The 71,277-nt window shown below is 43.2% G+C and overlaps 2 protein-coding genes and 5 long non-coding RNA genes across 7 annotated transcripts in view; all 7 read right to left on the bottom strand.

The window, feature by feature from the left end:
* Positions 1 to 9,772: 9,772 nt before the first annotated feature.
* LOC144097170 (uncharacterized) lies at positions 9,773 to 14,699 on the bottom strand. The gene is made up of 4 exons (XR_013306935.1): positions 14,560 to 14,699; positions 12,641 to 12,711; positions 10,384 to 10,468; positions 9,773 to 9,919 (listed from the first exon to the last, which is right to left on the bottom strand). It is a non-coding gene; the product is annotated as an uncharacterized LOC144097170 (long non-coding RNA).
* Positions 14,700 to 23,109: 8,410 nt separating this feature from the next.
* On the bottom strand, positions 23,110 to 26,024 carry LOC144097172 (uncharacterized). The gene is made up of 3 exons (XR_013306936.1): positions 25,876 to 26,024; positions 24,029 to 24,110; positions 23,110 to 23,289 (listed from the first exon to the last, which is right to left on the bottom strand). It is a non-coding gene; the product is annotated as an uncharacterized LOC144097172 (long non-coding RNA).
* A 2,344-nt stretch (positions 26,025 to 28,368) lies between these two features.
* Positions 28,369 to 34,610, bottom strand: LOC144097173 (uncharacterized). Its single transcript, XM_077629933.1, has 4 exons — positions 34,488 to 34,610; positions 32,494 to 32,558; positions 30,646 to 30,727; positions 28,369 to 29,906 (listed from the first exon to the last, which is right to left on the bottom strand). Exons 1-4 carry the CDS (start codon positions 34,531 to 34,533, stop codon positions 29,899 to 29,901), a joined length of 201 nt encoding a protein of 66 aa, XP_077486059.1. The 5' UTR covers positions 34,534 to 34,610; the 3' UTR covers positions 28,369 to 29,898.
* Positions 34,611 to 40,771: 6,161 nt separating this feature from the next.
* Positions 40,772 to 44,222, bottom strand: LOC144097174 (uncharacterized). Its single transcript, XR_013306937.1, has 4 exons — positions 44,162 to 44,222; positions 43,047 to 43,120; positions 42,254 to 42,335; positions 40,772 to 40,954 (listed from the first exon to the last, which is right to left on the bottom strand). It is a non-coding gene; the product is annotated as an uncharacterized LOC144097174 (long non-coding RNA).
* A 3,298-nt stretch (positions 44,223 to 47,520) lies between these two features.
* Positions 47,521 to 52,788, bottom strand: LOC144099259 (uncharacterized). The gene is made up of 5 exons (XR_013307363.1): positions 52,642 to 52,788; positions 52,395 to 52,536; positions 51,753 to 51,844; positions 50,483 to 50,568; positions 47,521 to 47,659 (listed from the first exon to the last, which is right to left on the bottom strand). It is a non-coding gene; the product is annotated as an uncharacterized LOC144099259 (long non-coding RNA).
* A 3,272-nt stretch (positions 52,789 to 56,060) lies between these two features.
* LOC144097175 (uncharacterized) lies at positions 56,061 to 61,762 on the bottom strand. Its single transcript, XM_077629934.1, has 4 exons — positions 61,446 to 61,762; positions 60,865 to 60,971; positions 58,927 to 59,008; positions 56,061 to 56,298 (listed from the first exon to the last, which is right to left on the bottom strand). Exons 1-4 carry the CDS (start codon positions 61,579 to 61,581, stop codon positions 56,291 to 56,293), a joined length of 333 nt encoding a protein of 110 aa, XP_077486060.1. The 5' UTR covers positions 61,582 to 61,762; the 3' UTR covers positions 56,061 to 56,290.
* Positions 61,763 to 66,735: 4,973 nt separating this feature from the next.
* LOC144097176 (uncharacterized) overlaps positions 66,736 to 71,277 on the bottom strand; it is a 6,214-nt gene continuing 1,672 nt past the window's right edge. The window contains exons 2-4 of the long non-coding RNA XR_013306938.1: positions 70,539 to 70,606; positions 67,609 to 67,690; positions 66,736 to 66,816 (exon numbers count right to left, since the gene is read on the bottom strand). This is a non-coding gene — a long non-coding RNA (uncharacterized LOC144097176). The remainder of the gene's footprint in view (positions 66,817 to 67,608; positions 67,691 to 70,538; positions 70,607 to 71,277) is intronic.

Here is a 71,277-nt window from a genome sequence, read left to right on the forward strand (position 1 = left end):
ATTAATACACTTACTCCACACGGGCCACCCCCGCGCATTCCAGGCAGTCCGCCTTGCGAAATGATCCTTTGCCTCCGCCGGCATCACTGTGAACGGTTAGGCCAACGTCATTATCTCGCTGAACTGCATAAAGGTCTGCATTGAAAAACTCTTAATTGAAGTGAATCCGTTTTGTAGCGATAGCTACATTACGGTAGCATTTCGAGCCTTCAACGTGGCGGCGGCACGTGACCGTGGCGGCGCCGCTACGATCACGTGTCTGGTCATGTGGCTTGTCACGTGGTTGGTCACGTGGTGCGAAGTAGCTACCGTTGCCGTGGCTGGTCACGTTGTTTGTCACGTCACCAGCCACATTATTGGTCACGTGTTGCGGAGAAGCTGCTGCTGCCGGCGGCGCAGCGCGCCGGCGAAACCGAGCTGCAACAGCTGTGCGCATGCGCAGTGTCAAGTGGGACGAAGATGAGGAAGGAACGCCCAGCGAAACGAAGAGGCGAAATACCGACTTTGCAATTGAACTGAGCAAGTTCCACTCGGCCAGCTGTAGCTATCCCGTCACTCCAGGTTTAACCAGAGCTTAACCACCGAGAATTTTTTAGATGCGGGATACTAGCAATATTTTGTGGTGCTGGCCGTGAGTGCCTCCTGTTTTACTAGGCGTTTGTTGTTGACTTCAGCCTTACAGTGACATCATTTGGTGTTTTCGTTTCCGCAGAATTATAGTGAAGGTGCCACGTCGGAAATTATCAAGGGTGCAAAAGGCGTGCTTGTTCAAAATAAAATTGCCTCCTTCCCGGCTTGGCATCAGTATTACAATTACTAAGCCTAAATCTTACTAGTCTTAGTAGAATTTATTTTAATGTTATCCATAGTGGCTGTTCATTCATCGCCAGCAATAAAAATGCTTTGAACGGGAGAGGAACGTTTGTTCTCAACCCTAAAAAACTATGACTCCCACGAATGCTACAAAATCATTACTACACGGCATACTCAGCTGAGTATCAAACGAACCGCTTAAGCAGTTTACTATGTTTTGGCAAATGCCGCTCCTTTTGCTACATTCTGAGTCTACTGAAATTCTCAGAAATAGCTAGGGTGTAACATTTGCCGCTTATTTCATAACGATATTTTTCTGGAGTGCATCACAAAGACCTACAGCTCATCGGGTGCGCAATTTTTGAAACAGTCCGAAGTGCAATATGATATTAAAAGGCATAGTTGAGAGAAAACTTACGCCAACCAATATTTCTAACTTTACTCAACGTTTCGCGACCAACTCGGTCCCTTCTTCAGGGACCCCTGAAAAAGGGACCGAGTTGGTCCTGAAACTATCCCAAGAACCCAACCAGACGGACTTCTGTCGAAGATGTTTTCGTTCATATTAAAAGGCAGCTCTGATATACCCCGTGTTTCAAGGAGCCCCGCGTGAAATTTGTCAGAAATAAGCTTTTAAACTTATGAATTCTACAGAATGGAGTGCCATCGTTGGCGGATGAGAGAAAATACGTGAAATGTGATAACTTAATACCTCCCGAAACAACTTATCTTGGCAATGCCGCCACGGCTGCAGAGCCGGAACGCGCCATCTCTTGCTTTGCAGCGGTATGCAGGCCCTGGCTAGAGTTACATTTCCTTTTGAAACAAAGTATATTGGTAATACTAATTTCTGTATGGACTTCCGCACAAGTTGCTTTCATTAGAACTAACTCATTAGACATGTCCCACTATGAGAAGCTTATAAAGATCAAATCGAACCAAGTCTTCCTTTCCACCATGCAAATGATTCCAGGATCAGCAGATAAGGGGTGGACCAACACTACAGAAAGAAACGATGCAGGTGGGCATTCTGAGACCTAAATACTCCCCGAGTGGCAGAGTAACAAACTCTCCGCCCCTTTAGTTTTCTCTTTATGGCCAGTGAGAAGTCGTCCCTGACTATAGTAATCTGGTTAACTTGTTGGTAGTATTGAAATTTTTAGCTGCTGCGGTTAGGTGCCTGGTAGAGATTTTGAGCTAACCATTGGTTATGGGCCGCACCAGTTTCTAGAATTTTCAAAACGCGATTACCTCGGCGCTGTGGCTTCACACAATTTTTTCACAATACATTCATAACGCGTAATTTGAAATACCATAGCTTGCTAGTCTGAAACAATCGCTATTAACAGCGAAAGCATGACCATAACGTCAAGAATCGTGGTTCGGTCAATGGATTGCTGTCATGCTGAAAAAAAATTATACTTCTGCAACTTGCCCACGACGAACTTCATTCCTAAAACAAAAACGGATGTAAGCCTTCACTTACCTGCCGAAAGCAGAACTGCTGCAATGATGATCGCAAAGTGCTTCATGCTTTCGAACGTTACACGAAGGAAATGGCGATCCACGGTGAGTCCGGCAGTCTTCTATTAGGCACACCTTACGTCAGGGTGCTGGTCTCGCGGATCTTTCGAAAACCTTTTCAACGCTCTAAGTGTAGAAAATATGTCGTGAACTTTAGATTATGAAATACCTTTGTTTTTCTTGCTGTTGAAAAATTCTAGGCACTACAAACGTAGCTCCGCGCACCTGAGAACAATTTTTTTTAATACGCTTGTGTCAAGACCACCAGTCAATGGACAGAAGGCGCTTCGTTATCTTTCATCCCGACGACTACGAATATCTTGTGATGAAGACAAATACCTCATGAAAAGAGGCAGCTGCTCATGTCGGTAGGCGGCTTTTCTTATTTGCAGCGGTAGGTGTATATGAGCGCCGCATTGCGTACTTTCAGGATATCAATGTCGTAGTTGCGCGACGAGAGTGCGCATTGTAATGGTACTTTCTTTTTGACTCGCCAAATCTTGACTTGACATTTCTAGTGGGCTTTAGCCTGCAGGAATGTCAACAGCAAACGCCACCTGCGACGGCTCAAGAACCCGTCCTGCCTGTCAAGCAAGACGCGTGTGACAAGAGCCGCAAGGTGTTGGCCTTCATTCTTCCTACTTCTTTAGTCCTTTACGAGCTCCTTTGTTTCGCACCTCTTAAGACCTTTAATTAAACAGTATTGTCAAAGAAAACCCTAAGGCCAATGTTGTGGACAGCGGAAAAGTCTGTATTATCGTTTCACGCAGTACAGTAAACTACTTCGACAGTAGGCGGCTAGCACGCGTTCATTTTTTATTCTCAGTGTGTTGCCACGTGTGGCACATTCAAGAAAGATTTCCGGTGCGCATTATTTTTCACCATTCGACATTAAACACGCGCTTTTTATGGCCTATGGACTTCAACGTCCCGAAGCGACTCAGGCTATGCGGGCTGCGGGTAATTTCGACCACCCGGGGTTCTTTAACGCGCACCGACTTCACGCAGTGCACGGGCCTCCAGCATCTCTACCCTCTATGGAAATGCGGCCAGGGCTGGGATCGAACCCGAGTTTTTCGGGTCAGCAGCCAAGCACCAAAAACAAGGAGCCACCGCGGCAGCTGAATTAAGCACTGAAGATCATCTGTGTTTACAGTCGACGTCATTTAAGCTCCATACAAACATCAGAACATGGCTGCTCGCAATCTTGCACGCCAGAAGTGCAATAGACAATTTTGTGCACGTGAGTCATCGACAGCAATGTGTCAGATTCCAGGAACTGAATTTGCGTTCGTGCTTCATAAAGTGCAAGCACTTAATTTTGTTAACACTCGATCAATTGCTGCACGTTAAGAAAGGCTTATTTCTGAACGCTCCTGAAACTCTAAAACACTGACGGGAGGCGCTGCATAGTACCTCGGCCATCGAATTGAACGATTCACAGCGGAAAAACACGATGGCGTACGACGACGGTCTGAAGATGTGCACTGCCCATTGCGCTTACCGTCAGCATACGCATTCTGTACCCAAGCTCTTACCTGCGCTTTTTGGTGTCAAAGATTTCCTCTAGCGTTCTAGCCAGCATTTTTGATGTGACGCTTATATTATCCCTAGGATAACACTTCATTGCATTTAATATTACCTGCTGCGCTGATTTTCAAAACAAAGCCCAACTTGTATTTGTGACTTCACACAGAAACTCAGAAAAAGAGGCAGGCAGAGGCACCGCGTGTGAGGCGGGCTGCTCGCACCGAAGATGTGTCTGGGGCCTTACGGATTTTTCAGCGTTCATGGCGACCTCCTTGTTCACGAGGAGCAAAAACAGTCTCATTAAGCACGAAATGCTTCTGCCCAGTATAGGTGCCTCATCATGCAGCTTACAAGCTTCGAATATCCAGTGATCGTTCTCACAAAGCGAAGTTGTATACTGTAGAGGGGATGTGGGCACTTGTATCCTGTAGGGCTGACATTATTCCACAGTTGTTTCCCAAGTAAAGGGGTCCGCACTTCGGTAAGTGGCCCAACGCGTTTTCTGAATTAAGTAGCTTAATACCTTTCGGCGCTACTACTTTGAAATTGTATGTTGGAATATATTACAGTTGGAGGCCTTCTTGTACCAATAACGTAGAAAAAAAAATGTTTTTGCAGTTTTCATGACACTCAGCCTCCCAAAACACCCCTGCAAATCCTCTATCCCATTTTTTTTTTACTCCTTGATGTCAAGGCGTACAATCATCAAAATTCAGGCGCTTCCATTTTAATTATACTAATTAATTGAAGAAAATCGGTCTTTAGGCATTGAAGCGACCGCAGTGAGAGTTCGCTGCGGTCGCTTCAATGCCTATGTCACTTCAATGTTGCTTCAACGCCTAGGCATGTAGTCAAAACTACATGAATATGTCGGAAAAAAACGGTATTGTTTTCTTGTTTCTTATCTACACTAACCCAGCTGAAAAAGATAACATAACATCATAAAAGAGCCACAATAAAAATTGTTTAGGCTGTTAAGATTTTTGCTAGTATACGCCACCACAAATATGTCAGTTCTTTGTGCTCATTCCGCGTCATGACTTCTGCTTGTTCTTCAGTTCAGCTTTTTAAATATTTTAGGTTATATTGCCAGGATTTTTGCTTCATATAGACGGCTGATATTATCGTTAAACTCAGCGTATAATTTATGAAATACTCCTCCCCTCTCACGTAATACCAACTAGAACTTTAACAATAAATAAAATAAAAAAGAGGAAAACAGGGGTGTGATGATGATTATGGATTTTTCTCGCGCAAGGGCATCTGGCCAAAGAGCGCCATGACACAAGGCATTTTCGACTTCTCAAGGCGGGGTCAAAGACTAATTTTTCCTACCATTTCACTCTAAATAAGGCGAGCACCAGACCAGAGGAAAGCTTGTACCCATTGTATCACCCATTGGTACCCGGCGGCACTGGGCATCGAACACCGCTCCTCCCGTATGCAAAGCGGATGCTCGACCACTTGACCACCACAGCAGTAAAAAGAAAAAGGCATAAAATACTATTGCACTTGTTTGCGATGCGCGCGCCGCCGTCATAGCGGCAACGCAGCATAGCAATAAAAAGATACGAACTACTAAATAACACTTCATGCTCCTTCTCGTGTCATTTGTGCAATCTTTGAGACATTATTACTTCAAAACCTCTTGCGATTTGTTCTGGTGCCTTCTTGCCCTGCCACAAGGACGTTCGAGACCCTCATTAGTGCCAGTAAAGTGTACGTTAGCTGAACTAACACCCTGCATCTCGTGCAAAATTTTCCCTTACCACTTTTATAGTCGCAACGTAGGCCGCAGCTGAGACTTGGCGATATTATTCAACAATACGTCCCTATATGTCTCCCCAAGCATAAGCAGAAACTGCTCAACTTCTACCCATTAGACTGAGAAGAATACTACTTTTATGTGTTTTTACTTTCAAAACTTGCACCTAAAAATCCTTGGCCAAAGAGCCATGAAGCAACTCACTGCAACTTCGGTGCACCTTTGTCCTCTATGACAAAATTGTCAATGAAAAAAAAAACACGTTGGGTGCTTTTGCAAGCACATATCTCTTTTCATGTTAGAAGAAATTCTGCTGTATCAGTAGCACCGCGGTCTTACCCACCAGTCCGAATTATCAGGTCCGTTTATCTAGCTATGCTATTTCAAGATTTTCAGAATGTGACTGGTGCAGCAAGGTTAAATGGTTGTCATCGATAGCCCCAGTATGAAGAATTCAGTTCGATTCAGCTGACAGTTGTGTAACTGCATTCTGCACACGTATTCGATAAAACTACAGTGTTACATGCCCATCCACAAACACAACTGTAAAGGTCAACATTCAGTCATTAGCATCCAGTGTTCTATGCTGCAATATAATATTTTAGGGTCATAAAACCGCATGAATGGCGATACAAATATTCTACGCATCAAGAAAGAAGGAACTGAAGTGGTTATGAGACCACGAAATAATTTTCACGGTCATAGCTAATGCAAGATTACGTAGCAGTTGTGTGAACGCTGGTAGGAGGAATGGTTGAGAAGGAGAAGCTCGGATTTCTCAGGAGCAGGAGAGAGGCCAGCGGTGGTGAGAAAGGAGTCGATGAGATCTAGGCCACGTTGCAGGGTGTCCTGTACGTGACCGGGAGAGCCAGATGAACACCAGAGAGTGATGTCATCGGCGTAAAATATATGATGCAGGTCGGGAATTTCAGCTAGCTGGGAGGCGAGAGGGGCCATAGCGAGATTGAAAAGGGTAGGAGAGAGAACAGCACCTTGAGGAGTGCCACGGGTGAGGTGGTGTGGGTTAGACAAGTGGGTATCTACTCGAAAGCGAGCCACACGTTTAGAGAGGAATGAGCGGATATAGGAGTACATGCGGGAGCCACAATCCAAAGAGGCGAGTTGAGAAAGGATGTGATCGTGGCAAACACCGTCAAAGGCCTTGCGAACATCGGCTTCTGGTCGCCCAGGCGGTCGACATGCTCGGCCTATAAATTATGGTCGAATAAAAGTCTTTACTACTACTACTACGTAGCAGTGATTGTTATGAGCATTCTAGTGAAATTTAGAAACTGCACGTGGTCTCGATAACCTACAAATAATTCTAAACAATTGCTGCTAGTGAGCAATTACGGCGACACCTCAACACGCGTTCCAGGATCCGCCGTGAGGTAACCACTTTCAGCTTTACCCCTTTCCTGGTATGAACTTGTGAACAATTTATACCTGTTTTATCGCGACATTATCTCTTCTTTATTGCTGCGAGCTTCTTTCTTCCGTTTGTTCTAATATCAGCGTCATGTGTTTCAAACTGTTTAGTGTCGTCTTTTTTTGTAGTGCCTGAATAAGACAGATGAGAAACATGTGATTACATGCGCATAAACAGCCCCCTTTCGAAACTACTTGCCATTCACGTGATTCTAGTAACCACAAAAAATGTCCGGAATAAGCACTCCGGTTAGTCATGTCCCTGGCAGAACGTTATCTGGGTGTTCGCACTTGCCGCCAGTGGTAACAGGCTTGCTTTATTTAACTCCCACGCGAAGTCACGAATACCTGATTAGCCTAGTATGTTATTATTACACTCATTGAAGTGTTCTCACTCCTTAAGTGTCACACAAGGCTAACCGTCAACATATAAAAAATCTTAAATGTGTGTTATGCCCCCCCCCCCCCCCCCAACCCGTACTCTTCTGTATGTCGGCATGATGTGTGCTCCACAGGCTCTTACTGTGTCTGGTGTCGTGATCACTGCTGCGTGACAAGGAGCAGAGCAGCTAGAGGGTTTGTGTCTTAGCCAGCTGGTTCGTTGTTCGAGAGGCTGCTCACGACGTTGACGGCTAAAGATGGAACGTTTTTTCATGTCTGTCACTTGTGTCGTTTACCAGCACAGCGGTCTCCCTATGCCTCACACCTCTGAAGCAATTTTTGATTCATCGCTGGTTCCGCATAACGCGATTACTTAAACACCTCTTTTTCAGGCAAGAAGAAAGCCGTTTACCTCTGCGAATGCATATTATAATGTATAGTTGACGAAAATTACGTAACTTCGCAGAAAGGCCTACGCACGATCTTTCTTCTGAATAGTTATTTTTTTGCGTTACGGGGTTGTTCTTTGCTATTTATTATCCTCTAAAGTATTCTAGCCTGTAACGCGGCAGCGAACTTTGGATCTCTGCTCATTTGAAGCCCTGTGCTTCTACAAATGCTTCTAAAGTATCCCAATCTTCCTCGTCAGATTCAGCCTATGCACCATTCACGCTGTCCATCCAACCATTATATTTTCTTTCAGTAGCAAAGGGCTAACACTTCATGCTCCCGACTAAAAGGTTCGTTGATGCAACCCACCTTAAATTGAGCTTCACTTTACCTAAGCCAAGCAAATTTAGGAGTCATTGTAGTCTTAAAGGGAGGGTGCTACTGCCCCGATTCACTGCAGCGCAGATTGAGTCAGTGCTGCATTTATTAAAAGAGCAGTTAAATACAGCAACCTGTCGTAGTTAATTGTGCAGTGGTTATTGCACTAGGCTCCTCACCCAAACGGCGCCTCTTCGATCCTAGCCGCGGCGATCGTCTTTCTATAGAGGCGAAATTCTAGAGGCCCGTGTATTGTGCGACGTCAGTGCACGTTAAAGAACCGCAGGTGGTTGCACTAATCCGGAGCTGTCGACTGCGGTGCTCCCCATAGCATCCGTCGCTTTGGGACGTTAAACCCCATAAAACGAAAGCAGTCATTTATTTATACAAAAGCGCCTTAGTGATCATAACATTTCTGATGTAGTCCTCTGCGGGGCATGGCTACTTGCTTGTTGCTCCGACAGGCGTATGTATGAGAGCGTTCGTGCAATGCTCTCTCAGGCAATCTCTCATCTATTCTGAATCGTATCGCACCGAGATTTAAAAGTATTAGTGCGAAACCACTCACACCTTCACCGACACCATCTAAGAATCTTGTGACAATCGTGTCACCTACGTAGGTGACACGATTCACCCACGATGTCACCTACGTACGTAGGTAACGTAACACGATTGTCACAAGATTCTCAGATGGTGTCGGTGAAGGTATGAGTGGTTTCGCACTAATATCTTTAAATACATACAACTGCGTAGGTAAATAAGAAGAGATCAAAGAAGAATCTATGACCGGGAGTCGAACCCATGGCGGCGTGAGCAGATCAGCTTCACACCTACTGCTCGAGAGCACTAGGCTGTCGCCGCAGGCGGTTTACTCCTCATATGACAGGCTGCAACTCATTCTCGCTCTGTGCATTGCACATCGTCGTTATCCATGTGCGGCGCGAACAGATATGATCAGCTTAACCTCTCTGATAGCTTAACCTGAGTCTAATGTGGTCGTCGGACGTGCCGATCAGCCAGCAAAGCAAAACCATTAGCTAACCAGGCTGAACACCTGTTTTCGCAAATCTACTCGGTTTAACGAAGTTAAAACACTACGAAATATTGACCACGCGGCTACTTCTAGGAGCCAAACAATTTCCATGTTGAGTTTACCCTGCATAAAAAACCTGCTTTAATCTGCAGTCAGAACGGCCTCCTCCTAGAATATTCAGGTTTGCTTATCAATGCTCTAGAAAGTGGCCTAAACATGCTATTTATTATCTGAATCAAATAAAAATGAACAAGTGTTCTCTAAATATGATTGAAAACTGGTGTAGTTTATTCCGGTTCGATAGCACTTTTCTCTTCGATAGCAGGAAATTCATGCTGTTATTTCAGCACTTCTGTCCGAAATTTCAGACACACACAAGGGTAAAATGCGATTATGGCGCATCAGAGCCACAAAGTTCGCGATCAGTACTTAAATTTTCTCCTCCTGATGTCCACGATGACAAATAAGGGCGTGACTATGGACGCGTTTCACTTTTTTTCTCATTTATATTTGAAGGAATACACTTCATGTCATCAAAAAGGTCATTTTATTGCATTCGTGGAGTTCAAGTTGAAAGTGTTCGTTATTACCAGGAAAATAAAATCCGCTCAAGTGACAGAGACCCGACGAACGCTTGCAAAACATGTGCTTCGTGGTTTCACTGCCCTGTTACACACCTGAAAAAAGACACAAATATCAGGCATGAGCGATAAAAAATTAGGATAGCTCTTCGTTTTCTAGTACAGGTAAAACAGCGCATTGATTAAATCTACTTTCTGTGGTTCTTAGGCGTTTTGAATTTATGTGTTCCCTGCAGCGTCTTTCTACCCTGCGCAATCATTTAACTCTAATTGCATGCCGACAATTTCGCATCAGAGATGATTTCGCAAAAACATGTGCTATATTTTTGCACAACTTTGCAGCCAAGAAGCTGTTTGTATAACCTAAATACTCGGTCCGATACACAACATTAGCTTATCCGACATTTAGTCGCCGAATACGCCTGAAAGAAGGAAATACAATATAATTAAAACCCCGTTCTAACACTGTATTCTTCTATTAGTCACAGATCAGTAACGTATGGGAATGCAATGGATTGCGCGAAATTTCAAGCAATCTATCCTTTTGAGTCGCAACTCACAGATAAAAAGTGGCGGGCAAGGAGATGGACCGTTGCAGCTCACTGGATGCTCGACGCACTGTTGACTTTGACTGCAAACTTTGTCCTGGAAAAAATGAAAGCAAGACATTGCTGAGTTTTCCATCACATTTTTCTTCCGTCTGATGACCTACATCACCAAAGCGGGCTGTTTCGCCCCAGTAGCGTTTTCCGAAGCCGGTGCAATTTGCCGGCAGTTTATTCAGTAAGGCAGCCTCAAAGTTATCAACGAATGAATGGTACACCGAAAAAAAAACACCCTCACTGGCAGTGCTTCTCATTGTCGAATACGTTTTGAACAAGATAGAAGTAATATAAGTGCATTTGGATCACACCGCTAGAAAAACACCAGTCGCCGGATTTCGGCTACAGGTCCTCAAGCAGCAAATCTTTTCCGAACATCAGTAGCTAGCAGTTCGGTGCAATCAATTCAGGTGGAAATCTTGATGTAGAAGTACATTTGGGTACGGGCAGAAATTACTGACCGGCAACTGCAATGCTCAGTAGTACGATTAAAGCTGAGAATTACACAGCTTTCTTAAGATTTTAGCCGCCCAAAGAAAGCAATTTGAAATCTTGCAGAGATAAACAATAATTTCCATGAACTGAAAACATTCGCAGAAAATATTGTTGCTTCCTTTTGCAGCTTTTCGACGGCGCTCTGTAAGATAGCCATCATGTTCATCGTCAGTCCTGCTATCTTAACTGATCTCTAATACCGGTCATTGCCACCCCCTCTCTGCCATCCTTATCACCGCAAATTTTCTATATTCGCCTCACCACGTTACTCTCAATACCCCCTGATAGCCATTGCTTTTTTTTTTAAATCGACATAGTGAACATCAGACGAACTCGCTTGTATTTTTTCAGTCCGTGTAGTGTAACCTAATGACTGACTTAAAGTGACAATTAGGATAAATTCATCCAGTCCTTATTTTGTGTAAAGGTGGATTCTGTGCCTAGTGTTGGCAGTGTGGATATCTTTCGGCAGAAAAAGAGATGCATTGTTGAGGAACATGAATTTAATAATGCAGCATTGTGTAATTCTAACTCGTGACATCAGCCCCTGGATTCCGTGACTTCCGTTTGGAAGGAGATATCGTTTAGTCGAACCTCAGGGATCCCTGAAGAAATAACTGTTTTGACATCATCGTAGTTTGCTTCAGAAAAGGGCCGGTAGGAATGATACTTAAGTAGTAGCTTTTGGATTTTCCTAGCTATTACAATCTCAAGTTTAATAGCTACCAGCATATTTTTCAGTACAACTCAAAAATTAACTCCTATGTACAGGCTTCAATTTGTCCTCTGCGTCGCTTTAACGCTTTTCAATTTTTACAAGGCTGGAAATTTTCGAGACGACAAAATCTCAAAGTAAATATAACCCAGGTGTCTTAGTTGCAGGAATGCAAAGGATCGAATTACTGACGCCGGGCTCTGATTTCCTCACAAGAACCTCTTATAGGATGTGATTTCAACTTTTGACGCCTGCAGCAGCTAAATAATACGTCCGCAGGATAACACTTTGATGGCTAACGATGGCTCGCTTCAAGCGCCAAGATTGTGCGCAAGTGAGACCAAAAACATTTAAAACATTTGAAAGCGTATGAGATTCATAAAAAAGAACGCGGTGCAGAATAAGCCGTTTAGTGTCCCAACACTCTCCGTCAAACTTAGCAAGCACAACAAATGAGTTCATTAACACTGAAGTGAGCAACACTACAAGAAGTGTCGGTAAGGCAAGTCTGTCACAAATTAAGTAAAGAAAAATAACAATTAGAAGCGGTTCGTAGCGCACAAGATCATGCCTGCTTGTTGTTGTGTTAGTCTTTAATGTGTGGCAAGAAACTGCTTATCATACATCATTGAATTAGTTACAATATAACTTTTTCTTGTGTGACACAGCCGGCTAACCACTGCCCCATAAAGCAGCCCTAAGTTAACAAAAGTAATCGCTAAGTTTCTCGAAGTATGTAAAAACAGGACTTACAGAAAGGATCGTGGGAAAGCTCTAGCAGGAAAACTTTGAACGCCCGATGTTCTTCAGCATGAGGCAAAGTGTACTTACGTAAATGCTGCTGCAACTACACCCTTATTCCGATGTGCCAGCCAAGAAAAAGATTCCATCCCCCGGACTAATAATCTGTGAAAGGCTTCAGCGAGTCAGAGCGCAGTGCATCCCTATGCCGCCTCAAATCTCAGTATACTTTTCGCGTAGCACCGGGCAATTTATTACACTTACTCCGCACGGGCCACCGAAGGGCAATCCAGGTAATCCTCCTCTTGAAGGACGCTGTGCCTCTGTAGCCGTCACTGCGAAGTATTTAGGGCATCACTGTCTCGCTTGACTATAAAAAAATGCGTTAACAAAACTGTTCAAATAATTTCATTTGCTTATAGCGACAGGATACTACCTACCTCTTGAACTAACTGTGGGTTGTTCACTTCTTACCATATTGTGACATGCGTTCGCGTGTTTGTTTTCACATAATTCAAGTGAACACGCTAGATATAAAACTACCATGAGTGCAAAAGGCGTGCTTCTCGAAATAAAAATACTTGGCTCATCACGGGCTTGGCATAAGCGTTACAAGGAATTGTTCATCCTAAATCGAAGCAATCTTAGCGTGTTTGTTTTTATAGCTATGTCTTATGGCTATTTGCGCATCACTAACATTAAAATGTCTCCGAAAGTTAAATTCTACGGATGCTACAAGAACCACACTACAAGTCTGAGACACTTGAGAAGGAAACCCCTTGGGCTCCTTACTATTGGCAAAATTTGTACATTGTTACGTGCTTAGAGTACTGAAAAACGTAGCAGAGTGGAGGGTGTAGCTGCTACCACTTAATTCTTAAGGATTTAATTTTTCTCAACTGCATCTCTAACAAATGAAACTAATCAGGTGGGCACTCTTTTATTACCTGGTGATATTAAGACGCTCCTCCAATATGCAAGAAGTTTCATTGAAGCCCTCTCGTAATGAGTTAAAAAAAAATAGGCTACTACGGGTAAAAACTTTACTTCTACTCAGTCGAGCACCAGTGCTGGCGCCGAAGATAAAACATGGGAAATCTGATGACTGCGTTCTTAGGCAACCTTTTCTGCAGCGCAATCAATGCTAGACCCGAAACACGCGCAATCTTCCCATGCAGCTAGATATAGCCCCGCTTGCAGCAATAGTTTCGCCTTGGAAAACAGTATATTGGTAGTACTCGGTATTGTGGGCACATTTCTTACATTACTTCAGATTTTCAACATTAGACAGTTGCGTCCAAAGTAGTTTCCTTGATTGCAGCGATTTTCTTAGGCACATCCGACTACGAGAAGCTTACAAAGATTCGCCAGTTGCAGCCGCAAACGAGGAAACCAACCACGCAGCGATTAACGTGCCAGGCAGTCGTCATGCGGCTGAACCATTGGCAGAGTGGCCCCGTTACAGCCGCTCCGTACGTGCAGTGCTTTCTTTATTGCCAAAAAGAACTTTTGTCTGAGTACAGTAAGCTGGTCAACTAATTTCAAATTGTTATGTTGTTAAAACTACGGCGAAGTGCGTGGTTGCAGTCGAAGATTTGAGGATAGCCGTTAGTAAAATCCATAACAGTTTTTAAGAATTTAATCAACATGTCTACTTCGGTGCTGTGAATGAAAACATTTTGGCTCTCTCCTCTGCCATTCACAAACCGCGCTTCTTTGGTGCGCACTCTACAGAGCCTACCCCGTCCCTCCATGGCGTACGAGCCACGTGACCTTCTGTCTTAAGCTCTCACGGCGCGTCTCGTCACAGCCCGCAATTTTGAGCTACACATCTCTGATTGGAACCAGGCTCTCCACCATATGAGTTAAAATGTTGACCATTGCAAATTTATTAACCAAATTATTACTTACCAAGATTAACATCTTTTGTGATTTCCACCATCCAAATGCCACTATACCACCGAACGCGTCTTTGTACCTCAAAAAACAAATCTCAAATTTAATTCATTGCTACCTGCAACAATTGCTTTACACTGCGAAGTGATGACATTAACATCGGAATCGTAGTTTTAAGAGCGGTCAGCAGTCACGCTGCTAAAAATACACATTTTTTGCAACTAGCGCAAATTGAATTTGGCTTCTGAAAAACAGATATTGAATTGCGTGAAGTTAGCTTCACTTACCTGCCGAGAGCAGAAATGCTGCCAAGATGATCGCCAAGTGCTTCATTATTTCGAACTTTACACGAAGGAAATGGCGACCCACAGTAAGACGAGCGGTCTTTTTATCCTGTTCACCGCACGTCGAGGCGGCGGTTCCGTAGTCCTTTCCAAAACCTTTGCACCACTCCATGCACGGGAAATGAGGTATGAACTTTGCATCCTCAAACACCTGCTTTTCGGGACGTCGCATTAATACTAGATACTGCAAGCGCAGCTCGTCGCTCAAGGGCGACTCGAGTGAGCTTGCTTTTAGACAAGGAGGAAATGGGCAGAGGTCGTATTTCTTTATTTGGCCCCGGCCATGTGCGTGCCTTGCGATGTAGAAAAATCCCTCACGGAACGAGTCAGCTGCTTTTGTCAGCAAGCAACTTTCCTAACTTATGGCGGCACGTGTTTGAGCACTGCTTATTTCCAGGATGCCATTTTCGCGGTTGCACGAAGACATTGAGCCTTGTAGTGCTATTTTGCTTAGACGCACGAAATCTTGATTTGATATTTCTAGTGTGGTCTAGCCTGTGGAAATGTGAACAGCAAGAGCAACCTCCGACGTCTCAGACACCCAGTTCTGCCTGTCAAGCATGAACCGTGTGACAAGTGCCACAAGGTGCTGGTCTCCATTGTTCTAGCGCACTTCTGAAAATATTTACGTGCTTGGTTAATTCGCGCCGCTTAAGGTCTCTACCCTAACAATATTATCAAATAAAATAGTAAGAAGAGTGTTCTCGACAATGCAAACGTCTAGTTGTAATCTGAAAGGATATCATCGTCTCCTGGAGCGCAGTCGACTGGAGCTGGTAAGCGTCTGTCTATCTTTTATTCTCAACGTGTTCGCAAGTATTTGACCTTCAAGTGCATTTGACGGTGTGGATTATTAGTGACCATTCGACATTGAACGCCTTATTTCATTTACTTTAGCTGTCGATATAATTTAAGCTACCATGCAATCGTCACAACATGACATATCGGAAGCTGTTACATCAGAAGTGCAATTGAGCGCTTGAGGCTTGTCGGTCATCAAAACCAATTTGTTTCGAAGAATATGCGATACGCTTTTATTCATTATCTTCGTCGACCTGACTACACCCACTGCGGGGCAAAGGCCTTTCTCGTGTCTCTTTTACTAACCCTGTCCTTTGCCAGCTGCGGCCACCGCATCCCCGCAAACTTCTTAATCTCATCCGCCCATCTATCTTTCTGCCGCGCCCTGCTACGCTTGTCTTCTCTTGGAATACACTCCGTTGCCCTTAAGGGCCAGCGTCTATCTTGCCTTCGCATTACTTCTCTTTCCCAAGCCAACCTCTTCCTCTTGATTTCGACTCGGACGTCATTAACTCTCCTTTGTTTCCTCAACCACTCTGCCCCCTTCCTGTCTCTTAATGTTACGTCTAACTTTATTCTTTCCATAGCTTGCTGCGTTGTCTTTTAACTTAAACTTAACCCATTTCGTTAGCCTCCACTTTTCCGCCCCGTAAGTGAGTACCGGTAAGATACAGCTGTTGTACACTTTTCTCTTCAGGGATATTGGTAAACTGCCATTCATGATCTGAGAGAACCTGTAATATGCGCTCCACCCCATTCTTATACTCCTAGTTATTTCCCTCTCATGATCCGGATCAGTAGCCACTACTTGCCCTAAGTAGGCGCATTACTTTACCACTTAAAACACCTAGCTACCAATTGTGAAATGCTGTTCCTTTCCCAGACTGTTAAAGGTTGCTTTGGTTTTCGGCATTTTATGTTGTTGTGTTGGGTTTAATGGCGCATAAGCATCTAAGGCTATCATGCGCCAAACTCAAGGTGTATGAAAATTGTTTTCTGCGGAATTCTACAAACGTGAAAAACTCAGTGGTGTACAGACCTAAAACCTTTAGTTCTTACTTGTTGTTAATGAGAAAAAAACTTTAAAAATGGCTATTAGTGAAAGCTTTAAAGAGAGTCGGATAACCTCAGCAACAATCCTTGCCGCGGCAAGGATCTCGAGGCTGCCAACCCATCAAAAATAAAAAAACCAAGCCTTGTTCTCAGAATGAGAAGGTAGCTGAGTTGTATCACCATATGTAGCTAGGCGCCAGGTCGGAATTCAGAGTTTTAAAGGAGGCCTGCTTCCCTTAAAAAACTAAAAACACTTGGGATATCAATAAGTGCGTTTTGACCTAAAATCAGTGTTGGGTGAAGAGGAATGTGTTATTTGTAGCATAGAGTAAAATACTTTTTCCTGAGTGATTCAATTTCTGTCCATGAGAATAGGATGTGGTGTACTGTAATTTCATCTCCGCATTTTTCACAAATAGGTTTGTCTTCTTTTGTTAGTAGGAAATTGTGTGTAAGGTGTGTATGTCCAATACGGAGACGGCATAATATCACCTCTATAAAACGCTCCTGGTCACTACACGTTTTCCATTCTCTTAGTATGGGCTTTACCATATGCAATTTATTATTTACTTCCTGGTCCCAGGTTTCCTGCCATTTAGCCTTGAAATTTATGTGTATTAGTTGCACGCAATTTCTATGAGGTATGCTGCTTTTCTTGATTTCTTGACTGCGAGCTTGTGCAGCTCATTGGTCGGCTCTTTCATTACCATATATTGCAACATGGCTCGGCACCCAGCAGAATTTCATTATATGTTCCTCTGCTCTGACTTTTTCTATGTTGTGTAATATGTTTCTCAGTAAGGGTTCACCTGCATTTCTAAAGTGTAATGCCGTGATCACGCTCAGTGAATCTGTGTATATTATGCTGTTTTGAATGCTAATATTTATTATTCTGCCTACAGCTATAGAGACTGCATAACATTTGGCAGTAAAAATGGATGTGCAGTTAGGGAGCCTTACTACGTTTTGCCAGTTCCATTGTGCAACCGCGCTTCCGACATATTTTGCTGTTTTTGAGCCATCAGTGTAAAATTCTGTACAGTTCGCATATTGTTCTTGTAGTGCTCGGTATTCCTGCAATATGTGCTCGTGTGCTGTTTTTTTTTCCGGAAGTGTGTTAATGTGAGGTCACGCATATTGGGAAGGCTGTACCAGGGGGTAGTGGGTGGTGTCTTGAGGCGACATCAGGAAGGCTGTTCAGTATTTCCATGTTCTGGCAACTATCCACGAAACGGAGAAGCAGAGGTCATATTGATTGCGGTTTATTGTTGGACAGGGTTCTGGAGGTGCACTTAGTAACAATTCGATAACAAATTTTTGGGTAGAGATCTTATTTTCAGCACATATGCGCCTGTGAGCATTGTTCTTCTGTATGCTAGGGATGGTTCATTTGTTTCTACATAAAGACTATTTATGGAAGATGTCCGTATGCTCCGGTTGAAAGACGAAGACCTAAGTTGTGAATTGGGTCCTGTCGTTTCAAGTATGACGGCCTGGCTGAACCATAAGCCAGACATTCATAATCTAAACGGGAGCGCACTAGAGAGCGAAACATCTGCAAAAGACAAGCTCTATCAGAGCCCCAGCGTTTTCGTGAAAGTATCTTGAGTATGTGCAGGGTTCGAGATGCTTTCTTCTTTAAGTTGTGTATGTAAGGTACGAATGTGAGCTTTTTATCAAAAGTTATGCCCAAGAACTTGTTTTCCTGTTTTACGGGTAACACAACGTCATTCAGGTATAGGGTAGGGTTGCTCTGTAATCCCCGTTTGAGCGAGAAAAACACAGTCACTGATTTTTGTGGAGAAAATTTGAATCCATTTCTATCTGCCCAATTAGCCAATTTATTTATAGTCATTTGTAACTGTCTCTCACGTGTTGGTACGCTGGAGGATTTACATGCAATTTGCAGGTCGTCTACGTATACTGAGTGCATAATCGACTTGGGGATTATTTTTGCTATTGAGTTCATTTTTACTATGAAAAGTGCAGTACTCAGAACACATCCCTGAGGTACACCGTTGTCCTGGATGAAATTCGCTGATAGGGTAGTGCCTAGACGTACTTGGAATGAACGGTCTGCTAGAAAATCACTCAGACAGTTCAGCATCTTGCCCCGGATGCCTAGATCTGCTAGGTCACGAAGTATACCGAACCTCCAAGTCGTGTCGTACGCTTTCTACATGTCAAAGAAGACCGCAAGATAATGCTGTTTGTGTATGAATGCCTCCCGCACTGTGTTTTCCAGGCGGACAGTATGATCTATAGTGGAGCATGCTTTTTTGAAACCGCACTGATGTTTGTCAAGAAGGTGATGAGACTCAAGACCAAATGTTAGTCGAATATTCACCACACTTTTAAATGATTTTGCTAGGCAGCTGGTGAGTGCAATTGGCCTGTAACTACCAGGACTTGATGATGGTTTGCCAGGCTTCAAGAAAGGTACTATAATGGCTTTCTTCCATGCGTAAGGTGTTTTCTCTGAAATCCAGATTTTGTTGAAGAATTTTAGAAGTGCCTCAACGGCGGCCTCAGAGAGATGTGCAAGCATCGTGTAGTGTATATTATCTGGGCCTGCTGCTGTCTGTTTGTCTGCAGACAGTACTCTATTTAGTTCCTCTATTGTAATTTTCATGTTATAATGTTCATTCATGCCTGCTCCTATGGGAAGTTTTTGTTTTTCTGCTGTTTTGTATTTTTGAAAAGTTTCTGTGTGGTTGGAAGAACTGGAAACGGCAGCGAAGTGCTCACCTAATATGTTTGCCTGTTTTTGTAATGTTGTTTGTGTACCAGGGGTGGACAGAAGTGGAAAAGTGTACGGAGAATAGTCACCACTGAATTTGTGGACCTCATCCCACAACTTCTTGGCCGGTAGTGAACTATTTATTTTAGATACATATTTCCTCCAGGACATTTTTTTTTTGCATTTCTGCTAATACGATGTGCACTGGCCAGGGCCTTTTTAAATAATAACAGGTTCTCTGCTGTGCGGTACTTTCGAAATATTCCCCATACTTTGTTTTGTTCTTTTTTTGCCAGTCTGCACTCCTGTGTCCACCAAACCTCGTGATTTTTTCTCATTTGTCCTGATGTTTGCGGGATCGCTATTTTTGCAGCAGAAATTATACAGGTAGTAAATTTTTCATTTATTTCATCTGTGCTAAGTCTATCATTGAATTCTTTATGTAAAGTGGCATTTGCGGTAAACACCGACCAGTCAGCTAGCTGTAGTTTCCAGCGCTGGGGTCGTGCTGGAATGATTTGGATTGAGGATAATAATTTTAAAACTGTGGGTAAATGGTCACTTCCTCTGTGGTCATTTAAAGCGTCCCAAATAAAATCGCTAAAAACTGATGGTGATACGAAAGTTAAATCAAGGCAGCTCATTTTTCCCGAGCTGGGACAGCAATATGTGGTTTTTCCTGTGTTCATTAGGCATATGCTGTTAGTAAGTATCAGATCTTCAATTATTTGGCCTCTGGTGTCTGTGCGATGACTACCACAAAAGGAGGAGTGCGCGTTAAAATCCCCAACTACCACATAAGTTCATGTATATGGTGGAAAAGGCTTTTCAAATCGTGGATAGTAACTGCGAGGTGTGGTCGTATATATACAGAGCGTATTGTTATTGTTTAGTGTGACTACACTGACTGCTACAGCCTCAAAGTTTGTTTTCAATGGTATTTCTCGTGCAGGAACGCCGCTTTGCGTTATAATTGCGACGCCACCTGAGAACCTGTTCGCCTGTTCTCTATCTCGTCGAAAAACTCGGAATTTTTTTCAAGATTTTTTTTGTGTTTTGGCCCTAGGTTTGTCTCCTGAAGACATAGCGCTATAGGTGACCTTGATTTTAGTATGCCTGTGATATATGCATGTAGTTCTTCATCATTTTTCTACAGTTCAATTGAACCAAAAATGCTATGTTTTAGTGTGATGGTTGTTGGGGAAGATTAGCTTTCAGGGGGCATTATTCTCGGCTTTCCTTTTCTCTCGAGAGAGTTACGCCGCCCCTTCAACACAGAAGTGCTGGGGGCGTATCCATCGCCTCCCTGGACGCGCTGCACTCTTGTGAAGCTACGGGTGCACGAGTGGTAGGCCTCTCCCGGTTGGAACAAGCCTTGTTGGCTCCCGACTCGGAGGTCGGCAGGCTCTCTCTCGGAGTTGGCGGGGCAGCTTTCGCTGCTTCTGCCAGGGGGATGGATTGCTCTGCCGCGGTCTCACTCGGTGAGGCCTGGGCAGGCGTTGAAAACCGGTGTGGTGCACCACCCCATCGCACTGTATCGGCGAAGTTTGTATTGGGAGCTAGGAAAAATTTGCTGGCTGTGACGCGTCGCCTTGGTTCCTTGAAGGTGATGTTTTCATTTGTTTTGAGAGTTATTATTTATTTTTCTACTTCCCATTTTGAGCATGATCGTGAGTAGGCTGAGTGTTCCTCGCCACAGTTTTCACAGTGTGGAGGAGCAGTGCATTTATCAGACATTTGGTCGTTTGAGGAGCATTTTGCACATTTTTCTTGACCACGGCAGCTCTGTGAGCCATGGCCGAATCGTTGGCACCTGAAGAAGCGGCGGGGGTTAGGGATGTATGTCCGGACTGATATCTTTGTGTAGCCTACGTCTATTGAGTCAGGCAGTGTACAGGAGGCAAAGTTGAGAACTACGTGCTTAGTAGGGATTTCCTTGTTTTATTTTCGGATTTTTATTTTGTGGACATTTGTTACGTGCTGTTCATTTAGCCCTTCCAATATTTCTTCCTCTGTCACGTAGATGAGGTCATTGTCTGATATTACGCCACGCACAGTATTAAGCGACCTGCGGGGTGTTACACTGACTGTGGTTTCTCCAAAGGCGGTAAAGTTTGAGAGTTTGGGCATTTGGACTTTATGGCGTATCCCAAGTAATAGGTCACCACTGGCTGACTTCGTCGCCTTGTAGCCAGGGCCCAAAGTTTCTGTGAGGGTCTTTTCAACGAGAAATGGAGAAATCATTCGAGCTGTTTTTTTCTTTTGATTCGCTGTGCACTATATGGAATTTGGCAAAAGGTTCTTTCTTTGTCTTCAGAAACTAGGATGTCACATTTTCGGTCCGCTTGTTTTTTTTTTTTCTTTTTGAGGATGGCGATCATTTTTGAATAGGGAAGGAGCCATAAAATGTGGTTGTTGTTCCGCCGCAGGGCCAGCCGCCCACCATGCAGCCTAACAAGGGGACGGGACAGGAATTTGGAAGCAAGTCCTGCCCACGCCAGCTGTACACCGCCGCTATCACCCAATCTGAAGTAACTCGGGGTAGTTACTCACACAGGGTTAACCCTCGGCGCCAGGAAGAAGGAAAAAGTAATTAAGAGAGAAGGAGACAGTAGAGTTGTGAGAAAGAAGATAGGAAAGTGAGATAGAGGGGAGGGCAGGAAAAGGCGACTGCCGATTTCCCCCGGTCGGGTCAGGCCGGAGGTGCCGTCTACAGGAAGCTGGGGCCAAAGTGGTGAGTTGCCTCCGCCGAGGGGCCTTAAAGGTCCAAACGCTCGGCATCGGCTCAACCACCAGGATCCCTTTTTCCCCGGACACGGCGATGCCACGCACGGCGAAGCGCGGTTGCTCGGATCCGTGGTGATGCACCGTTCACCTTCATCCCCCTTCGGGGATGTCCCTGCGGATGCTCGGGAACACGTGGTGTCGCCACTCACCAACTCCTGCAAGCTGCAGACGCCTCCCTGCGGGGATATCGGCATTTTAAGACCTACCGTTCTGCTCTGCTTGTGTACCTTATTCATCATGATTTGCAGTTCACCTCCTGAGTGACTCAGCAAGGCAATGTCATCAGCGAATCGCGGTTCACTTAGGTATTCTCTATTAGCTCTTATCCCCAACTGTTCCCAATACAGGCCTCGGAACACCTCCTGCAAACAGGCGGTCAATACCATAGGCGATATCATGTATCCCTCTCTAACGCCCTTTCTTATTGGAATTTTTTTTCTGACTTCATGAAGCACTATTGCAGCTGTGCTGTCGTTATAGATATCTTCCAGTATATTCACATACGACTCTTCTACACCCTGATTCAGCAATGCCTGCATGACTCCTGAGGTTTCCACTGAGCCGAATACTTTCTCGGAATCAATGAACACTATATATGCGGGTTGGTTATATTCTGCGCATTTCTCTCTCACCCTATTAATAGTGTGAATATGGTCTATTGTCGAGTATTTTTTACGAAAGCCTGCCTGATCATTTGGTTGATTGAAGTATAAGGTTTTTCGTATTTTATTTGCAATTTAGTAAATACCTTGTAGGCAACGGACAGTAAGCTGATCGGTCCGTAATTTTTCAACTCCTTGCAATCTCCTTTCTTATGAATTAAGATAATGTTCGCGTCCTTCCCAGCTTCTGGTACGCTCGAGGTCATAAGGCTTTGCGTATAGAGGGTGGCTAGTTTTTCGAGCACAATCTCCCCTCCGTCCTTCAACACATCTGCTGTTACCTGATCCTCGCCAGCTGCTTTCCCCCTTTGCATTGCTGCTAAGGCTTTCATGTTTTTTGCAGGTATTTGTGATCAGCATATTCCTCATAAGTTAAAAAAATTCCTTACCGCAACATTTTTTCTCTTCATGTCAAGACATTCAATAATGACGATAGAGGCGGGCCGTTACATTTATGTGTGGGACTTTAAAAAAATTTATTTTCAGGAATTGCAGTAGGCCCAGTAAAGTCCTTTTTAGCAGCTATCTTCCCAAGAGACTTTCGTTATCAGCAAAAAATAAAAGAAAAACTCCAAGAATGATGCAGAAACAGAGGAATTGTCTTCGTGCTTCCTTCTGACTTTCACACACCTGTAAAAAAAAGGAATTGTCAATATTCAGAAGCAAAAAAGAATAAAAATCTTACGTTTTGAGCTTTATACATCACTAACTATATCGGCTCTCTGCGCTCATTCGGCGTCATGGCATTTACTTGTTCATAATTCAGCTTTTTAAACAACTTTCATGGTATATAGCCCAGATGTTTGCTTCATAAACGTTAGGGTGTTATCGTGAATTTTCTTCTACAATTTATGCCATGCACCCCGTTCCCGCCTCATCTTACGCGTTACCCATTACGACCTTAAAGGTGATTAATTGAAAATTAGAAGAGAAGCAGACTAATAATCTTGTCTGCGATGCGTGTGTTACAGGCAAAGTAGCAACTGAGCATCGCTATGGAAAGACACAAACTATTAAATAATGTTGTATGCTCCTTCCTCTGTGAATTATTACACCCATTCGTTATTACTACATGGCATTGTCTAAGCAATTGTCCCGGTGCTTTCACGTTTCTGCCACAAAAGATATACGAGGCCCTCCTTAAATTCAAATAAATTGTTTTTTTGCTGAAATTAAACCCTGCGCCTCAAACACGACTTTTTTCTATCACACTTTCTGTAGCCAATGACGTCGCAGTTGCATATTGTTGATTTTACCCAACAAAACGTCATTCATTAGACGTCTCCGCAAGTGAGAGAAGGCAACTGGTAAACTTGTAACCGTTATACTGCGCAAAATACTGCCTTAAAAGATTTTACTTTCAACTTACATCTAAAAAATCGTCGGCAAGGAGGTCTGAAGCATCTCACAGGCACTTGGATGCACCGTTGTCCTCGACGGCAGATTTGCCGCTGGAAAAATTAAAGCAAAAAATTAGGCGTTGTCGCTAGCACAAACTCCATCTCATTTTCATGCTAGAATAAACAATTATGTCATGTCCGCATCACCCAAGTTTTGCACGCCAGTGCGATTACCAGGTCATTTTTTCTAGTTACGCTACCCCTTTACGTTAAGAATATGACCGGTGCATGGTTAAAAAGACCATCACTGATAGTGCTGGTAATTGACCAATGCAGTTGGCCTTAACAAATAGTAATGAAACTGCATTCTGAAGACGTATTTGCGAAAGCTCAGGTGTTGGACTTAAAACAATGGACTAATAAAAGTAATAATATGGCGGCCATAAAACGATGAAGAATTTCGAATCAGGTATTTTATCTAGCAAGAAAGAGGAAATTGATATACTTCAGGTCCAGGTATTATTCTGTCGCTTCAGTGCATTTTTTTTCGTGGTTCGTAGATTTCACCATTGTTTTTTTTTTTTCATTGTGCCAAATGATGTCGACGTGACTGCTGCGCTAATTGCTTTGTTTCTTATGTGTACATGCGCCAAATTGAACCTGCTACCACATGAAGGAACACCCTCGTCGGACATCGTGTCTTTTGGCGTCCCTCCTGAAATACACGCAAATGCACTTCAAATAAAGTGCTAAGTCTGTTAAGGTACCATTACATAATTTTCACGGTCATATTCTAATGCAAGATATCGTGTAGCGGTGTATTTGTTAGTATATTAGCCAAATTTCAAAGCATGCGCGGACAATATAACGTACAAATAAATCTTAAAAATTGCTGCTGATAAACTATTAAGGCGACACCACCACATATGTAGGAATGCGCGCTGACCTATTCTTAAACAAATTACCCTTCAACCATTACGATTTTCCTCGTACGCACCTATGAGAAACTGACACCTGTTTTACCGCTGCATCCTCTGTTCTTTACTACGGCGACTATCCTTCTTCCCGTTCATCCTATTAGTAACGTTGCGCTTTCCAAGCTGTTTAGTGGCGTTGCGCTCTAGTGCCCGAATAAGACAGGCGAGACATATTTCGTTGCATACTCATAAACAGCCCAATTTCGAAACTTCTGTTCAATCAGCTGAATGCTGTAACGCAGCTGAATGCAGTAATATGCTTCTACTTATACTCTCACTCTCCCCTTGATCCTGTCAATTACATGTTATCCTCACATTTGTACTTCACCAGTAAAAAGGCTCGCTTCATTTGTTATTTACCTCGCGAATAATGTCACGAATCTCCTGAATAGAGTAAATCGTTATTATTATAATCACTTAAATGTTTCTCAGTCGTTCACTTTCACAAAGGGCTAACCGTCAAGATATGAAAAAAAATATAACAGCATGTTATAACCTTACGACATCACATTAGAAATAACAATAACAATGATTTAGTTTATGGGGGTTTAAGATCCCAAAGCGACTCAGGCTATGAGGTATGTGGTGAGGCTTTGGGGGTTGTTTTACAACAACGATCTATTAAATTCCTAACTCTACAGTTATACAGGAGCAATACGGAGTACCTTTTTAAAATTCTGCTGATTTGCTTTTTCAGGTTGCCTTCCTATAAATTTCAACTACTAATGCCGGAGTTGGATGGTTTGAAACATTCCCCAAACACGGAAGTTGCAGAAAAATACCTCCCCTTAATCTCCATTCTAAGAATGCCGACATTCACTCCATGAACCGTGCTCGCCGTAGCTTGCTTCATATCTAGCCATTGTTATGAAATATACTACTGTATATAATGTACTCACGCCACACCGGAAGCCACCGCGTCCGGGAAATCCTCCACCGAACTGCTGCGCCTCTGCCACCATCACTGCGCCAGGTTAAAGTCCACACATTGGTGCGCTCCTTAATTGCATAAAAACAGCTATGATAACAAATGTTTGCCATAACGTCGATGCTTTGCGCTGGCACTGGCAGCTAAGAATCTCTTGTGATTACGACTACATTTTTGCACTTTATTTCTTGCCTTGATTTTTCGGTGTTTTTATTCGCCCAGGGTTATTGTAATAGAAATCAGGAATCTTATTTAATCACAATAAAAAAAGAAAAGCACAGTGCTTTCTTTTTGAACGCATATATTCGTTCTAAAGATACGTTACCTTGTTAACCGCGGGATATCGGCACGTCTTTTGAATAACCCATCAAATAAGATGAAAGGATCTCATACTATCACCTAAATTGATTATTATCCCGGGCGGAATTCATGTAAGATAATGGTAATTAGTTCCGCAAGCCTGCCGTTAAGAATACCGTTTACATAAAAAAATCCCTTGCTTTATTTATATTTGTTGCTAAAAAATGTGTTGTCCTTCTTGATGGATGCGAATGTTGAAAACGGAGGCTTCTTGTTTAGAATTCTTTCACGTGTACAGAACGTTTTATTCACCACTAAGATCTCTACAAAGACCACCACCACCGTACTCTTGAGCGCGCCAGCACGGTTCGTGCTTCATCAGCTCTTAGCGCGGCTTGTGCTGAGTTCAGCACTGCGTCGCCAAGAAGCGCCACAGCTAAAGTGTTCGTTCCTGAGCCAGCAGTTACTTACATAGCTGAAGAGGCTGCACACAACACAGCCCTGGCGGCCAAGGCTGGAACGTTCCTCCACAACATTTCCGTGTGTCATCTACCATCCCTGCAATCTCTTTGTGGCTGACACCTCGAAAACAATGCTTGACTAATCCCTCAGTCCAGATAAAAGCGACCAACGAAAAACATTTTTGGGCGGCAAAAGAAGGTCGTTTACTTCAGCGAACACAAATAACAATATATCGTCAGCAAAATCACCTGTTTTCGTTCAAAAAAATCCGCCATGATCTTTGTTCTGTATAGCAGTTTGTTTTTGTTTCGCTTTGCAGAGTTTTTCATTCAATTTTATCCTCTATTATTACGTTTCGTAACTTGTATTGTAACTTTCAGGGGGCATTATTCTCGGCTTTCCTTTTCTCTCGAGAGAGTTACGCCGCCCCTTCAACACAGAAGTGCTGGGGGCGTATCCATCGCCTCCCTGGACGCGCTGCACTCTTGTGAAGCTACGGGTGCACGAGTGGTAGGCCTCTCCCGGTTGGAACAAGCCTTGTTGGCTCCCGACTCGGAGGTCGGCAGGCTCTCTCTCGGAGTTGGCGGGGCAGCTTTCGCTGCTTCTGCCAGGGGGATGGATTGCTCTGCCGCGGTCTCACTCGGTGAGGCCTGGGCAGGCGTTGAAAACCGGTGTGGTGCACCACCCCATCGCACTGTATCGGCGAAGTTTGTATTGGGAGCTAGGAAAAATTTGCTGGCTGTGACGCGTCGCCTTGGTTCCTTGAAGGTGATGTTTTCATTTGTTTTGAGAGTTATTATTTATTTTTCTACTTCCCATTTTGAGCATGATCGTGAGTAGGCTGAGTGTTCCTCGCCACAGTTTTCACAGTGTGGAGGAGCAGTGCATTTATCAGACATTTGGTCGTTTGAGGAGCATTTTGCACATTTTTCTTGACCACGGCAGCTCTGTGAGCCATGGCCGAATCGTTGGCACCTGAAGAAGCGGCGGGGGTTAGGGATGTATGTCCGGACTGATATCTTTGTGTAGCCTACGTCTATTGAGTCAGGCAGTGTACAGGAGGCAAAGTTGAGAACTACGTGCTTAGTAGGGATTTCCTTGTTTTATTTTCGGATTTTTATTTTGTGGACATTTGTTACGTGCTGTTCATTTAGCCCTTCCAATATTTCTTCCTCTGTCACGTAGATGAGGTCATTGTCTGATATTACGCCACGCACAGTATTAAGCGACCTGCGGGGTGTTACACTGACTGTGGTTTCTCCAAAGGCGGTAAAGTTTGAGAGTTTGGGCATTTGGACTTTATGGCGTATCCCAAGTAATAGGTCACCACTGGCTGACTTCGTCGCCTTGTAGCCAGGGCCCAAAGTTTCTGTGAGGGTCTTTTCAACGAGAAATGGAGAAATCATTCGAGCTGTTTTTTTCTTTTGATTCGCTGTGCACTATATGGAATTTGGCAAAAGGTTCTTTCTTTGTCTTCAGAAACTAGGATGTCACATTTTCGGTCCGCTTGTTTTTTTTTTTCTTTTTGAGGATGGCGATCATTTTTGAATAGGGAAGGAGCCATAAAATGTGGTTGTTGTTCCGCCGCAGGGCCAGCCGCCCACCATGCAGCCTAACAAGGGGACGGGACAGGAATTTGGAAGCAAGTCCTGCCCACGCCAGCTGTACACCGCCGCTATCACCCAATCTGAAGTAACTCGGGGTAGTTACTCACACAGGGTTAACCCTCGGCGCCAGGAAGAAGGAAAAAGTAATTAAGAGAGAAGGAGACAGTAGAGTTGTGAGAAAGAAGATAGGAAAGTGAGATAGAGGGGAGGGCAGGAAAAGGCGACTGCCGATTTCCCCCGGTCGGGTCAGGCCGGAGGTGCCGTCTACAGGAAGCTGGGGCCAAAGTGGTGAGTTGCCTCCGCCGAGGGGCCTTAAAGGTCCAAACGCTCGGCATCGGCTCAACCACCAGGATCCCTTTTTCCCCGGACACGGCGATGCCACGCACGGCGAAGCGCGGTTGCTCGGATCCGTGGTGATGCACCGTTCACCTTCATCCCCCTTCGGGGATGTCCCTGCGGATGCTCGGGAACACGTGGTGTCGCCACTCACCAACTCCTGCAAGCTGCAGACGCCTCCCTGCGGGGATATCGGCATTTTAAGACCTACCGTTCTGCTCTGCTTGTGTACCTTATTCATCATGATTTGCAGTTCACCTCCTGAGTGACTCAGCAAGGCAATGTCATCAGCGAATCGCGGTTCACTTAGGTATTCTCTATTAGCTCTTATCCCCAACTGTTCCCAATACAGGCCTCGGAACACCTCCTGCAAACAGGCGGTCAATACCATAGGCGATATCATGTATCCCTCTCTAACGCCCTTTCTTATTGGAATTTTTTTTCTGACTTCATGAAGCACTATTGCAGCTGTGCTGTCGTTATAGATATCTTCCAGTATATTCACATACGACTCTTCTACACCCTGATTCAGCAATGCCTGCATGACTCCTGAGGTTTCCACTGAGCCGAATACTTTCTCGGAATCAATGAACACTATATATGCGGGTTGGTTATATTCTGCGCATTTCTCTCTCACCCTATTAATAGTGTGAATATGGTCTATTGTCGAGTATTTTTTACGAAAGCCTGCCTGATCATTTGGTTGATTGAAGTATAAGGTTTTTCGTATTTTATTTGCAATTTAGTAAATACCTTGTAGGCAACGGACAGTAAGCTGATCGGTCCGTAATTTTTCAACTCCTTGCAATCTCCTTTCTTATGAATTAAGATAATGTTCGCGTCCTTCCCAGCTTCTGGTACGCTCGAGGTCATAAGGCTTTGCGTATAGAGGGTGGCTAGTTTTTCGAGCACAATCTCCCCTCCGTCCTTCAACACATCTGCTGTTACCTGATCCTCGCCAGCTGCTTTCCCCCTTTGCATTGCTGCTAAGGCTTTCATGTTTTTTGCAGGTATTTGTGATCAGCATATTCCTCATAAGTTAAAAAAATTCCTTACCGCAACATTTTTTCTCTTCATGTCAAGACATTCAATAATGACGATAGAGGCGGGCCGTTACATTTATGTGTGGGACTTTAAAAAAATTTATTTTCAGGAATTGCAGTAGGCCCAGTAAAGTCCTTTTTAGCAGCTATCTTCCCAAGAGACTTTCGTTATCAGCAAAAAATAAAAGAAAAACTCCAAGAATGATGCAGAAACAGAGGAATTGTCTTCGTGCTTCCTTCTGACTTTCACACACCTGTAAAAAAAAGGAATTGTCAATATTCAGAAGCAAAAAAGAATAAAAATCTTACGTTTTGAGCTTTATACATCACTAACTATATCGGCTCTCTGCGCTCATTCGGCGTCATGGCATTTACTTGTTCATAATTCAGCTTTTTAAACAACTTTCATGGTATATAGCCCAGATGTTTGCTTCATAAACGTTAGGGTGTTATCGTGAATTTTCTTCTACAATTTATGCCATGCACCCCGTTCCCGCCTCATCTTACGCGTTACCCATTACGACCTTAAAGGTAATTAATTGAAAATTAGAAGAGAAGCAGACTAATAATCTTGTCTGCGATGCGTGTGTTACAGGCAAAGTAGCAACTGAGCATCGCTATGGAAAGACACAAACTATTAAATAATGTTGTATGCTCCTTCCTCTGTGAATTATTACACCCATTCGTTATTACTACATGGCATTGTCTAAGCAATTGTCCCGGTGCTTTCACGTTTCTGCCACAAAAGATATACGAGGCCCTCCTTAAATTCAAATAAATTGTTTTTTTGCTGAAATTAAACCCTGCGCCTCAAACACGACTTTTTTCTATCACACTTTCTGTAGCCAATGACGTCGCAGTTGCATATTGTTGATTTTACCCAACAAAACGTCATTCATTAGACGTCTCCGCAAGTGAGAGAAGGCAACTGGTAAACTTGTAACCGTTATACTGCGCAAAATACTGCCTTAAAAGATTTTACTTTCAACTTACATCTAAAAAATCGTCGGCAAGGAGGTCTGAAGCATCTCACAGGCACTTGGATGCACCGTTGTCCTCGACGGCAGATTTGCCGCTGGAAAAATTAAAGCAAAAAATTAGGCGTTGTCGCTAGCACAAACTCCATCTCATTTTCATGCTAGAATAAACAATTATGTCATGTCCGCATCACCCAAGTTTTGCACGCCAGTGCGATTACCAGGTCATTTTTTCTAGTTACGCTACCCCTTTACGTTAAGAATATGACCGGTGCATGGTTAAAAAGACCATCACTGATAGTGCTGGTAATTGACCAATGCAGTTGGCCTTAACAAATAGTAATGAAACTGCATTCTGAAGACGTATTTGCGAAAGCTCAGGTGTTGGACTTAAAACAATGGACTAATAAAAGTAATAATATGGCGGCCATAAAACGATGAAGAATTTCGAATCAGGTATTTTATCTAGCAAGAAAGAGGAAATTGATATACTTCAGGTCCAGGTATTATTCTGTCGCTTCAGTGCATTTTTTTTCGTGGTTCGTAGATTTCACCATTGTTTTTTTTTTTTCATTGTGCCAAATGATGTCGACGTGACTGCTGCGCTAATTGCTTTGTTTCTTATGTGTACATGCGCCAAATTGAACCTGCTACCACATGAAGGAACACCCTCGTCGGACATCGTGTCTTTTGGCGTCCCTCCTGAAATACACGCAAATGCACTTCAAATAAAGTGCTAAGTCTGTTAAGGTACCATTACATAATTTTCACGGTCATATTCTAATGCAAGATATCGTGTAGCGGTGTATTTGTTAGTATATTAGCCAAATTTCAAAGCATGCGCGGACAATATAACGTACAAATAAATCTTAAAAATTGCTGCTGATAAACTATTAAGGCGACACCACCACATATGTAGGAATGCGCGCTGACCTATTCTTAAACAAATTACCCTTCAACCATTACGATTTTCCTCGTACGCACCTATGAGAAACTGACACCTGTTTTACCGCTGTATTCTCTGTGCTTTACTACTGCGACTATCCTTCTTCCCATTCGTCCTATCAGTATCGTTGCGCTTACCAAGCTGTTTAGAGGCGTTGAGCTCTAGTGCCTGAATAAGACAGGTGAGACATATGCCGTTACATACTCATGAACAGCCCAATTTCGAAACTTCTCTTCAATCAGCTGAATGCAGTAACGCAGCTGAATGCAGTAATATGCTTGGACTTATACTCTCACTCTCCCCTTGATCATGTCAATTACATGTTATCCTCACATTTGTACTTCACCAGTAAAAAGGCTTGCTTCATTTGTTATTTACCTCGCGAATAATGTCACGAATCTCCTGAATAGAGTAAATCGTTATTATTATAATCACTTAAATGTTTCTCAGTCGTTCACTTTCACAAAGGGTTAACCGTCAAGATATGAAAAAAAAATATAGCAGCATGTTATAACCTTACGACATCATATTAGAAATAACAATAACAATGATTTAGTTTATGGGGGTTTAAGATCCCAAAGCGACTCAGGCTATGAGGTATGGGGTGAGGCTTTGGGGGTTGTTTTACAACAACGATCTATTAAATTCCTAACTCTACAGTTATACAGGAGCAATACGGAGTACCTTTTTAAAATTCTGCTGATTTGCTTTTTCAGGTTGCCTTCCTATAAATTTCAACTACTAATGCCGGAGTTGGATGGTTTGAAACATTCCCCATACACGGAAGTTGCAGAAAAATACCTCCCCTTAATCTCCATTCTAAGAATGCCCACATTCACTCCATGAACCGTGCTCGCCGTAGCTTGCTTCATATCTAGCCATTGTTATGAAATATACTACTGTATATAATGTACTCACGCCACACCGGAAGCCACCGCGTCCGGGAAATCCTCCACCGAACTGCTGCGCCTCTGCCACCATCACTGCGCCAGGTTAAAGTCCACACATTGGTGCGCTCCTTAATTGCATAAAAACAGCTATGATAACAAATGTTTGCCATAACGTCGATGCTTTGCGCTGGCACTGGCAGCTAAGAATCTCTTGTGATTACGACTACATTTTTGCACTTTATTTCTTGCCTTGATTTTTTGGTGTTTTTATTCGCCCAGGGTTATTGTAATAGAAATCAGGAATCTTATTTAATCACAATAAAAAAAGAAAAGCACAGTGCTTTCTTTTTGAACGCATATATTCGTTCTAAAGATACGTTACCTTGTTAACCGCGGGATACCGGCACGTCTTTTGAATAACCCATCAAATAAGATGGAAGGATCTCATACTATCACCTAAATTGATTATTATCCCGGGCGGAATTCATGTAAGATAATAGTAAATAGTTCCGCAAGCCTGCCGTTAAGAATACCGTTTACATAAAAAAAATCCCTTGCTTTATTTATATTTGTTGCTAAAAAATGTGTTGCCCTTCTTGATGGATGCGAATGTTGAAAACGGAGGCTTCTTGTTTAGAATTCTTTCACGTGTACAGAACGTTTTATTCACCACTAAGATCTCTACAAAGACCACCACCGCCATACTCTTGAGCGCGCCAGCACGGTTCGTGCTTCATCAGCTCTTAGCGCGGCTTGTGTTGAGTTCAGCACTGCGTCGCCAAGAAGCGCAACAGCTAAAGTGTTCGTTCCTGAGCCAGCACTTACATAGCTGAAGAGGCTGCACACAACACAGCCCTGGCGGCCAAGGCTGGAACGTTCCTCCACAACATTTCCTTGTGTCATCTACCATCCCTGCAATCTCTTTGTGGCTGACACCTCTAAAACAATGCTTGACCAATCCCTCAGTCTAGATGCTCATCATTAAATAACTTTGTAGCCCTCGTCGAACACCAACTGGGTACGGAATAAATGCTTTACGCACCTTTGCATATGTACCCGATTTCTAGCCAGGCACAGATCGTGTTCATTGTGTGCCCATTTCTACACGTTCTTCCGTTGCATTACCTTACATTTTTGCCTTTAATTTTTAAAATATTGATTCATTGGCTTCCAGTGTCTGTTCTCTGTTCCTTGATTACTGTTGTCTGTTCCGTCCATTTGAAAGTTTATACACTTTTACTTCTATTCTTGAGTTCTTGTTAAACATCTTACCCTCACAACGCTGAGTGTTTACCTTTATGTTATGCTTGCTTGCCTTAATGTGCTTATTTATTAGACTGTTCAACTTATGCCCTTCCTGTTATAATCCCATATGGTATTGACAGTATGTACCAATAAAAAAAAAAGCGACCAACGAAAAACATTTTTGGGCGGCAAAAGAAGGTCGTTTACTTCAGCGAACACAAATAACAATATATCGTTAGCAAAATCAGCTGCTTTCGTTCAAAAAAATCCGCCATGATCTTTGTTCTGTATAGCAGTTTGTTTTTGTTTTGCTTTGCAGAGTTTTTCGTTTCATTTTATCCTCTATTATTACGTTTCGTAACTCGTAATGTATCAGCAACTTTTAATCTATTCACATTCATTGCTCTTCAGTTCTCTAAACGGTTCTAGAACTTTCCCAACCTTCCTTGTCAGATTCAGCTTATGCTCCATTGATGCAGTCTATGCAGCCATTGTATTTTCTTTCAGTAGTCAAGAGGTAGATCTTCCTGCTATCTTCTGAAAGTTCCCTGACCTATTCCTTCTCAAATTGTGCTCCCCTTTACCTAACACGACTCCATAAAAGAGTAATTCTGATCTTAAAGAAAGGGTGTTACTTCCCCATTAACTCTAGAGCAGATTGATTGAGTCATTACCGCAGTTATCGAAAGATCAGTTAAATACCCGAAAACCGTATACTTCATCAAAAACTCTCAGTGGAAATATTTAGTGTCTAGGAATGAATAACTTGCGACTCACCTGCTGACAGCAGAAGCAGAGCCAATACGATGGCCGAGTTCTTCATTCTGTAGTGTGGTTCGTGACCCCGGGAGACAAGAGCGACGCCAGGAGGGATGAGAAGGGCTTTTATTTCGTTGACCGATCGTACGGACGGCGAATCCGTCGTCCGGCCCCGCCCTTCACACAGTTTCGACGCTGAAACAAGGAAGGAGATTGCCACGGCCGGGAAGGCCCTTCGCCGCTTTCTTTCCGCGACCGTCAAAAACGGTAGAACAGCACGCCAACTAAGCTGCAAATCGCGAGGTGACATTGCTAAGCGCGATGCAAACTATAGCCCAGCGCGGTGCTAAACATAGCCCAGCAAGTCATAAGCTCATATTTTTCTTGCACGCGTTTATCGCAATGGGGGAACCGCGTCTCGAGGCCAGCGCGTGTCAGATGTAAACAAGGAGATGGTCCGCGCTTTCCTCCATCCAGGTCTGCGTTGCCTTATTGCCATGGCTCCCAAGCGAGTGTGATTTTAGCCGCATTGAGGCCAATTGTCGCTTCCCCGTCTTTTCTAGTCTTTTTAACAGAAGAAAGTGTCATCTCTTAAACGTCGAATTCGCATCCTCTATTCCCCGTCAGTGATTTCTAAAACAGTCACAATACATCACAACAGAGTCAGAGGTAGGCTACTTGTGACTGTCTGCGTTCTTCCAAACGGCACTTCGCAGATACAGAGGTCGAAGAAAAAAAATACAAAACAATCTTAGCCACTTTTAGGTCATTCCACGCCAAACGTTCCTAAGGTTCAGCTCGACCATCTCCACTTTGTTCAAAGAAATTCATGGTAACTTAACCTAATCTGCGTTATCAAAGCCTGAAATATTTTTCCCGCAAAAAATTTATCCGTGAGGTGAGGGCAGTTTGAACATTTAGAAAAGGCGAGAAGCCAGGCACTGCTCAATACTTAATAAAAAATTCAAATTTTTAGAAAACACTTCACGAGTTTTTTCACTCACATTTGCACAGATAATGCCTTCCGATATGATTCAGAGCATGTTGGTTTATGGGGCTTAAATATTTTAAAAAATCGAAAAAATATGAAAATGTACCATTTTTGCCATTTTTTGTCTTAAAGATCAACTTGCTCTCGAAAATTCGGAAATGAGCGTTTTTTTGGAGATGTCTAGTACCTATAACAGATGTTACAGGTGATGAAACTGCGTACATCGAAGTAAAAAAAAATACTGAAGTTGCAAAAACTGCGTTTTGAGCCATAAGCAGTCGTTAATTTCACCCTGATGTGTTCCAAGTGAAAATACAAGCTATAGCGGGTTACCTAAAAAACTTTATTGCCTTTTTTTGGAAATTTTTGTCGAGGTAATTTTTGTTTAAAGCGATAAAAAAAGTTTGAAGTTGAGCCCTCGGGCCGCAAGTTTTGTCGTCTCCTAACGCCTCTTCACCGCAGAGCACGACACTGCCTGCACTGTGGCCAGACGAAATGTAGAGTTCTTGTTTGCGCTGCCGGAAAGCATGGGAACGTTGAGTAGTGGAACCCGTATTCGTGGGAAATGATTTTGTTAGCGCTGCAGGGGCAGCACATGCCCAAGTGAGCTAGTTCGGTGTGGTTCTGTCGGTCAGTCATTTTTGTCATCACCATGACAGACCTTACCCTTGTTGCCGTCAGAGGCTCATGCCCGGTTGTTTCCGATGTGGTGTCTTAGTTGTATTTCATTTAATCAGTGCAATTACTGCACTGATACTCCAGCGACAAGCGTAGACGAGCCCCTAGGCTGGTGAAGCACCTTCATGCGAACGATTCACTAACGCGCGAGCATGCCGCGTTCACCGCCAGCGCATCTCGCGTTACTCGCCGCAGCGGTGTGCACTTCGCACCTTCACGTGCGCTCCGAGGCGCGCGCTCTCCGCGATCTTATTCAGATATAAATAAAGCACTTGTGATACGCCTGCCATGCCGGCTGGTCATCCCTTCTCGTGGTCCATGCGAGACAGTACGCCGAATGCACTCGTTTTTCTTCTCTTGGCTGTCCCGCACCAAAGAGGGTCAGTTTTAACTTGGAAAGCAAAACGTTCTGGTTTCTTGCATACCTTCGGCTTAATGTCTCGCGATATCTTTTTTTTAGCTCAAGCCCTAAAAATGCACGACACCGAGCGATAGCAAACTGTAGTCGTTATCTGGCCGTAAGTGTTGCGCCATGCCAGGTGCCTTGTTCTGCGATGAAGAGGTGTTGACAGAAGACGCAACTTGCGGCACGAGAGGTCAACTTCGAAAAATCTTTTCTCGCTTTAAACAAAAATTACCTAGATAAAAGTTTCCGAAATCAAAAACAATAAACTGTTCTCTGTAACCCGCTATTGGTCATAGTGTTGTTTCATTCCAGGTACCTTATTCTGCAGCGAAGAAGTGTTGAGACCACGCAATTAGCGGGGCGAGAGCTCAACTTCAAAAATTATTTTCTTTATTTAAACAAAAATTACATCAATAAAAATTCGGAAATTAAAAGCAATGAACTGTTCTACGTAACCCGCAACTGGCCATAAGTATTCCAGGTGCCATGTTCCGTGGCGAAGAGGCGTTCAGAGACGACGCAACTTGCGGCGCGAGAGATCAATTTGAAAAATTATTTTCTCTCTGTAAACAAAAATTACCTCAATAAAAAATTCAGAAATGAATAGCAATAAAGTGTTTTACGTAACCCGCTATTGCTCCTATTTTTACTTCAAACACTTCAGGGTGAAATTAACGAGAGTTTACGGCTCAAAACGCACTTTTTGCAACTTTAGAATTTATTTTTACTTTGATTTACGCAGTTTCGTCACCTGTAACATTTGTTATAGGTACTAGACATCTTGAAAAAACAAAACGGTTTTTCCGAATTTTCGAGAGCAAGTTGGTATTTAAAGCAAAAAACGGCAAATATGGTACAGTTTCCCACATTTTTTAGATTTTTTAAAAATATTTATAACCTATAAAGCTGCATGCTCCGAACTATTTAAAAAAAACTATCTGTGCAAATGTCAGTGAAAAACCTGGTGAAGTGTTTTCTAAAAATTTGCATTTTTATTAAGTATTGAGAAGTGCCTGGTTTCTCGCCTTTTCTAAATGTTCAAACTGCCCTCACCTCGCGAATAAATTTTTTCGGCAGAAATATTTCAGGCTTTGATTACGCACTTTAGGATATGTTTCAATGAATATTTTTGAACGAATTTTGGAGAGTGTCGAGCGCGACGTCTGGGGCGTTTGCGTGGAATGACCCTTTTATAATCCGTGAAGTGATAGCAAGTTTCGAAGTGGGCTACTACGACGAGCATGTTTTTTAGACCCATTTGGCGCCGCAGACATGTTACGGTCGATGCTGATTTTAGAGCTTAGTTTTATTAGAGCCTAGCGTTTCTAGTTGCTACAAAGCAACATTTGTATTTACTTAGCTCGCTTTTATGAGCCGTCAATTCTGAGCAAGTGTCGAAGGGCGCTTTGTCAACAAAGTTTGTTTGACCCATTTGGCACAGACATGTTAGTATCGATGGCGATTTTTAAACTGCGTTTTATTTGAGCATATATTTTATAGTGTCTCTGTAATTTAAATTGACACCCTGATATGGTAATCTCGGGGCATTATGTAATTAAGAAGAAAATGTGCAGGTAATTTATGCCAGCTTGTTTCAAAGCGCTGTTCAGTGCCAAACTCTTGGATCTTTTTTTTAGATGCCCAGTAGTCTAGAGAATAAAAGTTAAAATCTAACGTGCTTAACTACATGAAAACGTTTCCAACAAAGATAACATTAAAATATTATTCAGCATGTGCATATCCGAAATCTGGGTGTTTTTATCAGCCTACTGCTTTTTTTTTTAGGAGCTGATTGTAAACGTAGAAGGAGCGAAAGCTGAGAAAATCACCCTTAAAATTCATTTCCTCGCCTGCCTCGCTTACCGATAGGTATTATGGTTTTGCCTTTGTTCACACAAATGCGGACTAGCCGAAGCTGTTATGCCTCCTCGTTATGGTAATAAAAGGTGGCAGTGTTTCGTTGTCAGAAAATTTCGGAACCAGTGATGCGCTATGGCTATCTGAAGCGCAATTCGATCACAGTCCTTGACAACACATCACAAAATTTTCTTCATTTCTGATGCATATTGCCCTTTAATATTTTTCACCAGAGTGATGAAGGTTCGAGGATTATGAAACATAAACAAAGAAATAAAAAAATTTGACCAAACTTGCCATTTTATTTGCCATGTCTCCCCTCAATACTTTCAACCAGGAGACAATCCTTTTTTGTGTTGATTACAACGAGCCGTGGTATCAATGCAACTTAGAATTAAAAAGAGGAGACTCGGAAACAAAATTTTTTTTTATTTCTCTTTGGCTCTTTACTATGCACATCACAGATGGCAATTGCTGTCGTAGTGCCATGCCCTAGTACGGACCTAGTTAAGCGGTAGAAGATGCGGCGCAGAGTAGGAACACGCTTTCTACATGTTTGCACATGCTGATGGCATAGAAAAGGAGGCCTTCAATCAATGATAATGAGCAGTGAAAAAGAGCTGCTAGAGTTATTAAATAATAAAATGAAAAAGTAAAAAACAAACCAAACAAACCAATGCCAATATTTGAATCAAACATCTTTTGATTTACCCCTAGTGTAAGTTAAGCACCACTGCATGACATTTTTTTTTTCGCGTGATATTTGTTACAATGAATTATATATTTACAAGAAATATTTACATGCAAACCAAGGTGAAACTGGGAATAACCCGAACCACTCAGAACACCTTGCGAAAACGTTTACCACACGCACACAGTACAACACAGGAAATACTCAGCAGCATCAAACAAGTGTAGCGGACCAGTTACCTACCGATCAGGTTTGTCACAAACATATATGAGCTAGAGAATCCTGTGGTAGAAGTGTTATCTTGATGAGACAGGGGGCTCAGATCCACAGTCCATAATACCGGTTTCCTATAAGATGTATATTGTATAACAGGAAAGAACATCTACAGTAGTGCATCAGTGGAGTGTTGGGGGATTTGAAATTGCCGTGTTTTTGAAAGCCCTCTGCATATCCTCCCAGGAAATAACCGCATCTTAAAAGCTGGTAGATTAGCGTTAGATTCTTTAAGGAACGTGTAACAAGTGACATTTAATTGACGGCACAAAAGTGCGCTTCTTATACAGCTCAATTTTTATACAGCTCAAGTGGCAGTATTCAGTTTATATACGGAAGTGTTGGTGTGTAGAGCTAGATAGGAATTTTGCAACTCGCAAAATAGACCAAGAAATAAAGCAGATTAAGAGGTGATGAAACTATTTTTTCGTTCCTGACAAATTCCACTGCATTTTCTACTTTTGGGTCGTTTCTGTCTATAGCTGGTGGATGGTTGTCCTTCAAGATATGTATTGAAGTTTCCTGCAGGCTATCGAGTGGTTCCACTGATATTAAAAATTTATTAGATAATGGGCACAGTTGAAAGCTCTGGAAGCTTTGTTGATCAAAAAAGTGCAAAGGGGACACAGGAGCATCCAGTGCCTCAGGTCACAGCAATAGCTGTTTAGATGTCGAGCAAACGGGGCCGCCGCAGCTTTTCTATGGCAAAACCGGAAATTGGCGATCACCAAGTGGCGAATGGGAGCTTTATCCAGGTGGGTTTGGGCCCAGAGACCAGGTGGAGCGCCCAATCGAGAATGTGTCATCGGTAGTTGCACACTTTTGGTAAGCGTGCTCCACAAATACAACGTGCAAGAGCGTACAGTTTTTGGCCATTCCTTTAAAGCGGACTATTGAGTGGGCACTCGTCCTAGTTGTTGCGACGCGCTGTCGTTGTCACTTGTCTACTGCAGTGCAACTCACATTGCATTCTTAAATTTTCTTTCCTCGAACTCTAGTTTTTCAACACAATATTGTATAACGCAGGTGAACATCGACACAACTCTGCCAAAAATACAACAAAAAGTTTTTTTTTTCGTAAAGACGGATTTTTTTTTAATTGGTACTGTCTCTCTAGTACTGTAGTTGTACTGTAGCACTATTTTGTCGTCTCTAGTTCGGTAAGAATTTAACTACGCAAAATTTTGTTGCTACTGCAAAACATTCTGTTCTTGCTACAAGCTCATAGGCAGAAATATTACAGAAAATCTGTTTTGAGCCCATATAATATTTGTTCTTTTTCGACTACGTATGACAAAATGTCTGGTCACCATACAACTCAATAACTTTAGTTATGAAAAAAAACTTACTAGACGATAGTATACTTTCTCACTTTTTTAATGTACAAAATCTCACAAACCCAGAAATACATTGTTCGTGAACTTTATTACAATAACGACCATGAAATGGCATACATGCAGGGATCGTTCACACTTTGTTGCGAATAAACCTGCATCTTTTTCAACGCATATTGTACTGACTTGACTTGACACACAAGACAGCAAAATACAAAACTATGAAATGGTTCTTGAGGCCGAGCTTTCAGATGCCTGGAAAAGAAAAGAAATGAGTAACCAATTATTACACAATGCGTAACAATGATATAACAAGATACGTAGTCAACAAAGGAACATGACCATGCTTGCGTCATGTTCATCCAAAGGTCTACTACGAAGAACGTATGAATGTTGCTACTGCTGAGTGCAGAACTTCTATGACGAGACGTGTGAATTTTTTGTTTAACGAGCCGACAAGCTCAACAACAAAATTTTTTGGTCGCGTAGTAGCGACAACGGGCATTGTAGCAATGATTACGCTGTTATTGTGCTGTATATTCTATACTTCACACATTATTGCGAGGGAGTGGAGTCTGTTGAGCAGAGCATTAGGAGGCGCCTTTTTTACTGCAACCGCATAAAGATACTACTCGTGCTTTTCCTTAGAAACTACTCCTCTTAGCATAGTCGAAAAGCCTAATTGCGTCTATCGTGCCCTTTTCTTCCAACCTGCTATGCCTGGTGCGCAACCATTCGTGCAGAGAGCTCACTTAGAAGTACCGCGTTTTAATGTCAACGCATCTGCTTTTGTTTCACCAATAAAATTCATTTCGGTCTTGTGTAGCACCCTCCTAATTTACTAGAAAGCACGCCAGACATTTATTCAAACTTGTACTACTAGTTTCGTTCGCGAACTTTTGAATTTAATTTTAATTAAAGCCATTTGTACTGAATGTTCCAAAGACCAAATCCTAATCTAAATTGAGTAGACACACCTCGTATACTGCAGCATAATAATGAAGTAACAGTAACGTAAACAGCATATGTGCTGCCTCGGTTGTCCACAATGCACTCGGTATTAAGCAATACAGACAAGTATTGATGTCCTAATCTCAGTTTAATTTACCATAACTTTAAAAATGAGCCGTTTCTGCGTATTAAATTAGTTTAAAGTTTTAAAAATTTATACAAACCAATCCACTGAATAATACCTAATAAGCAGCAAATTGCTAAACGCACAGTATGTACGTGAACGCCTTCAGGAAGAGTGCGTCTTCCATAACAGCTTGTTTAACTCTAACCGCCACTGAACCATTCCCTCCACTGTTATTATTAACTCTTCCCTTTTGAAGATTACACTTCATTTCGTCGTAGTTGCTGAGATGAGGTTACACGACGCAAACCCTGGAATGCATTCAACTTTTGCCTCGGAGTCCGATATTGCGTAGCGTGCAACTATGTTTAATGACTTCATGGTTGGGTAGCTTCTGCATCCGATTTGGACTTGCTGCTACAATATGGACGGGTAGTAAGCACGGCGAAATAGTGCGCTTTAAAACTTTCCGCACTCACATCGAAACCGCTCCAGGCACACAGATCTTATACACCGAACTGTCGTCTCGATGCACCGCCGTGGGAATGGACAGCGTTGCCCCTGCAAAGCAGTACACATAATGGGAGTTAACTCTGAGCACGAGATCATATAACACTGATTTCTACTCTTCGTTGTGTGCGGAATTGGCTGTTGATGAAACGACCTTCCTGGTTTGCTTTTCTTGTACTCAATGGAAGTGAAAATATTGCACGACTGCGAAAAGCGAGTAACAGTATCAGGGACGAAAGGAATCATTCCAGCGGTCGAAAGCGCCCTTCGTGCAAAACAAAAAAACAGAATTTATAGTGTACTTTTGGCCAACTTCAGAAAACATTCAGTGTGCTGGGGACCGTGCGAAAAACAGGCCAAAATGTTGAAGGCAAAGTTCAGTTTATGCTTGTCTTCCTACGCTCTGGCGTACAATCTTCCGCGCTATTGTCAATGCACTCAAGACATCAAGACCTAGGGATTCGCCGGATTTCCTATGAAATACTATGTTCACAATGGTATGCCAAAACTTTTTTTGGCAGTTACAGAGCGTCTTGACGCCTGCTTTCGAAGCGAATTGTTTTTTTCTATAATAAAACAAATGATTGAAAAGACGCGGCCATGATTTCGATAATTAAACCTCACCGTCGACGTGGAGAGTAGCATGCCGTGAATTGAGCAATGCGATCTTGCAGGCATGTAGCGTGATGCACAACGCACCCTTTCTACGGTCTTAACCATTCACACTTTGTGAAGTTTATAATGAACGTAATGAGTACTTACGCCACAGAAACCTCCACGACCTCTGCGACCTACGCCGACTCCTCCTGGATACCTTTGTGCCAATTTCGGTGACACTGCGATAATCAGAGCGCGTTTATGTTGGTTTTGTGAAGGATGTTTAAATATCCGTGCAGAACTCAGTACCATGAGTGCTCAGAACCTTTCACCAAAACGTAGAGCGCTAATGATGGTATTGCGAACAGAGAGTAAAATTGCGTCATATGTCATTTTGTACCCTTGTTATTAACTTGAAAATTCTATTTATTTGCACTTGGCTTACTGAACAAATAGCCAGAGAGAGGATTCACTGCTACTCCAGCGTTATAGCAAAACCGTTAGTCCTCTAATTCTGTCTCCCTGCTCAGGAAGAGCCTCAAAAAAAGTACAGTTCACTGAAAACTCATTCCAAAAGCACAGAAGATTGCAAGTTTGGTAGCAGTATAAAGAACTACAGGCTAAAATGCAGTCCATATTACAGCTCCTGTCACAATTCTTACAGCAGATACGATGCACCGTCGTGGCTGCTCAGTAGTTATCATGCTCAGCTGCAGGCTTTAAATACGTGGGTTCGATCCCGACCACACTGTCAAATTTCGATGGTTCCGAAAATCTAGAGACCTATGTACTGTGCGATGTCAGTACACGTTAAAGAACCCCAGGTGGTCGAAACTATCCGGAGCCTTCCAATGCGGCGTACCTCATAGCCTACGTCGCTTTGGGACGTTAAACTCCATACAAGAAACCGAATTACAGACGGAATACTCATAGTCTGAAAATATTAACATATAACGTTGTGTGCAGATACCACCTCCTACATGTTGCAGTGAAAGGCTCAGATTTGTGAGATCATACCCAGCACTGATTTAATGCTGTCGCACTGAAATTTCCTTGGCTAGCTTGATAGAATTTCGAGAAAGATAAGGCCTATTTTTCCGCAACGAATGAAATGTCGTAGTTTTCTGCAAAACAGCAGCTTTTGTTTAGAGAGGCCAGGGCTATAGCTCGCTTGGTTGACGAACTTTTGGGTTAGTTGGTAACACATACCAAATGACTCCCGGTGCACAGAAAGGACGAAGACAGACCGAGAATACACCACACAGCTCCGTCCACCTCACCTGCTAACAGCAGAAGTATAGCAAGCAGAACGGCGAAGGTCTTCATTTCTGGGCTACTGACTGCAAGGAAATGTCTGCCTGAGGCCCGAACAGGCTAGCTTTTATTTTGAGTACCGGACCGTTCGGGCCCGCAACCGCTAGCCCGAAATGCACTCATGCGGATCTTCTAGCGCTGAGTAAACATGTTTTCAGACATGCGAGGGAAATCTCTTCTTCACGTTCTACGAAACCTCTGTAGCGTGAACGTAAAACTTCTTCACATGGTGTCTCAGGCGTGCATTTGTTGACGACGAGAAAGCGTGGTGCTGTAACTTGTAATATGACCTTCTCGACATTGAATGCGTCAGCTACTCAGAGGACAATGCTCCTCGGCACGTGGCGAAAAAATAAATAGAAGCAACGTCCATTGTTCATCGCAGTTCACTGTTTTCAATTCTTCAGGATTCAAACATCGCATGGCCTCCATTACAACCCTGTGAGTTTGCTTGTAGCCGCGCACACAGTTTATGAGACGTTGGTTTGTTTGTCAACGCGCTGGCTTTTATCTGCAGTTGAAGGCATCACACTATTCACAAAGCGAGAAGTTCGTTGCACGAACTGTGAAACCTTCTTTACGATTTATGAAGTGGCAGTAATATAGCCACTTTTAATAAGGTTTACGACAGTAGCGACTAAACAGTCTTCCCCAGCCGGCGATCGTCTACCTTGCTATTGTTTAGATTTAAAGTACGACAACGACTCCAGCTTTGTGCCCGGCTTACTTGTCCAAACTTGCAGTGATTTCAATCGGGATTGCGTGCAAACATGTAAAAGTTTCCATTCCGAAAATTTGGGCATATATCACTGGAATCAAATTAGGTGCTCAAACAGAGTGTTCAAATCAAAAATTAATTTCTCCGCTTCGAAAAATGCTCTTATAAACGCCTTTCAAGCTGTCAGTCGTCCTAAAATCTAATGACGCTGAAATTGAAGCGTAATCAGTCATAATACTGTCCTCTGGTCCGCTCTCGCTTTGTTGTCTTGCCACTGCCATCTCTTCGTTTCGACGCGTGCAGGCTAGAGGTTTCAAGTCATGATTTTCTGAAATGTGGGCGAGCTGGCAAAAAAAAAAAATAAGGTCGAATGAGCTTCATCGTACCTGGTGAAGATAAAAATCCTGTCAGTTGGACAGCATTGCTACATGCTGCTTTTGTCCATTTTTTTTCTTACATATTGAACGTCATTGGTGCAGATAGTTAAAACATAAGCATGTAAACTTAAGAAGCTGCCTGCAGCTCAGTTTCCTCAGACGAAGGCCGACCCCTGGCAGAAACGTCAAGAAAAGTAATGTTTTTTTCACTCCATCGGTTTTCGTCCCATTGTACACATATATGTAGAGATAAGTTCTGCGGCAGCTGGCGGGGCTCTTAACCACATTGATGACGCCTTGCTATGAAGCCAGAGTGGTGACAGCTGTTCTCGAACCCATTCCAGCATGAGGTGGCTATTATTTTTTCAGCAGGACGTAACGAAGGCTCAAAACGCGAGCAGATATTTACCGGCCAAGATGGCTTCCATTGCGGACGCGGAGAAGGTCTAAGTTTGTCTTGCGGGGTCCGACTTTGTACAGCCACCGCTGGTACAGAAAGCGCAAGGAGGAGCAGCATCTTCTCGTGCTTTCTGCTTCTCTGCGCTGCGCCGGCAGTTCCTTCACACCATCCACTACCCACCCGCAGGAGGGCACGTCGGTCAGCGGTTCCGGTGGCCCAAGACGGGCAGCAGCCTCCGTGCGTTGTTACAAGCTGCAAAGCCTGCGGGTAGCACAAGAGTCTTCCGGGATTCCAGCCTGGGCTTGTCATGCCCATTCCTTTTCTTTTATTGGTCTTTATTGGTTTTTGGGGAAAGGAAATGGCGCAGTATCTGTCTCATATATCGTTGGACACCTGAACCACGCCGTAAGGGAAGGGATAAGGGAGGGAGTGAAAGAAGAAAGGAAGAAAGAGGTGCCGTAGTGGAGGGCTCCGGAATAATTTCGACCACCTGGGGATCTTTAACGTGCACTGGCGTCGCACAGCACACGGGCGCCTTCGCGTTTTTCCTCCATAAAAACGCAGTCGCCACGGTCGGGTTCGAACCCGGGAACTCCGGATCAGTAGTCGAGCGCCCTAACCACTGAGCCACCGCGGCGGGTGCCCATTCCTTTTCCCTAAACTATATTTCACACCGTAGAGATCGACCACATTCGGCCGGTGCCAACGTCGACAGCGTGTACATGATTGGCTCTTGATTATACTTCGCAATTTGTAGAGGTTGCTGTCATGCGATGTCGCTGCTAAGTACTCAGCTGATTTTTCTTTTTGCAAGATCGCTTGGAATAGAGACACGGGCTTCCCTGAAAACTGATATCGGCAGGAGTTGAGCACCACTTTACACCGCCGTACCACCCGCAAGCTTATGGCCTTACTTAGCGGACGAATCAAACAGTGCCATCTTGACTGGCTCCCTAGTGCGCTAATAACGAACAGTGTAATCTTCGCTGGCTCCCTAGTTCATTAATAACTATCAAGTTGTGGCGGACTAGGACCAACACCTTCGGGCGGAAGCCTATGCAGTGAACAGTTGCCTGCAAAGTTGTGCTGGATCAATGGCTTATAAAGTTGTGTATGGCCAGCATTATACTCGTACTGTTGCGTGCAACTTAGAAGCCCTTATTAACGTGATTACCGCTGTGTCACGACAGGCAGCTTGCCAGAACATCAGGCCGGAAGCACGTAAGAGAATGTCTGCTGCGCAACAGGCACAGCAGCGAAACTTCTACTTCTGACGAAGGCCAGCACCTTGCAACGAAGTTCCAGACGAGGTTTTAGTGCGACAGGGCCTCCAGTAGTAGGGGCGGAAACTAACTTCGAAATTCGAGGCGCCCTATGTAATCAACAAACGCTTGGGTGACACAACACATGGTGTGTGTGTGTACAGCGTCATTTGAGGCAGGCTGCCAAAGATGGAGCAGAAACAATTTCGCTGTGCATGTGTCACTTTAAAGAAGAGAGTCGTCCGCCGGCAATATTGATGTGATGGTGCCTGTCCTTTTCAGAACCGCAGTTGTCGCCTAGTGTGTGGCAGCAACGTTACAATATTTTATGGCAAGTATGGTTCCTTCCAATACGCAGAACTGCATTCTGGACACACTTGTTCAGCTGGCCAAATATGCAGCTAGCAATTAGCCTTTACAGTTTCTCATCACATAAATCCCTGATCCAGTCTTTTGGAACTGCTCCTGGACAAGTGCTCTTGCAATAATATTCGTCTATGATGCCAAAAATTTTCAAACAGAATTCGGAGTGCTCTCCTCGCGGTCTGAAAAATATATTAAAAAGATATAAGAGACATTTGCTTTATTCAAGAAAGTTACATATAATATGGTTGTTGTTCTATTTTATTGAGCAATGAGTAGAAAATCAGAACTACTGGAATTCAGGAACGGAAAGATTCCTTGGTTTTGAGTGCGCTTTTATGCATCTGCAAACAAAAAGAATCAAGGCCCCAACATGTGTAAACACGCAAAACATAATACCAATATACAATTACCGACACCAAGACACCAACAGATATAATACCAGATTTTCTTCAAAACTAACGCGATTAACCACCGTTTTTCTACCTGTAGAGGGTAGAAAACATGCATATTGACAAAGAAAAACAGAATAACGGTCTAAGATTAGCAACAAATATTCTGAACCACTGCGCCTTTTGAAGCAATGCGAATGCAAGTAAAAGGGTGACATCTATATAAAAACAGAGCGGAGGAAAATTCAAGCAAAAATGGTATTGGCATTATTCTCATTGCCTATAATGTTTAGACTACTGAGGCTTATTGATCTCTATCGCTGCTCTCGAAATATAATGCTCGAGGCACTGCATATGCGCGGTGTCCACAGCGCGCCATTTCAGGACACATGCAAGTAATAGTTTGCAGAAAATAATTGTTTGTGGTGTATTTGTAATGCGTGTGGTGCACATAACGCCCCTGGGTCAAAACATAAAAAGGTACATAGCTGTATTGTGCACCGGGATGAAAGCTTTCCAAACAGTTCAAAGGGCTCTTGAAAGGCGGTGACCATGTTCTTGCATGACCAGCCCTTCGATATGATATATCGGAAGTTCGATAACGGGGTGGGACACATCCTCTAAGCTTCAGATGCACAGATTGAAACTACAGCCACATACTTCGATGCAGAAATTAAGCACTAAAAGCCATATAAAGCCGAAAGCTATAGAGGAATACATTAACTGGAAGTGCGGAATGAAATTTAAGCTCTAATGGTAACTACGAGTGCACTGCCAATGTATTGACAGCGAGTTTTCAAACACATGCTAATTGTGATTAGTTCTAGAAGTTTTTGAAGTAGACTGCATTCTTCCTGGCCACTTCTCCAAACACACACATAAAAAGAACCAAAGGCACAAAGTGAGCACCTTATTATTATTGCTTTTAGTACTGGGCTTTCAGTGCACTCGGGTCGTGTGTTTCTGCGTGCGCTAACGTGTAGAGTAAACGCTGCCGTTGTGGCCCGCTAAACAGCTTCCTTAATAAAAGCAATCATTTAATCTTTTCTGTTCGTGCGTTCAGATTATGCTTGTTGCTCTCAATTTTCGAAAAGCTGTTCATAACGTTCTAAGAGTTTCGTAATACCATGTAATTTTCATTTACAGGAACCTTTCTTTTCATGCGACTGTAATAAAGCGTGCATGCATTGGGAAAAAATATTTCTCCTTGACTCAAACTCCTCCAGATACACAGCAAGAAAAAAGACAATAAAAAGTCCGCTCCTTTTGGAAACGTCCGAACATAAGCCATGATTAGTAACTCAATGCATTTATGTCATGGTGATGGTGAACCGATACCTGTATTTCTTAGAGAAATGGTGTAGAATCAAACCATAGGCTCAATATTCGGCCCTCCGTTTTTGAACTAATGCTGTAAACGAAAGGTATTTCTGGTGGCGTGCCTACCTGGTATTAAACTCCGATCCTAGAACACGCTTAAGGTTCAAGGGCCAACCTCAATAATTTCTGATTTGCTCATTTAGATCGACAGCACCAGCTAGGTTCTATCAACTGTGGGGAAACGGCGTCTCCAGCTAGCCATGTGCTGCACCAGGCGCGCCCACTCTATCCCGGCACATAAGCCCTGATTTCAACCCTTGCTCTCACTGTTACCCTCCCTAGGATTTATTTTCCTTCTCTTCGAAGCCATCGTTCTCTGTGGGCCAACAGTAGCCTTTATTCGAGTAGTGCAGAGGAGAACATGGAACACCGACAAGGAAGGAACAAACAGGAGAGGATCATTATCTTGCCAACGTATAAATGAAAGCCACTTTATGGCATCACATGCTCCACTGAAGTCCAAATTTTTTCTTGACTTCAGGTAGCATATTTTGTTTCGTTTTGTAGCGATACCCACATTACGGTAGCATTTCGAACCTTTAGCGTGGCGGCGCCGCCACCCTGTGGCTGCGGTGGCTGATCACGTGGTTCGTCACCTCGTTGCTCACGTGACCAGCCACGTGGTGCGGAGCAGCTACTGCTGCCGGCGGCGCGGCGCGCCGGCGAAACCGAGCTGCCACATCTGGGCGCATGCGCCGTGTCAAGTGGGACGAAAATGAAGAAGGAACGCCCGGCGAAACTAGCGGCGAAAGACTGACTTTGCAATTTAAGTGAGCAAGTTATCGCGTCACTCCAGGTGTAGCCAGAGTTAAACCACCGTCAGTTTTTTTTTTCGCCCATACACTTATCTCTCTCTCTCTTTCCGAATGCTATTGTACCATTATATTATTTCTAACAACTCAACGGAGATGTCTTGAATTTAGGCCAAATTCGCTGGCCTCAAGATTTCGGCCTCATATGTGTGCACATCTTTGAAGAATACAATGATTCTCTTTATAAGTATAGTGGCCTGTTATCCGGAATTTTCCGGTGCCTCTCGTAAGTCTTCCAACCAATTGCGATCTCTGTGATCATTTGTTTGTTGCAGCCCTAATCTGCAGTCACTACTAATTGAGATAGTACTCTTTAAAAGCTTCCCGTATCTCACTGTCTATCGAAAACCGCTAGGCCCTTCCTTGACTGTTGAACACTCTTTTTTTTCTTTCATTTTAATGTGTAATCAAACAAGTGTACTCTCAGTATAAAGGCCTTCAGTCATGCAGTGCAATTTCTCCTCTTTGTTACTCCGCAAGACAATGTCCGCAGCAAAGTGTTGCTAATGCGTTCTCATTTAACCCTGTTTTCTTTTTTAACTGCCCAGTTTCTATTTCGTTATATACGCCTTGCCATACTCACTTCAGAAATTCGAAACGGGGAGGTCAGGTGCATTTCAGTAGCTTCCTAATTCCCAAGCAGCTCCGACCACGGGAACAGAACCGGCGCTGAAAATTAAGGAATAGTGCGGCCAAATTCACGTATCCACAAAAGCACATGTGCGCGCACGCAGTGCATATTAGTTGTAAAAAAGAACAACTCTCAAGCTAACCACATAAGTAAATAGCGCCCCAATGTAGGGGTTCTGCTGTTCCCGTGAGCACTGCTTTAAGTTGTTCTTGTTGAGATCAGACGGTTATTATCAGAAGTACTGTAAGAGTTTTCGATGCGATGTTTTCTGCACTGCTAGGTCTTCCATTGGGGCCGACATTAAGTCGTTTAGTTGTCACAAAATAACGCATGTTGGATACGCGCCACTTCGTCGGATTGTAATCAATCAACAGGAACGCTCTCAGGTCATGTTCTTGTTTGCCTTTTGCGAAAATTTGATTTATCTGTGTCTCTAAGGAACGAATTGATATACGCCTTAATCTCCCGTCAATGCGGGCTCTTCAATAGCTGCTACATATAAAGTTTTCTGGCATAAGCGCTGTTTGTACAGCTTGTTATAAGCATCAACACATAAATTAGGGAGAGATGAAAAGATGCAAACAGGTTAAAATATCAACGACGCCACCATTTCAAATGTTTAAATGTGAAAGCCTCTCAGAATGACGACTTCAAATGGACATCAGAATATCTAGTAAAGGCAATCAAGAAATGTTGAGTCCTAATTATGTTCTGCGCTTTATAAATAGAGATTAGCTTGCGGGGAAATGAATGAAATTACGGTTACCGATAGACAAAGTGTGGCATCTTAGGTATCATGAACGGTAGTGAAGATAACATGAATTTTTTAACGCCACCCATGTTTATTCTCAACGGATGCGCTGCGTTCGACCTAGTTAATATAGGTTTTTCCTCGTAGGTGACGAATGCACACAATCTGCAACCGTTCTGATAAGTATGTGACAAGGGGAATACCTAATTATGTAGCAGTGCGAAATGTTTTTTAGAGGCCGTCAACGGCATCCCCTTTTCGGACATTATATACAGAGGCGAATATCTCTCAGTTGTTCCAAGTCTAGCAAACTTAAGTATTAGAGGGCTATGCGAGACACATTGAAAGGCCGCACATCCATAGGTTGCATTCATAGGTTCTTATATTTAAGTCACAGTTTTCGTCGCGTGTACCTAGCCTTCGTATTTTTAGCGTACACTGGGGCAGAGAGCTTTTTTCTCCTGCACTTACACAGCGGCGTCCAGGGATGCCAAGTCTTACGCTTCCAGGTGCCCGTCTTAGTCTTGGAATTTCTCTCAAACTTTGAACCTCCACCAAGAGCGCTGCTAGTAAGCAACACATTTGTCTCTTCGATTATCCTTGTTTCTCGCTACATTTATCAATGTAAATTACCGCTCCGAAAGCCGTAACCACATTGTGTATAAGTCCTGTTATGCACTACCTTTCGTTGCTAAGCACCACCACCTCAAAACAATATGAAGTGAAATAATTGCCTTACTATTCAAAGTATAATGCCAGGATATAGATAAGAGTGGTTTTACACTGACTGCGAGCAGAAAAAAACGCGTTATTGGTACAGATTGCTTAAAGTTTTAAGCTACATTATTTTTCGTCGCCGCTAATTTAAGAAAATTTACCAAAAAATTTCCCATAAAAATTGAAACCTCAGTCAAAGAAATGCCAAATTATTATCGCATCTGGTTGCAAATTCATGTAACAATTAAATTAAAAATGATTATAACAAGAATCTACTTTGTCAGCACAAAGCCCTATAATCACGCTGCTAATATTACATACTTCTACACAATCCACATATTCAATACAACTCTTAAAAATCTGCTAGTTTACTGAAGTAAAGCAATCTTTGCGTACCTGCCGAAAGCAGAAACACCACAACGATGATCGAAAAGTGCTTCATTTCTCACTACGGCGTGAAGAAAAGGCTGATCCTACGATTCTGCGCAGCCCTTTTTATTCTACGCACCGCACGTAGGGGCGGTACTTTTTTTTACTGCTGCAAGGATATGAAAGAAAGAATGAAGTTTGATGTCCGGGAAGGCCCTCTTTTACATATATTGCGCTAAAGCTATATGTTGGAAAAAAAACTGTGCGCACCTACCTGGAAACGCGAAGCAGGAAGTTTCTAGAGAATCAGTCAACATGCAGTGGCAATCAGATATGCTGCACGGTAAACAAGTCTCTGGCAATGTGAAAGGGCGCCTCATGAAATATGTCAAAGGCTCTTGACCGAAACCGGTTATCCGCAACTTCTAGCCCCTAGGTGGATGTCGCCCAGTATATACAGGATGCCGCTCAGTAATACAGAAAGCACAGCACCTTATTTCCCCTTTGTTTTCTGCACGTAGAGGTAGTCTTGCAGAATGTGATAACCATGCCACTGCCTCCGAGGAAGTCTGCAGCAACGGAAGCATCGATGGCTCCGACGTCCACTCTTTCTTTGCGGAAACAGGTTGTACGAAGTTTGATTTTCATTTTTTGTGCCTAATTACTCCAGCCATGATATTTGAAGAACATGGTCGATCAGTCTTCTAAACGAATCGCATTTTGAGCAGGGCAGAGTCATCTTTCGGCTCATGGGTAAAAACTGAAGAAAAGTACGAGTTCATTACATCAGATCGATCGTCTGGCAGCACATGTGAACCATCCGAGTTGGAAAGTGATATGTTGTGCGCATGATGACTAACCGGGGAAAGAAGATCCGAAGAAAGAAAGAATTTCCGAAGAGAATCCTAATAATCACGCCAGTCTTCTGTGGATCACTGCATCTGTAGATCAGCAAATTCCGCGCGAATAATATTGTCTAAGTACTGCTTGCCCCTCCAAGATAACATGAAAAATGTAGAACCTGTGATTGTGTTTGAGTAATTGTCTGCGATTAATCTGACCAATAAGAGCTTGTTCAATTTTTATGTGTTACAACGTCAGAGTCAACAGGCTGTAGTTTAGAACCGGGGAAGAAATATTTTTTGGTGTTTTTCAGGCATCCACAGTGATGAACAAAACATGCTCAAGGCTCTCTGAGTTCTACACACTACTTTGTGAAATAGGTCTATGTTCGCGCTGTAAGCTCTGAAGGTAATAAAATGCTGTCTTGACCACCTAATAGGTATATTTGCTGCAGTAGTTGCTATATAAAAAACGTGACTAGTGCTGTAGAACGCTAATGCACGACTGCGCAAGTGACATTATTCGCGCCAACAGCCCAGCCAGACAGGCAAAAACATTCTAAACGAATGCGCGCCCGTAAGTCTTAGTTCTCAGTTATTACCTACTATATGCGAGATATGTTATCTTTTTTATGATCTTTCATTTTTATGTTTACCTAAATTTTTATTTCGTTTTATTTTATCTCCATCATACTGCAGGCCCTTATTTGGGTCCAGGCAGGGAGGGAATAAAATTACGTTCATTCAATACAAGAGCAGCGGCATCGTAAAGCAAAGCGAACAATAAAATTGTATAATGTAGTGCATATATAATTTAAAATGGCTCAAAAAGCGTCTTGTCAAAATCAACAACCGATGTCACTCGTAGAGGCAGGGCGTTCCATTCGTCAATCGTTCTCGGAAAAAAAAGAATATTTAAAAGCGTTACTATGCGCAATGCACGTGTAACCCATCGCACCCCAATCCAGTAATTCTTTAACCGGGGCGGTCGAAACAGAGCTACTTGCAGTGCTGTAACAGTACTGTACGTGTGTTCCTGTGGTGTTTTTCAATGATCTGCCTAGAAAAATAAGAATTGTCCTACCTATTTCTGTCATATTCTAATGGGTCTTCGGGAGACATTGTTCGGTTTAATAAATAAAAAAGATTGATTCTGCGGCTTTTTGAAGTCTTACACTGACAGCCTAATCCAAACTTTACCTACGTCACATATGTAGAAAACGTTACAACGAAGCCCATCTGCAGCTTTTCACAAATCATTAAAACCTCGTTAATTCGACCCCCGCCAATTCGAATGTCTGAATGATTCGGACATTGCGTGCAGTTCCGTCAAACGTGCTCGCTATTTTTTGGCGTGAAACTCGTTCTCTCGAACTGGAGCGGAGCTTAGATGTGCACAGCGTGCCGAATACGGGGGGATCATAATGGTCAGTAGGCGTTTCAGAAGTATGGCCAATATTGAAGAAGTAACGGTAGTGATCTTCAGTCATGATCATCAGTGAAAGATGTTCGGCTGGCTGCTTTTTTTTCTGCGATCTGATTTTTTGTTTCGAGTTTTAATTGCATGCGCGTCGCAGATGGTGCTCTCGGCGTTATTCGTAGTATCACAGAGCATATGACCATTTTACAGGTTGGATAGGCTGTTCAGGCATGAGTGGCCTAGGGGGCATGTTTGTTGGTTCATCTGATAGCTTGTCCGCGCTGCAGCGTTTTGCAGGACTGAAAAAATATTTAATGGCGCGCAAAATTTTCTAAACAGCAATCAACGATTATACGCCTTTTTAAAAAATGAATATTTGGTGACGTGGGAAACTTCGTTTCAGTTCATTCTGCCCCGCGCACAAATTAGAAATTCGTCAAAATCAGAGACTTTCTCTTGTCCAGAGAAATTCTAACAGGGTTTTAATGCATTCTTTTTTTGGCATATGTACGGATTTCCGTCATAGCATGAACAGTGGCAGTCTACGTGAGATTGTGTCTCATTCGTGATTAATAACTTGCCGGTGAATTAACTCACACAGTATTGTTATTTTCTTATAAAGTCATTCGTTCCATGGCAAGTAAAGACGTTTTACTGGTCGTTGGTAACAGCCATAATCTTTTTAGAATTTGAAAAACTGGATAGCACTGGCGCTTTGACGCAAAATATTCTTGTATTCGCGCCCAATCGCAACCACCAGCTGACGCTACTTGACGGCGAATATATCACGTGGCCTTCTCAGGTCCATTAGGGCCGCTTCTCGGTGATCTCGCTCCTATACCACCCTCTATGACATTAAACACCCCCCCCCCCCCCCCCCACACTTCCTTGTCTCAAGGGCGTACATCTTATTTCTGCAACTTTCCCGGGTAACTCAGTGACTTTAGAGTTCAGCTGCCGATTGCAAGGCGGAATGTCTGATTCCTGCCCCGGCGGCTGTATTTCGATGGCGCAAAAACGCATATGTGGGGCGCGATACATAAAATATTTTACGGGCCATTCTACAACCTTCTCATTATAATTTTTCGCCTGTATTCACTGCCTGCGAAGCTGGTTAATTAGACTCGGCTAATTATGAAACTAAGCGCAATAAAAATTATCTTGTGACTTGCTCCATACAATAGCTAGCAACATGCATTTAGCCGCGTCGCCTTAGATTCCCGCTGCATATATTAAACTCTGGCTAAAATTATCCCGGACAACTTGCATATATACAATTTCTTTCATTGTACAAAACAACTGCAGTCTCGTCTCACTCATTGCACCGCCAGTATATGCAGCTCCAAATCGCCCTTTTATTTTCGGAACACACCCTCTGCTGATATTGGCCTTCATACAACTATTTGTGTCGATGTTGCTGCTGTTGCAACACTATTTCTCTCTGCTCTTTATTCGTCTGCATAAATACCTGCAGTAAATTTTTAAAAAAAAGGATTTAGGTGGGACTTCACGCGGACTGGAAGTATAGGTTCAGTAGATATTTGGTTTATTCAAGAAAGTAGCACATATTTTGGGCCTCCATCCGTTTTTTAAGGAAGCGAGTTGAAATTCCAACTCTTGAAATTTCTGAAAGGAAAGAATCGTTGGTCTCACGTGCTCTTTTATAGACCTGCAAACAAAAAGTTACCAAGGCGTTAACATGCGTAAACGTGTAAAGCACGATATTAAGCCACGAATACCAAATAAAAATGAGAATCCATATATAACAGCAGCGAAAGACAACAATACTTTCAGATGATTACTTGGGAAATATTGAATAAAAATAGAGCATAACACTCCAAGACTGAAAACGAACACTCCTATCGCTTGGTTTTCTTAAACTAATAGGAAGAGGTGTAAAATGTATTCCAGTTCTATAGAAACAGAACAAAAAAATTCCATGAAAAGCAGTACGGACGCTATTTTTATTGCATGCAACGTTAATGCTACTGTGGGTTTTCACATTGCATGTATACCCTTGAAATAGATTGCTTTGATACAACTATATGTCCACGGGACGCCATTTTATGACATTGTAAACCATATTCTACCGTAAATAATTATTACGATGATTTTTTTGCGGTGTACACAAGATTTATAGGGCACTATAGCGTGATGCATATAAAAATTATGCCTTGGACCCAAGAGAATACAGACATTTGTAGACGGTCTTAAAGACAGCGAACATATTCTCTTTATGTCAAAGTTCAAGGAGGAGGCTGTCGACAACTTGTATCCAGTCTTCAGATGCACACGTTGGGTACCCGTCAGACAATTTTGTGCAGTGTGTTGGCAGTACAGGCACGACCAAGCCGAAGGATATGATGGATTACGTTAGCCTGACGCCGGAGATTAAAATTAGCGGCTAATTTATGCTTCAAATGCACTGCAAACTCGTCTACATCTCGTTTCATGTCCACGCTACTTTTGATTACTTTAACAGATTTTAGGATTCCGACGACACTCTTCCAGGATTTTCCAAAAACAAACAAAAGATAAAACTCAAGGTATGAAGTGATTTCTGCGTTTCTTACCAAACTATCAACAGTCTGATTGTGTGACATAAATTCGTTATCTTTTACAGTAAAAGCGTCGATTACGACCCCCTCAGCCAGGAAAATTGTGTTGTCAACAGGAAGGTTTTTTAAGGGAATCAATAATTTATTCTTTTGCAGGCGTGTGTGGCGATTACAGCATAGCGCTCGCATTTCGGAATACTTTTCATAATTTCCTCGGTAAGAAATGCAGACACTATGCCATGAACAACTGCGATGACTTTTCCTTTCGTGCGACGGACCTAAACTGTACCGTGAGGTTTTAAATAGACTGCGGGGTAGTTTACCTGTAAGATATACGATGGAAAATTATGCCATTCTTGCCAAATAATTGCGATCAGGAGTGCATCAAGCAGTGATTTTCTACTAAATGGGCTTCTTCTCATCACTTCTGGCCCATCGCGCACATGTGCGCCTGTTAACTCAATGTCAACATATTTATTTGACCTCAGTATGATGGAAAACCCTGAGCGCAATTTCTAAGACATCTAGCATAGAACCAAACCTGAGGCTTAAGATAAGAACCATTAGTTCCTGAAGAAATTCTCAGAAAAAAACAAACATCCCGGGCATTCCATTTGCGCCAAGCTCAACCGTTAGGAGCTGCTGGAAGTTCAACGTCCACCTTAAAGCGGTTCCATGTTTTTTTCCTTATCATCCTCAGCTTCAGCGTACCATTCTGGTCCTCGAGAGAAACTGGTATCCACAACACGATATGGCAGTATCACCGACCCGCCGCGGTGGCTCAGTGGTTATGGCGTTCGGCTACTGAGCCGGAGTACCCCGGTTCGATCCCGATCGCGGTGGCAGCGTTTCGATGGAGACGAAACGCAAATGCGCCCGTGCGCTGTGCGATGTCAGTGCACGTTAAAGATCCCCATGTGGTCGAAGTTACGCCGGAGCCCTCCACTACGGTACCTCTTTCTCTATTTCTTCTTTCACTCCCACCTTCCTCTCTTAATAATAATAATTGGTTTTGGGGAAAAGGAAATGGCACAGTATCGGTCTCATATATCGTTGGACACCTGAACCGCGCCGTAAAGGAAGGGAAGGGATAAAGGAGGGAGTGAAAGAATAAAGAAAGAAGAGGTGCCTAGTGGAGGGCTCCGGAATAATTTCGACCAACTGGGGATCTTTAACATGCACTGGCATCGCACAACACACGGACGCCTTAGCGTTTTTCCTCCTCCCTTCCTTTACGGCACGATTTGTGTGTCCACCGAGATACTTAAGACCGTTAGTGCGCTATTTCCATTCGTCAAAATTCAATGTTCAATATCATCGACCACGTCTTCGCATGCAAGTTAACAACTACCAGATAATGCTATTATTTAAGTATGCACTGACCGTTTTTCTCAGTACTAGAAATCGAACATGACGGAAATCGAGAGTATGACTGAATGAATAAAGAGACGTAAGAAACAAGAAATTTCGTCGCTGCAGCAAAACTGGCAGGCGTCGTCAGTATCGTGCGGAAGGCTCTCGCCCTACATACACAAGCAGTGTGGTTTCAGCAAAATTTTTTACACACTAGAGTTCCAGTGTGAATGCGAATGCCTTCAGTCTTGCTCTGAAATTTCATTAGTTACTTAGCACGAAAATGTCAGCAGCCAAACGGAGATTACTAAGGCTTTTTTTCACCCACTTCCACTGAGTGAACTGCCCTGTTTACGTTCTCTCAGTTCTACCCCTTGAATACTCACATCGGGATTGCGAAGCGCAGGGAGGTCTCAAGCATCTGAGTGGCCTCGTAACGCAGCGCCGGCCAGGTGGACAGACCTGGTTCTGAAACACAAAAGTCGGTGGCACTCACGAATGCGCACATGCACGCAAGCGTTCGCTTCCTTGTTCTGAAAAAAAAAATAACCTCATCGTACGGGTTGTGCGTTGGCAAGAGGCAGTTATTATTTTAGAACCCACGCTAAACAACATCCGCAGTTCCAAGGCAACGAGTGCCTCTTCTTCTCGCTATGCGCAAATAGTTCGCATCAATGCAATTCGGCTTTCCTGTTCTTTAGATCAGACCGCTTTTATTCTAAAAGGAGGAATAATTTCCTAGTTTTCATCTGCAACCATCTACAACGATATTTCTAGCCGGCGTGTTTTGTTTAATGGTGGCTGCGCCTTTTTTTACGGCTTAGACTAACCCGTTCAGCGCTCTTGAAATCAGGAATCTCGAATGCGCGTCGTTTCGCCAGATTGTACAGGTAGTCATTCAACAAGACATGCTCGACGGCGATGTTTTGTTTCCGTGTTGCGAAATTTCTGTCCCAATGTAAATGTAAATAATACACGGATTATTGTCTTCATCTGCTGAGACGGTCAGCTAATAAGCACCTCAAAATACAACAACAAAATAGAGAACATGGGTTGCTTGCACAACTTTTTTTCATCAACATATAGATAAAACAAATGAAAAGCTGGCTATCACACGCTAAATGGACTGAAATTGCTTTGAAAGTAGCCATATGAAACGCGTGCATCATGTATAGTAAATGCAATGAAGCATGCATGCTGCGTACAAGTTTCTAAAACTGGGCCAACAATTTACAAATGATTCTTGAAAATTCCAAGTCCCGGGCCTCGCTGTGACCACCAGCGCCTGCCTTTCGATCGAATCCTGTCTTGCAGCGATATCTCACAACTTCACGTCACTCGTGAGGACGCTGTGATTGGCTCAGCGAACACCGCAAGGATGTTCGTGGTTTGTGCTCGAAAGAAGCGTAAGAGCGGCTAGCTGGAGACTGCGTCGCGTCGATTCCTTCCCGTCTCCCCTCGATTCTACTGCCCAGAGGAGCAAGTGGACAAAAAAAAATACCTAAATAGTCGTACCAAATGGGCGAAGTGCGCTCTCGAACTGTATTATATGCATTTTGTGGCCCCCTCCAATGTATCAATTAACATATTAAAGAAAGATAACCCTGTTAACCCTGGATATCTTTGGAGTCACATAAGCTTGCTCAATCATTTTTCGACGTGATTCAATCACTTCTTTTGTTTTCTTGCCCCCTGAGGCAGACTGTTTCCGGGCCCATTTAAAACACACGGTGATGCTAGAATTTAAAATTGTTTAAATGTAAGTCGCCAATCGTATTTACGACGTCCTGTGGTCGTCACGGTATTGGTTAAACGAAACAGTTAAAGGAACAGCCAATGACGATTTGTGCGGACGAGTACGCTGGCATCTTTGATAGCACGAGCCGTACTGAAGGTGTGCTGTTACAGATTGTCGTTTATAAGAAACACGAGTTGAGTTACACACTCGCTTCGAACAACTCAACTTTTATTTTTGTGTAGCTAGGTGACTGAGTCACACAAAAAATAAGAATTGATATAAGTATACGACCTCAGGGACACCTTTTGTTGCATCCAATAACGGTGCGAGATGTTTGTCGGCGGCCGCGATCGGTATGCGCTTTTTCAGATGTGCTTAAGCTAAGAGGGTAACCTTGTTGGGTCATTTATTCGGGTATAGGAAACTTCATAATTAAAGAACTATGGTGCGGCGCGTTCAGAGGTTGCACACGCATAGGCTGAAGGCTCTTTCTCTTCTATTTATGGCAAGGTATTCTTCACGTATACCAAGCCCTCGTATTTTTGGCCATGTGCTGAGGCACAGCAGTTTTTGCTCAGATACTTACACCACAACGGCGTCCAGACCCTCCACTAGGGGGTATACGTTGTCCAGGTGGCAATTTTCCTCCTGGAAATATTTTGTCTGCCAACCGTTGACCCTCCACTAGTAGCACTGGAAGCAGGCAACACACGTGTCTCTATCATTATCTGGGTGGCATGCTGCTTATATCATTCTAACTTACCGCACTAAAGCAGTTGCTATATTTTGCCAAAGTGCTATTATATGCGCACTTTTTTCTCTTAGCGTTACTTCCTCAGAACTGCACCAAGAAATTTTCTTTGCATCGCAAGCAAACTATCATGGTAGATATTACAGTGTATTTAGACTGACTGCATGAAATGAAAACTGCGTTTATGGAGTAAATTTCTTCTAAGTAATAAGAAATTAATTCCCAAAAACTATTACTGAGGAATAACGTTTTAAAATTATTTACCTCCATCAAAGAAATGCCAGTTTACATTATTATTATTATAGCTGCTTACACGTCTGTTTACATACATCCCCATTGTTTAAAAATGTGGCACTCATCATGCCGCCAATAACAGTTTTCTTAAATGCGAAAAATAAATAAATAAATAAACTTACCTGACGAAAGCAGAAACACCGCAACGATGATCGCAAAGTTCTTCATTGCTTGGTATTGGACAGGAAGAAATTGACGATGGACGATGCGGCGCAGCCTTTTTATTCCACGCGCCGGGCGTCGGGGCCGTGCTTCCATAGTCAGGTCGAGAACCTTTGCACCGCTACAACGATGTGAGTGACGATATGAAGCTTTATTTCCGGAAAGGCCCGCTTACCACGCATTGCACAAATGCTACACGATGCGAAGGCAGCCATGCGCATCTACGCTGAAATGCTGATCAGGACGTTTCTAGACAAGCAGCAAACAGCCAGAAGTCGGCTGTACAGAGCGTCGGCGAACACGCCTGTCGTGGTGTGAAATGATGCCTCGTAGAATATGTCAGAAGAGGCTGCTGACAGGAGCCGCTTGCCGGCATTCTAGCTCCCGCATATCTTTTCATATCTAAGGCGACACGTGTACCGGCTCCACCCATTATGTCTGCCGGATGCCACTATCGTAGCTGCAATAAAGAAGATATTGGACCTCGGTTGGCTGCTGTTTTAGAGCGAGAGAGCTCTACTTAACGACCATCGCTGAAGTTTTCATCCTGGCTTTAAACTTGAATAAATAAAATAAATATTGCCGTGCAGAGATTCGAACCCGTGGCGGCGCGAACAGATCAGCTTCGCTGGCCACACCACGAGAGCACTGTGCTACCGCGTCATGTTAAACTGCAACAAACTCTCGCTCTGTGCATTGCACATCGTCGTCGTCATGAACTTCCATCTGCGGCACAAAAAGATAAGATCAACTTAACTTGGTTCAGAGCTTAACCTAAGTCTCATATCTCGGCCAGACTTGCCTACGACCAAGCAAAGCAAATCTATGAGCAAAAGAGGCTAAACACAGGCTTTCACACCTTTAATCGGTTTAAAGCATTTTTTTTTCAAGCTGAGAGAATATTGCTCGACATGATAATCGTCCTGCTGCCTGTAAGGAAGTCTACTGCACGGAACCTTCGACGGCTTCGATGTCTCTTTTTTGTCTTGCGCAAATAATTTGCACAAAGCATTGATTTTCATCCATTTTATTCATCACACATCATTTCTTACGTATGACAATGAAGAATTTGGTGAATCAACCTTCCTAACATGACGAGTCTCAAGCGGGGTAGCAATGTGCGGTCGACAACCGTCGTAGATATATGCGGCTCTTGACGCAGCTTATAATTGCCTCTTAACCAGTACGGAATCTCAAATCCATTCAGGTGCGTTTGAGGTAACGCACTCCCGGCAATCAATCGCCATAAAATGCTGAAAACATGCCGCAATACAGGAGGCATTGCATCTAGTTTTACTGCTGTTTCTTTACTCCAGGGAGAGGATATCTCGCCTGAAGGCGGCAGCAGCGTAACCTGCGATGTGTCCGACGTCCCTTCGTTCTTTGCGAAAGCCAGTGTACTAGTTTTTGTTTCCACTTTTTGTGCCTGATGCGCCGATCCTCAGTTACGGCATTCGAAGAACATGGCCCATCATTCTTCTCAACCGTGCTTATATCGAGAATGATTGCAATTTTTCGTCGAGTCAATCACTTCTGAACGATCACTCAAAGTCTTCCTGATTAAAGCGTGTTCGACGTAATGGCTCCTTGTAAAATAGAGGTATTAAAACAAATAAAAAAACAAGTCTCTCTCGCGCCGCTACTGCTTGGAACAATCGCTACAAAATCTTAAAATATAACTTAGGCATCTGCAATATTATGCTGATTTCACTCTATGGGAGCATAAAATGATAAGCCGCCGACTTGCGTGAAGATGGGTTTCTCTAAAATAGGATGCTCAAGATTTTTGTTCCTTACCAGACCAACAATCTTGTGAATAGTTTATGACCTAAAAGGGCCAGGCTGGGAACTTGTTCACCGTATTTGCTACACCTTTATTCAGTTTAAGCATTAGGTGGAGAGCTGAGCGAAGTCTTTAATGATGTAGTTCATAATTAGTATGGCTTCCCCTACCTCCCCCACGGCACGACGGGCATGTGTTAGCCGGTCACTAAAATATGCCTGGCATTCACAGCAGCCCTCAGCGGATGGTTGTATCTGGGGCTCAGGAAATTTCAGCTACAGAATACGGTGTTCAAATTCTTGAGACGACTGACGAAGATTCACGAGAGAAATGCTTTCTTTTCAGTGAAATGACACAGCAGTCCGCCTAAGCGGTGTACCTCTGGGCCGAGATTATGCACTTGAGATATCAGAACTTTCAATATTAGTTCAAAAAAATAAATTACGAATAAATAATCACAAAAAAACTCCGCACCTAAAGGTTAATGCACCTTTGAGGGCATTAACCTTTAGGTCTTTGAGGACAGGGTTTAGTATTGTATGGCTTTCTCTGCCTCCACCATGGAGCGACGATCTTGTTTTCGACAGTGCAAGCCTATACGGGCTTGTATTAGTCGTCTCCAAAAAGAACCCCGCTGATCACAGCAGGCATCCTGTCAAAAGCTGTGTGTTAAGCTCAGCAAATTTATGCTTTAGGATCCGATGCTCGTTCTCAGTACTTCTGCAAAACATGAGCGAGCAGTTCTCTTCTAATGACATTAGTTTTGCATGACTGTAGACCTTTGACATGTACGAGTCGCCCATCGCATCACTAACCGATAAGACTTTTACCATGTCTATTTCTCTGGATGGAAACGGGAATAGATTAACGAGATATGCTGTCCAGTAGCCTGAAACGGTACATTTGTCCCAGTTCCTGAGGTGTAACTTTAAATCCAAGTAAACGAAGTCTCGGGCCACAGTGTTATGACCTCGAATGTTTCTGCAATCCCCACTGCAAAATAAGAACACTAAAATTTGGCAGAGACACCTAAGACTGCTTGCGAGGGAGAATGTTAAAGAACTAAAATGCTGAGTCATGCTAGATTGAAGAATTATTATGATTCACGACTATGACTATCAGTCATCGCTATGCATAACTTTGTACAAACGATCTGCACTTTGCATTGCGTTACGTACAAAGTGCTGAGTCCTGCTGAACTCTTCCCGGCAAAACCAGCTGTGAAATTTTCACATACCTAGCCAGTCCACTGGGCACTGCGAAACGGTTTTCCCACTGCGAAGTGCTGCCAGCCTTCATGGTCAAGGAGCAGCAGTCCGCTGGTTTAACTATCGATTTCCGCCCATTACCCCCATATTGGTGTCCAATAGAAAGCAGCTCCTGCACTTTCTTCTATTTTTTTGCTAGGCGGAAGGCAAGCATAGCCAACACCAAATATGTCAAATTGGTTTCGAGAGCAACAAAACAAAAGAAATTGGATGCCGGGATACAAGACATACTGCTGTCGGTTCGAACTGCGCGTGGCAGTTTTGGCAAGTCGTCACAACCACGCACTACGTTCGGGCTGAGCTTCTTGCGCAACATTTGGGCTAATAATAATAATTGGTTTTTTAGGGAAAGGAAATGGCGCAGTATCTGTCTCATATATCGTTGGACACCTGAACCGCGCCGTTAGGGAAGGGATAAGGGAGGGGGTGAAAGAAGAAAGGAAGAAGGAGGTGCCGTAGTGGAGGGCTCCGGAATAATTTCGACCACCTGGGGATCTTTAACGTGCACTTGGGCTATATTTTGGGTTTTGTGCGGAAAAATCATCCATTTTCTTTCGCTCTAAAACTTACTAGAAACACTGTTCCTTCATTTTAAAAACTGTATGGCACCGTCGGCGGCGCCACTATAAACTAGCTATTGGCCATATTCATAAAGTTTGCATATATAAAAACAATTATAAAATTTTATTTGTGCAGCTGCCTAAGTGACACGGGTTTAAGATAAGTGATATCTGGCGTGGCTTATACTCTGGTGTTAAACCTCTCACCCTGTTTTTCAGCTGCACTGCATTTAGGAACCTTTTAAGGTGTTTGCAGACACACCCGCACGCGACTCAGGCGTGTTTGTGTGGCCCTTTCGCTTTTGTGTCAGAAAAATCCCCCCCCCCCCCCTATATTCTCGAATACGGGATACTACAGACTGTCTGATCTTTGCAATGAGATTACTGCGTTTTTGGTGTACAGACTGCCCCGAGGAGGCGGTGTTTAAGCTACAATTGCTGTCATCGACGGAATAACGCAGTTCATATAATGTTACAGCCTCCTGCATTGACACTTACGGCCATCTCTTAGGTCATTACAGGAGTTAATGTGGCATTTACGAGCAATTGTGCGTTAATAGTATCGGCTGATTAATGTGGGCATTATAGCTTTAGACTTGTATTGGGTAACAGGAACCAACAACCAGGTCCTAAGTAGAGCGAAGGGTAGAAAACTGCATGCGGCGATCACGTAAGCACGGGAGAGGAGCAGTGGTATAAACGGAAGTTAGGCAACAGGGGCAAGAAGCAATAGGCACCATCCATGGGGCGACCACGTGGACCGCACAATGCAGGTAGTCAGGATGCAGGCATGTACTTCATAAAAGTTCGTGTTCTGAGTTCAGGCTTTTTTTTTTTTTTGAGGAAAGGAAAATGCAAGAAATGTGTCACTTTTCCATGAAGACCTCAAGCGCGATCAAATTGCAGGGATGGAGGAAGAAGTGAAAGAAGAAAGAAAGAGGCGCTGTAGTGGAGGGTTCCGGATAATTTGGAGCACCTGGGAATATTTAGCGTGCACTGACATCGCACAGAACATGGAAGTCTGCGTTTCACCTCCATCAAAATGCGGCCCCCGGGACAGGGATTGAACCTGTGATCTGCTCCCAAGAGCCGTACTCTGGAGAACATTCCTCTCGCGAGGAAGAAAGGGAGCTGACAGTTGTCTTTCGCCGTAACCGAACTGCTGTGTTATTTGTGGCTGTCCTTGATTTTCAGTAGTGAATGACAAATATGGTACAGCACCTGACGCGACAAGTAGAGGTCCTGAGTTCAGCTCTCAACGGCTGCTGTCTTTTATTTCAATTTCTGAAAAATCAATTTTCACCTTCAGTCGGTAAGCGAATAGATTCTCATTTCGTCCAACACCTCTAACAAAAACACATTGCGGAAAGCTTGGTTTCTTATGAGAGTTTGCTTCTTTGACCCAAATATTCTATTTTGAGCGTTTTTCGACTTTTCTACGTTCTCTCAGCCGCAGCAAGATGTGTTTAATGTCTCGTAAAGTTGTGTGTGAGAAATCATTTTCTCTTCTCTTGACGTCAAAGACTGCGATTGTAAGTGCATGCATTTCGATTTATTTTTGTACAAGAATGATTACATTTCCGGACACTTGGATGTGTGGTTGAACCACTCGCTCACTCGCTCCGAGCGTGTAGGTAGATTTAAATGTATAACAAGATAAAACATCAATATGGTAGAAACGAAGATTTTCTTTCCGTGCTTCCTCTGCGTTTTCATGCACCTGAAAAACAAAGTTCAGTGTTAAAATCACGCAGTATCATTGTTCTTGATTCCGTTTGCGTTTGGAGCTACAACACTTCCCTAACTTCCAAAACTCTCCACACCTTTTCGGTGTCATAACTTCGCCTTGTTCTCTGTCGTAAGTTTCTGAAAACCACGTTGTGATATATTCCTTATAATGTAATAACAATATTAATGATATATATGTTTATGGTTTCCACACGTGATGTCCTCCCACCGTTATGTATTGCCCTAGGAACGTTTGGGGTGAGTGCAATGAAAAAATAAAAGAAAACATCAGTATAAGACCGTTCTACACACTAGCAATATGCGCATAGAGGCGCAGATTACAACGGAGCTTCAATACATGGCAAGAAGCCAACTCGTAAAATATTGCTTTCGTCTTGTCGTAGTAATGTAAATATTTAGTAATTGTTGCATTAGTATGTGTCAACAGCTGTTCTAACGCTGTTTTTTTTTCTGCAGCAAACGCATGCGAGACATTGCTTAACTTTTAATCAAGGGTAAGTTTTCTAACAAACACTGCACCTCGAGTGCAGGTTTTGAGCTGTAACACTTTAAGTAGCTGCTGGCGTCGCAGGTGAACGACTTCAAAAATTGTTTAATATGAAGTTTTATGTGTGGACCTAAATATATCAGAGTCTATAACCTTGCACGCAACCGATTGTGCAAAATTTTACAATAGAACACGGTCTGGGGCAAGTTGATGCATACCTTGAGTAGATGAAGCGTGCAAAATATTAGTTACGTGTTGTTTCAAGTTAAAACTTACATCTATAGAGCCGTGAGCAAGGAGCTCCGGAGCACGACACTCGCACGTTGATGCAGCGTTGTCCTCGGAGGCATATATGCGGCTGCAAAAGACAAAGAAAAGCACGTCTGGTTTTGCCACTGCATATTTCTTCGTCTTTTTTGTTACTGCGACGATAAATCCTAGTGTGTCGGCAGCACCACGGCCTTACGAGCCAGTACGACGTGCCAAATTATGTTTTGTAGGCGCCGTATTTATTAACGCTCAAGACATTACTAGTTCAAGGTTAAAATCTCTTAATGATAGTGCCGGTATTATGGAAATCGTCCAAACATACAGTACTTCCATTCAATTATGAAGCACTACTAAAACAAAAGTCGCGTTAGACTTGCTGCTGCTAGTTCATTAGTAAAAATAAATCTGCGACCCTTAGCACCCACATTTTAAAGACAACAATAAATTGCAGTTCTTCTACAAGTAAAGGGAGCGAGAATCAAACGTGAAGTAATGCCTTGCATAGCTCGGAAGAGCCTCGTGTGGGCTGCTGGTTTGTTCTTTGTATGCAGAAGAGAAATGAGTTCTCAGTATCACTCATGCAAGGAGGAAAGGGATCAGGAGGATAGACAAAAAGGCATTTCAATGACGTCCCGTTGAGGCTGTTCAAAACTGCAGCACAAGTAGCTGCACTATGAAAGAGAACACTCAGATTACCAACTAGACCGGGTTATTTTATCACTTTAACGCGACAGCGTTAAGGGCCCCGCATCACAGAAAAGCCGGTGTCGTCGGCGTAGGCGCTGTTGGCCGTGAGCGAAAAATCCCTCCTCCTCCTTGCAATGTACGCCACTGCCCCAACAGATAGCGCGCGACGGCAGCGCCTTCCGCTCGTCTCGTTCGGGCGCAGTGCGGCCGTGCGGGCACGCAGGATTCACGCGGTGAGCGGTGAAGAACGCAGCGCACATCCAAAGCGCTTTCACCACCAAGTTTGCGACTTGCTGCCCGTTAGATCAGCGCCGAAGCTATGCTGGCGTTCGTGGCATCGGGTTTGTCGAGAACGATGTGCCGACGAACTACTACTGCAACTTGAGTCCCGAGCGTTTCTGCAAGACGCTTGGCAGTGCTTGTACGTTGTTTGCCGCTCCGCGCGTCCGTTCCACCGTACGTAGCAGAACGATTTGTCTAACGGGCAAGGCGTCGCGCCGAACGGGCGATGGCGTTCCGTGGACTCCCTGGCAGTGCTGCAACACGCTGTCGCATTCCACTCTTAAAGGCGAACCTTAAGCGTCCTCCAATTATAAATAACGAGATTTATTTGTTCAGAGAAAGCCATCTTAGAACTGAAAAGTGCGCTTTATGCAAACCCCTAAGAATTTATAGACGGTTAACTATAGCTATCATGTTACCTTCATATTGCCGCTACCTGCCATTTCAGACTTGTGCATTATGTCATCGTTTTAAATTCAAAGGGTCAGTGAATGAAACGAGGAGGTTGGGAGAGCTACCAGCCGCACAATTTATTTTAAAATTTTCGTTTGCCTAAAAATTACAACTTTAAATTCATACAACTTTCAAATACGCACATAGACAACACTAAGAGAATACCGAAATTAATACCTCATCTTTAACTGAGTTTTCTGCTTTTAAGGCAGCAATCCCAGCACTGTCGTTTTATCGAGTCCACAGCAAAGTCATGATGATAGTCGTGAGCGTATTTTTTATATAACTTCGCTATCTAAAATATCCTGATCTTGCTTCAAAGAATGCTAACGTGCCTCTACAATTTTTATCAAATGGTTAGATTCTTTTCTGCTAACACTTTTTCCCATTTCATACTGACCCATAGTAAGCAATTTTCTCCCTGAATGTACTCATAGCATGCCATCAGCTTTTTTCACCCTATGCTTGATGCTCTTTATAGCCCCATGCTGATTTCCTGCATTGTAATGGTACATTTTCCAGCTTCCTTTCCCCACGATTATTCAGTGATATTTGCTTGTAAATACGTTGGGACCTCACCTGTTTTTTTCCTTGTTCCTCAGCCGTTCATCATGCAAGGTTTTACTCTGCGCTTTCCGCGCTTCAAATGATGTCGAGCCCATGGGCCCCTGCACTACCTCGTTTGTTATTTGTGCATGACATCCCGCGGCTAGTATACCCACCCCTCTCTGGTTGACATCTAGGCTCAATTAGCCTTAAGGTATCATCCATAACACAACATTACTAAGATTAAGTCTTTCCACTATTACACCTTTTCGGGCGCCTTTAAGTACTCGATACATTTCTTACCGCCCATAGTGATCCGTGCATCCCTATTTCAATCTTTTTTCTTCCCTGTCGTCGTATTATCATGTTCGTGCTATCTTCTCCCTAAGGTGGCGTTGCGCTATATGACCTCTGTTTTTGTTGCTCGCGCTTAGCTATCTGAATATTTAATTCAAATGGGAACCAGTGTTAACATTTCCGTGCACACCTTTCACAGAAGGCTGTAAGGTTGAGCCTGAAAATGTTTGGTTTTCAAGCAACGTTTACCCGCAGTCTCCTTCAACGCAGACAGAGAAACAGTTGTTCATATTATTATAGTTACTATTAAAACCTGTTACTTCGCCGAATAACCTGATCTCTAGTAATCACTCAAAAAAATATTGTCTACCACAACCACTTCAGCAATGCGCAATGTATTTTTTTACCCATATGTACATAACAGCAATACGCAGAGCCATTGTGAAATACCGCAGACGAGATTCGACCAACACCTATATTTTAACCTTGAATTGCGAACAGGAAATAAAGCATTTCTGCCTTTCCTAAAATATGGACACCGCGACAATAAACATAACCTCCGGTTTTGTCTGCGAGCAATCTCATTGGTTTCATGTGTCACCCTCACTGTATGGTATGGCACTTCACATCTGATAAATTGTGATATAAATTAGAGTTATTAATGTACTTACCCCGCAACGCTGGCCGCCGCCGCCTCCAAGAGATACTCCAGAGAAACGCTGCGCCTCTGCCACCATCACTGCGACAAGATCATATCTGTAGTATTGCGCCACTTAATTGCACTGAAAAAAAGGCTATGGTGGCATACTCTGCCATCTCCCAAAGTTTGAGATGTGCGTAAAGGCTGGTCACAAGTATCTCTCGCTGTTAGTACAATTTTATACTTGCAGATGGATGAGTTATTCACATTATTCCTTCGACTTTTGTTGACGCAGGAAAAAGCAGGAAAACTATAATTATATTAAGCATATAAAGCTACTATTAGCTTTTTTTATGAAAAGAGTATTAAATACCTGTAAGAAAATTGGTCTCAGGGTGACAGCAAATCTTGACATTGAAGAGCACTATGACAATAATATATAGACATAACTTTTTATATGAGCAAGCCCGTAAGATACACCAGTGCCTTGACAGCAGAATATTTTCTTCAAATGCCGCATAAAAGTTAGACTCACGTTCTTATTTTTTCCTCTTTCTCGGTGCGACAAAAAATTCTTTTGCTAGAGGCCCCAAGGCAATTCGTAATATTTCAAGGAAAACCATTTTCCACACAGAGTCACCATACCACTGTTCTGGCATGCAGCATTCATCGGCATCTTATTCCGTTTAGAATCAACCGGCTCGTATTTCTCCAGCAGCGTGCAGTCGCCAAAAATCGCCTAGTTTGTTGAGGTCGCATAACTTGTGGCT

The sequence above is a fragment of the Amblyomma americanum genome, chromosome 7, assembly GCF_052857255.1.
Source record: "Amblyomma americanum isolate KBUSLIRL-KWMA chromosome 7, ASM5285725v1, whole genome shotgun sequence".
Lineage (NCBI taxonomy): Eukaryota > Metazoa > Arthropoda > Arachnida > Ixodida > Ixodidae > Amblyomma > Amblyomma americanum.

What these genes read in the sequence shown, in the direction of transcription:
- LOC144097173 (XM_077629933.1), bottom strand. Translation starts at nt 34,533, where the DNA reads ATGAAGAACTCGGCCATCGTATTGGCTCTGCTTCTGCTGTCAGCAG. An exon ending in TCTGCTTCTGCTGTCAGCAG is followed by an intron (nt 32,559 to 34,487) that starts GTGAGTCGCAAG and finishes AACCTGGCGCAG; the next exon opens with TGATGGTGGCAGAGGCGCAG. An exon ending in GCGGTGGCTTCCGGTGTGGC is followed by an intron (nt 30,728 to 32,493) that starts GTGAGTACATTA and finishes TAATTTTTCCAG; the next exon opens with CGGCAAATCTGCCGTCGAGG.
- LOC144097175 (XM_077629934.1), bottom strand. Translation starts at nt 61,581, where the DNA reads ATGGAAGCACGGCCCCGACGCCCGGCGCGTGGAATAAAAAGGCTGCGC. An exon ending in GGTGTTTCTGCTTTCGTCAG is followed by an intron (nt 60,972 to 61,445) that starts GTAAGTTTATTT and finishes GCCTGCTTCCAG; the next exon opens with TGCTACTAGTGGAGGGTCAA. An exon ending in GGTCTGGACGCCGTTGTGGT is followed by an intron (nt 59,009 to 60,864) that starts GTAAGTATCTGA and finishes TTTGTGTTTCAG; the next exon opens with AACCAGGTCTGTCCACCTGG.